Source organism: Mustela erminea, chromosome X (genome assembly GCF_009829155.1).
Source record: "Mustela erminea isolate mMusErm1 chromosome X, mMusErm1.Pri, whole genome shotgun sequence".
NCBI lineage: Eukaryota > Metazoa > Chordata > Mammalia > Carnivora > Mustelidae > Mustela > Mustela erminea.
This window is the reverse complement of record NC_045635.1, coordinates 85,554,496-85,626,584: the sequence shown is the minus strand read 5'-3', so window position 1 is coordinate 85,626,584 and position 72,089 is coordinate 85,554,496. Positions and strand designations below refer to the sequence as shown.

Genomic DNA, 72,089 nt, shown 5'->3' with positions numbered 1-72,089 from the left:
TATTATTTATTTTAAAGTATTTTATCTGACTAACAGTATTTTATTTGGATTATACTCATTTGGGGTGTCTTAGTGAGCAGGTGGCTGTCTGCAGCAGGAAGAGTAGGGCTAAAGCTGCTGTCAGCCATCCCTGGTTTCAGGTGTGATGAGAGGGGCTCCTTCTCTGGCCCACAGGCAACAGAGGAAGCCAGAGAGATGGGACCAAGGAGGTGGGTCTGGCATCTTGAGGAAGGGGCAGTAGAAGCAAACTATTTCAAATACAGTGAGTCCTTCCTGAGAATCGGCTAGAACAATAGCTGCTTATGAACTAACCAAGCCCATGTTCAGGGCCTTCCCATAAGGGCACTCTGGCTAGCAGGGGCAGAGTGTGTGCTGCATATAGCCCACCTGTAAGGCTCTAGGGACTAGCTATCCTCTCCCCACAAATCCCTAGGCCTAGTATGTTGCCTTATTCATGGCTGGTCTTCATTAAATATCAGAGAACTTTTTCCCATCTTCCCTCATAGATTTAAGCGGGGACTAGGAACAATGCAATAATCCATGGCATTCTTGAAATTTGAATCTCCAAGTTTTGATCTGGAAGGGTAGAATGGAGGGCTGACTCGGTTCATCTGGACTTCCATCCTCTTGTTTATCCTATGGTCACCAAAGCCACTCGGTGAATTTCTGCTCCTCCTCTTAGAAAGCCCCAGCCCAAACAAAGACACCATGCCTCTTTCCCTGTCCCCAGCAGCCCAGCTGATACAGGCAGGCATTTTTAAAAAAGAACCTCCTCTCATCCCCCCTCCAAAGAGTAGATGATGAATAGGAAAAAATGTATCAATACCATCAAATGAAAACATCTCCAAAGCTCTGACACATTTTGCTGGTGTCTCATGCTGGAAGGAGAGTGCAGTTTCCCAAAACATGTTCTCAAGGATGCCAGTTAGTTCCACTGGATATTGAAAGGTGTAATGTTGAAAGGGGAGGGGGGCTCTGCAACGCTCTGTGGGTATGAGTCACAGCTTGGGGAAAGGCCGGGTTAACCAAAGTTGAAAATAGTAAGTGTTTCTACTTCAAGATTCCTCAGAATCTCCACTACAGTAATGTGCATACATGGTTTCCAAAAGATGAAGAGAATGAAGTTTGCAGCTAGAAGCCATTTATTAAGCATTTGCTATGCACTAGGCTCTGTGAGAAGTGCTTTTCATGTATTAATCCTTATGTAATCTTCATCACATAATAGATACTACTGTTCTCTTCATGCTGTAAATGAGGAAACTGAGGCAGAGAGAGAGGTCCAAGGTCACAAGCTAGTAATCAGCACAGCTGGTACTTCAGGGGATTGCATTAGAGTATCAGATCAGTGTGATAGAGACTCAGATCTCACTGAACCTATTTCCTCTTCTTATAGGGCCCACCACCAAGTTACATTTCCCAAGATTCCTTCGGAATATGAGCAGAAATGATGTGTGTCCCCCTCCAGGAGGTAGCAATTAAGAATGTGTGTGCTTCCTCTACCTTCCCTCTTTTCACTCACTTGTTGGCAGAATTCAGAAGATCCAGTAAAGTGTTCAGGAACATAATGGTGGCCAAGCCATACTATGAAAAGCACTTGGGTCCCTGAATGACTATGTAGATCAGTGCCCACCAGCCCAGCCCTTCATCACTCTCTCCAAGCAACATTGGACTGTAACATGGATAAAAAATATTTGGTGAGTGCATTAAACCACTGATTTAAACCTATTCATTATAATATTCATCCATTCATTATAATATTTATCCAATCCTATCCTAATATAATAAAGAAATTCTTTTTTTTTCTAGAGCATTTCCTGGGACAAAGACTTGAGGATTTTACATTGAGGAATGCCTGTGTAATATAATGAACACCAGCTTCAAAGTCAGTCAGAAGTAGAGTCGATTCTCAGTTCCGTACATGTCATGCAACTTCGGGCAAGTCACTTAATTTTTTGAGCTCCTATTCCCTAACTTAAAAGTGAAGATAATAACGCCAAACTCAGAGAACAGTGTGAAGATTAAGTGAAATCATGTACAGGAAATGCGTGACACAAAATAGGTGTTTATTAAAAGGCAACTATTATCATTATAGGAAAGTCCTGGCACTCTGCCTGACACTTAATCATAGAGACCTAATAAATAACAGTTCTCTTTCTTTAATTCCTTCCACATCCCCATATCCTAAGGGCTGGCTTGACTTGACAAGCACCTTGTCTAAATTTCTACCCTACCAGCTCCCTCCTAACCAGGGTCTTCTCAGCAGGACCCTCTTACCTAACTGTCAGAAGCAGGACCATGCTGCAGCTTCATCCTACCCCAAACACCAAAGCCCCAAGTGAAATGACTCTCTACTGAGGACCTGCCTCTTTAAAGGACTCTGTGGGATGAATAATGTTTTTCTTTTAGACTCAAGTCCTCAGCTCCAACATCCTCTGGAGTCCTTTAAGTTGACTTCAGTGGCTGGGGGCAAAGGGCAGGGCTGTGCTGCCACCCTCACTCCCAGTGTTCAATCTAAACCTTCCTTCAGTGTATATGGAGCAAACGTAAATTCAAGTGTCAGCCACCATGGTGCCACCAAATCCTGTGAAGGGTCATGCCAAGGCCTCAGGAAGATTAGAAGTAATAGCACTTGTCGGGGGGCGGTGAGGAAGGCGGGGTGTTCCTGCTGCTTTCCTGCTGCAAAAGAATTCTAAAACCAAGGTGATCCTTGATCTGTGGTGATATGTGACCACTCTAGACATTGATCCAGAAAATTGAATTCACAAGCACTCACCTCTCCCTAGAGCAGGCAAAACAAATTTTTCTTGCATCCTGTCCAGCTTTGGCACCTTCTTAATTCCCACCTCCCCCCACCAAAAGGAAAAAAAAAAACCTGAAAAGCTCAGCTATTTATAATTCTTTGCTTCTTCAAAGTTGGCCTGGATCTCTCAACTGTTTTTCCTCTTTGCTCTGTGCTGGAATTTTCATTGATTTGAGACTCTCTTATTCCCTTAGGCTGATCAAGTTCCTGAGGTAACCTCTTTGGAGGGTTGCACTGGTAGGTGTCAGTGAGGAGCATGTTCTTGCTAGGGGTATGGATGGCCTTCTCTTCACTCCTATAGGCCATGACCTCCTTCTCAGCTCCCTCTGGCATTTCCTGCTCTTCTTAGCTAAGGAGGCTTGGGGCATGTACTACCAGTCCTGATCCAGACCATCTTGCCCTCTGTGTGAGGTAGATCGATGGTCCTTACACCTCAAGGAATGACAATGTTGGAACTCACACAGACAGCACTTCTAGTGGTCTTTAAGGCTTGAAAGCTGATTACACTGGGCTGAGGCTGAGCCAAGGATCCCCAGAAAGAAACCTTTAGAAGGTGCCATGGCACCTCATCAGTGCAAGTATCTAGTAAGAATCCCTGGTAGCCTGGGAATTGGGAACAAATCCTCCTGAGTCTATTCCTACGAGACCAACTGAAACAACATCAATAGCAATTGTATTGGAGTAGGGGTGGGTAAGGGATAACACATTCTCAAAGATCAGACAAGCCCCAACATTGGGAGGGCAAGACTGGTCAAGGAAGGGGCCATGATCCACCTCATCCTGCCTTGACAATGTGTGGAGGAAGGAGGAGGGAAAGCAACTACAGCTAATAGTTACTGAGTGTTTAGTATGTGCTCAGCACTATTCTAACTGCTTCCTAGACAATAATGCATTGAATCTATAAAATACCCCTATAAGGAAGGTATTATTATTATCCTCTTTGTACAGGCAAGGCAACAGAGACACTGTTATACAGCTGGTATGATAAAAACCAAGGTTTGAACCTAAACGATCTGCTTCCAAATCCCATGTTCCTAAACACTATGCACATTGCCTAGCTAGTGCACTTATGTGTATGTAGATGAGTCAGCTCCCCTGCCCTCTACCTCCTGATTTAGTCCTTCTCCACTCAGGATCTCGTTCCCCATGCCTGGGGCCACAGAAAAAAAAATCTTAGTGTGTTGCTTTAGTAAGGTCCTGGGCTGGTGTGGCCTTAGGGCACAGAGCAGGGAGCCCCTCTTAGGACTCTGAGAAAAGCCAAAGAAAAAGAAAGGAAGCTTAGCTAAATTGGATATCTGGAGAAGGAGGTAGCTAGTAAAATAACTGGAAAATGGGAGAGAATCCCCTCCACAGGCAATGCAACTACTCCCCCAGCTCCCCTTACACACACACACACACTCTCTCTCTCTCTCTCTCTCTCTCTTTCTCTCCCTCTTTGTTTTTCTCTCACATGCACATACTTCTGTGCTCAATTATTCCAGCAGAAGGGCAGAACAGGGCTGCCAAAGAGATAGCTTGTTAGTTAAGGAGCTTGGCAAACATGCCCTCCGGCTCTGCCTTTGAAAGAGGCCAGAGGACTGGGGAACATGCCGTGCTCCTGGGGCTCAGAGAGCACTCCTAGCAAGGGCAAACACGAGGGCTGTCTTACAGGACTGACTTATTAAAGGATCTGTGAACAAAACTTTGTGGACACTTTCTTGGACTCCCAATAAAATCCTAAGGCTCCATTCTGGAACCTCCCTAAGGCAGATTCGACAGAGGGTATCCAGAGGAAGCTTTATTCCCTACACTCTGCTTATCCTGCAATACCCCTCCGTCTTCTCAACCCACAAGCTACCTGAGAACAGGGCTCAGGTCCCATGAATTCCCGAAGCTTTGACTCCTCTGCATAAAAATATAGTCCTGGTCACTGACCCCCTCAGTTCCCTGAGAATAAGTTTACTAAAAATAAAATGAAGTCTTCCCACAATGCTTCTCTCCCAGTGGCTCATCGCCTGTGTTGTTAGAATGTGTCCACCTCACATCATCAAACAGCTCTACAGTTGCCACCTACTTTTCTATTCTTACTCTTCAATTTTACAGGCATGTGGTCTCATATGTACTTGCATGACTCAGTTCACTCATCTGTAAAATGAAGATGATACTGTCCTGCATATCTCCTAGAAGTTCTGAATGGTCTTGTACTTACACAAATGCTACATGTACTAGGAGACACCAGCCTATAAATTTCTGGCCCACCAGCCTATAAATTTCTCATCTACCTGATTATTCCCTTCCTAGTGCTCAGCAGAGTATTTTGCACATAACAAATACCCAATAAAATGGTGCTGCATGATATGACTGGGAGCATCACAATTTAGGACTGCAAATGGCAGCCAAGACTCTGATATTGTGAACCGCTTCACAGCTTAAGTCTGGGACCAGGATCTTCCCATATCTCCAAAGGCAGCATCAGGTGATGCAAAGTGAAGTCAACATCACTCATTTTTCTTCAGGGGGGTCCAGTGGGAGTAGGTCTGTGCTGGGCTATAAGGAGATGGGTCAAAGCACAGTCTTTTCTCTCATTAATGACAAGGAAGTAGCAGGGAGGGTGATGCCTGGGACCAGCACTGTGGTGGAAGAGAGTGAAAGGGGGACAGGAGGAGACATGGAGCCTGGATTCTCTGTGTTCATTCCAAACCTTCTCAGAGCCAGTCAGTGTGAACATAGTGAAGGAAGAAGGCTGAGTGGGACAATTTCACTCTAGCAGCAGGCAGTTGGCCTAAAACTTTAGAGAGGGGAAATGATCAGAGCCATAGACCTGAAAGGGACCTAGGAGTTTACCTCCTTCCTTTTTCTGTTGAGGCCCAAATCTGATGTAATTCACCCAAGGTCACAGTATCAGAGAGAGTCACAGCTGTGACTGGAACCCCAGCAGCCCAACTCACAGACCAGTGTTCATTCCATTCCCCATTCTCTCACGAGTGGGATGTGGTTTTTTATTCTTTCATATTCCCTAGCCCATTTGATCTTCACGGCAACCCTAAGAGTTAGGTAGGACAAAGGCTATCACTCCCATGCTCTACCACAGAAAATGAAGGCCTAGGAAGGTTTTTGCATTAACAGCCACAAATATTGGTGACATGGCCAGGAGCATAACCTAGGGCTCCTGACAGGGCAGCTGGGTGGGTAAAGACAACACACCTGGAGTCAGACACACCTGGCTTTGAGTCTCATCACCACAGACAACTGTCCATGAGCCCTTGGGGAAGTTATCTATCTTCTTTGGACCAGTTTTCTTGACTATAAACTGAAGAATGATAATAGTACTGACATCAGAGGCACATGGTAAGTGTTCCGTAACTCTTAGCAATTCTTCCTTTCTCTCTGCACCCTCCCCCCAACCAACCTCAGTGCCTATCTCTTCAGGAGTCCAAGTGGGAGGAGAAGGGGAGGCCGTTGATAACAAAAGCTGAAAAAGGGAGTCTTGAAACACGTCACCAGCAGTGTTTCCCTATCTCCTGGCCCCAGCCCCTCCTCTTTCCCTCATCCTGCCAAGGACACTGGACAAAAGAATAGTCAGAGTGGACTGGCACTCCCCATGCCATTTGCGTTCCTGGGCAGAAAGCCTGCAAAATCTTTAAATACAAATTAAAAAAAAAAGTAAATCAGCAAATCCCAACTGCCTGACCTTGAAAGTAAAGAGACAGATAGATAGACAACAGATGTAGAGGAATGAGCCAGGAGGACTTGAAGCCTCTATAGCTTAGAAATGGGGGAGGAGGTGGAGGTGGAGATACAATGAAGGCAAGGAGACAAGTGGGCATAAATACAAATGCTCACCACATGGCTGAGTCTCTTTTTCCCCCAGACAGACAGCCAAGCAGCTCTGTGGACGGTAGGACCAGGCCTTCATCTCCCTTAGCAGCACCAAATCTAAGGTCAATGGCTTTTGTGCTGGCCCAGTAAGAATCCCAGCAAACAGGAGCTTGATTCAGAGGAGAAGAAGAGTAAATGACAAACAATTGCTCTTTTCAAAAGTCCTTCCTTTTCATGTCACCGTGTATACTTGACTGATCCTTTCCCACCTATGCTATAGGGGCCAATGTGGGGGGACTGCCCCAAAATGTGCCACTTTGGCATACTGGTTATTTTAAATACAATCTCCTTAAGAGACAGCCTGTGCAAAAAGGATACTCAGACCCTCCCCTCTCCACCTGACATCAGGAAATAAATCTCCCATGTAAAAGACCCCTTCCCTGTCCCAGGAGGTAAAGAAAGAGACATCTTTATCACCAGAATTAGGAAATTCAGGGCTGAGAAGGCTGTAGAAACAACTCTTGTGATTTTTTTTAGAAGTTTTTATTTATTTTTTTAATTTCCTTTCAGTGTTCCAGAATTCATTGTTTATGTACCACACCCAGTGCTTCATGCAATACATGGCCTCCATAATACCCACCGCCAGGCTCACCCAATTTTTTTTTAAGTTAAATTAATTTATTTTCAGAAAAACAGTATTCATTATTTTTGCACCACACCCAGTGCTCCATGCAATCCATGTCCTCTATAATACCCACCACCTGGTACCCCAACCTCCCACCCTCCCGCCACTTCAAACCCCTCAGTTGCTTTTCAGAGTCCATAGTCTCTCATGATTCACCTCCCCTTCCAATTTACCCCAACTCCCTTCTCCTCTCTAAAACCCCTTGTCCTCCATGATATTTGTTATGCTCCACAAATAGGTGAAACGATATGATAGTTGACTCTCTCTGCTTGACTTATTTCACTCAGCATAATCTCTTCCAGTCCCATCCATGTTGCTACAAAAGTTGGGTATTCATCCTTTCTGATGGAGGCATAATACTCCATGGTGTATATGGACCACATCTTCCTTATCCATTCATCTGTTGAAGGGCATCTTGGTTCTTTCCATAGTTTGGCGACCGTGGCCATTGCTGCTATAAACTTTGGGGTACAGATGGCCCTTCTTTACACGACATCTGTATCTTTGGGGTAAATACTCAGGAGTGCAATTGCAGGGTCATAGGGAAGTTTTTTTTTTTTTTTAATTTTATTTATTTATTTATTTTCAGCATAACTGTATCATTATTTTTTCACCACACCCAGTGCTCCATGCAATCCGTGCCCTCTATAATACCCACCACCTGGTACCCCGACTTCCCACAACCCCACCACTTCAAACCCCTCAGATTGTTTTTCAGAGTCCATAGTCTCTCATGATTCACCTCCCTTCCAATTTACCCCAACTCCCTTCTCTCTAACTCCCCATGTCCTCCATGCTTTTTGTTATGCTCCACAAAAAAGTGAAACCATATGATAATTGACTCTCTCTCTGCTTGACTTATTTCACTCAGCATAATCTCTTCCAGTCCCATCCATGTTGCTACAAAAGTTGGGTATTCGTCCTTTCTGATGGGGGCATAATACTCCATAGTGTATATGGACCACATTTTCCTTATCCATTCGTCCGTTGAAGGGCATCTTGGTTCTTTCCACAGTTTGGCGACCGTGGCCATTGCTGCTATAAACATTGGGGTACAGATGGCCCTTCTTTTCACTACTTCTGTATTTTGGGGGTAAATACCCAGGAGTGCAATGGCAGGGTCATAGGGTAGTTCCATTTTTAATTTCTTGAGGAATCTCCACACTGTTCTCCAAAGAGGCTGCACCAACTGCATTCCCACCAACAGTGGAAGAGGGTTCCTCTTTCTCCACATCCTCTCCAACACACGTTGTTTCCTGTCTTGCTAATTTTGGCCATTCTAACTGGTGTAAGGTGATATCTCAACGTAGTTTTAATTTGAATCTCCCTGATGGCTAGTGATGATGAACATTTTTTCATGTGTCTGATAGGCATTTGTATGTCTTGATTGGAGAAGTGTCTGTCCATATCTTCTGCCCATTTTTTGATATGATTGTCTGGTTTGTGTGTGTTGAGTTTGAGGAGTTCATTATAGATCCTGGATATCAACCTTTTGTCTGTACTGTCATTTGCAAATATCTTCTCTCATTCCGTGGGTTGCCTCTTTGCTTTCTTGACTGTTTCCTTGGCTGTGCAGAAGCTTTTGATTTTGATCAAGTCCCAAAAGTTCATCTTCGCTTTTGTTTCCTTTGCCTTTGGAGACATATCTTGAAAGAAGTTGCTGTGGCTGATATCGAAGAGATTACTGCCTATGTTCTCCTCTAGGATTCTGATGGATTCCTGTCTCACATTGAGGTCCTTTATCCATTTTGAGTTTATCTTTGTGTACGGTGTAAGAGAAGGTCGAGTTTCATTCTTCTACATATAGCTGCCCAGTTTTCCCAGCACCATTTATTGAAGAGACTGTCTTTTTTCCACTGTATATTTTTTCCTGTTTTGTCAAAGATTATTTGACCATAGAGTTGAGGGTCCATAACTGGGCTCTCTACTCTCTTCCACTGGTCTATGTGTCTGTTTTTATGCCAGTACCATGCTGTCTTGGTGACCACAGCTTTGTAATAAAGCTTGAAATCAGGTAACGTGATGCCCCCAGCTTTATTTTTGTTTTTCAACATTTCCTTAGCGATTCCGGGTCTCTTCTGATTCCATACAAATTTTTGGATTATTTGCTCCAGCTCTTTGAAGAATACCGGTGGAATTTTGATCGGAATGGCATTAAAAGTATAGATTGCTCTAGGCAGTATAGACATTTTAACAATGTTTATTCTTCCGATCCAAGAGCATGGAATGGTCTTCCATCTTTTTGTGTCTTCTTCAATTTCTTTCATGAGTATTCTGTAGTTCCTCAAGTACAGATCCTTTACGTCTTTGATTAGATTTATTCCCAGGTATGTTATGGTTCTTGGTGCTATAGTAAATGGAATCAATTCTCTAATCTCCCTTTCTGTATTTTCATAGTTAGTGTATAAGAAAGCCACTGATTTCTGCACATTGACTTTGTATCCTGCCATGCTGCTGAATTGCTGTATAAGTTCTAGTAGTTTGGGGGTGGAGTCTTTTGGGTTTTCCATATAAAGAATCATGTCATCTGTGAATACAGAGAGTTTGACTTTTTCATTGCCAATTTGGATACCTTTTATTTCTCTTTGTTGTCTGATTGCTGTTGCTAGGACTTCTAATACTATGTTGAACAAGAGTGGTGAAAGTGGGCATCCTTGTCTTGTTCCTGATCTCAACGGGAAGGCTGCAAGCTTTTTCCCATTGAGGATGATATTTGCTGTGGGTCTTTCATAGATAGATTTGATGAGGTTCAGGAATGTTCCCTCCATCTCTATACTTTGAAGCATTTTAATCAGGAACGGATGCTGGATTTTGTCAAATGCTTTTTCTGCATCAATTGAGAGGACCATGTGGTTCTTCTCTCTTCTCATATTAATTTGTTGTATCACATTGATTGATTTGCGAATGTTGAACCATCCTTGTAGCCCAGGGATGAATCCCACCTGGTCATGGTGGATAATCTTTTTAATGTCCTGTTGGATCCTGTTGGCTAGGATCTTGAAAATCTTAGCATCCATATTCATCAGTGATATTGGTCTGAAATTCTCCTTTTTGGTAGGGTCTTTGCCTGGTTTGGGCATCAGGGTAATGCTGGCTTCATAGAAAGAGTCTGGAAGTTTTCCTTCTGCTTCAATTTTTTGAAACAGCTTCAGGAGAAGAGGTGTTATTTCTTCTTTGAAAGTTTGGTAGAATTTCCCAGGGAATCTGTCAGGTCCTGGGCTCTTGTTTTTTGGGAGGTTTTTGATCACTGCTTCAATTTCGTTATTAGATGTCCGTCTATTCAGGTTGTCGATTTCTTCCTGGTTCCATATTGGTAGTTTATAGTTTTCCAGGAATGCATCCATTTCATCAAGGTTGCTAAGCTTATTGGCATATAACTGTTGATAATAACTTCTGATGATTGTTTCTACTTCCTTGGTGTTAGTTGTGATCTCTCCCTTTTCATTCATAATTTTACTAATTTGGGCTTTCTCTCTTTTCTTTTGGATTAGTGTGGCCAATGGTTTATCGATCATATTGATTCTTTCAAAAAGCCAGCTTCTAGTTTCATTGATACATTCTACTGTATCTCTGGTTTCTACCTCATTGATCTCAGCTCTAATCTTGATGATTTCCCTTCGTATGTGTGGAGTTGGTTTGATTTGTTGTTGATTCTCCAGTTCTTTCAGGTGTAGAGACAGCTGGTGTATTCTGGATTTTTCAGTTTTTTTGAGGGAGGCTTGGATGGCTATGTATTTCCCCCTTAGGACCGCCTTTGCTGTATCCCATAGGTTTTGGACAGAAGTGTCTTCATTCTCATTGGTTTCCATGAATTGTTTACGTTCTTCTTTGATCTCCTGGTTGATTCAAGCATTCTTAAGGAAGGTGGTCTTTAGCTTCCAGGTGTTTGAGTCCCTTCTGAACTTTTCCTCATGATTGAGCTCCAGTTTCAATGCATTGTGATCTGAGAATATGCAAGGAATAATCTCAGTCTTTTGGTATCGGTTGAGTCCTGATTTGTGACCCAGTATGTGGTCTATTCTGGAGAAGGTTCCATGTGCACTTGAGAAGAATGAGTATTCTGTTGTTTTAGGGTGGAATGTTCTGTATATATCTATGAGGTCCATCTGGTCCAATGTGTCATTCAATGCTCTTGTTTCTTTATTGATTTTCTGCTTCGATGATCTGTCTCTATTTCTGAGAGAGGCGTGTTAGGATCTCCTACGATTAGTGTATTCATATCAATATGACTCTTTATCTTGATTAACAGTTTTCTTAAGTAATTGGCTGCTCCCATATTGGGAGCATAGATATTTACAATTGTTAGATCATCTTGGTGGATAGTCCCTTTAAGGATTATGTAGTGTCCTTCTGTATCTCTGACTACAGTCTTTAGTTTAAAGTCTAATTTATCTGATATGAGAATCGCTACCCCAGCCTTCTTTTGAGGCCCATTGGCATGAAAGATGCTTCTCCATCCCTTCACTTTCAGTCTGGGTGTATCTTTAGGTTCAAAATGGGTCTCTTGTAGACAACATATGGATGGGTCCTGTCGTTTTATCCAATCTGCAACCTTGTGCCGTTTTATGGGCGCATTTAGGCCATTCACATTGAGAGTGATTATTGATAGATACGTTTTTATTGACATCGAGTTACCTTTGAAGTCTTTCTTTCTGTAGACTGTCTCTATATTTCTGTTCAATGCTATTCTTAGGATTTTTCCTCTTTTAGGACCCCCCTTAATATTTCGTGCAGTGTCGGCTTGGTGGTTGCATAGTCTTTTAAGCCTTGCTGGTCTTGGAAACTCTTTATCTCTCCATCCATTTTGAATGTCAGTCTTGCTGGATAAAGTATTCTTGGCTGCATGTTCTTCTCATTTAGTGCCCTGAATATATCTTGCCAGCCTCTTCTGGCTTGCCAGGTCTCTGTGGACAGGTCTGATGTTATTCTGATGGGCTTCCCTCTGTAAGTAAGGAGCCTCTTTGCCCTGGCGGCTTTCAAGAGATTATACCTACAATTATAATTCCTCAATTTGACTATCAGGTGTCGTGATGGTTTTTTGGAATGTATAATCTTGGGTGGAGACCGTTCAGCCTCTAGTACATGAACGCTGGTTCCATTCACGAGATTCGGAAAATTTTCATGAAGGACTTGTTCCACTATATCTTCTAGACTTCTTTCTTTCTCCTCCCCTTCAGGGATTCCAATAATTCTGATGTTGGAACTCTTCATGGCATCATTTATTTCCCTGATTCTGTTTTCGTGGTTTCTAAGCTGTTTGTTCCAGGCTTCCTCCTGATCCTTTCTCTTTATCTGTTTGTCCTCCAGATCACTAGTTCCATTTTCTGTCTCAGTTACCCTAGCTTTGAGAGAGTTTAGATTAGATTGTGACTTTTTAATAATTTACTACTCGAGCCCAAATTCTGTTTAGAATTCCTTACTAATTAACACTCCCAAACATCGGTTCTGTTTGTCCTATCAATTCCTCACAGATTTATTGTCTCTTTGTCTAAAAAGTACAAAACTGCCTGCTTTGGTCATTTCTTTAGGTCTCAATTTCATCATGGGGCTTCCATGTGCATATAATAAAACATCGTGGGGTTTTTTTCCCCCTGTTAATCAGCCTCATGTCATTTAATTCTTAGTCCAACTAGGAAATCTTGAAGGATAGAGGAAGAATTTTTGCTTTCCTACAATACAGTTCTCCTGGTCCTTAGAACACTGGCCTTGTTTTGTCTTGGGACCTCTATGAGGGAATCTTATCCCTCAGCTACAAAATAGGTCAAAGTTAGACTGGAGACTTGAGGCATTCCTTTCTGGTTGCTCCATTGTCACGACTCATGTTTCACAGATTGCTCTTTCTAAACTATGCCCTTGGGAGCAAGGCTTTTCCTACTCTTTGCTTTGCTTCTCTACTTTGGCAGCATGTCCCTGAAGGCTACTGTCTCTAGAACTGGCCCTGTTCAGGCTGTGCCGCCTGGGCTAACCTGATTAGCTTCCAGGAGAGATCATAGGCTGAGGCAAGTGAAAAGGAAGATTTCTGAGCACCTTCCTGCTAGGTACTCTTCAGCTCAGTATGTGCGCTAAGTCTCTTCAACGTATCACTGCCATTGGGTTCATTTCCTGTGTCCCTATAAGGGGGCCAGTTTTCTTGAACAAGCTGCCAGGTGTCTTGGCTATGGAGCCCATTTCTCAAAGCAGCCAGGAGTTCTTGGTGTTGGCTCAGCCAGGAGAAAAGGGAAAGCTTCTCCCTACCATTGAGTGAACAGGATCCAGGACGGCCAGCCTGGCAACCCTACTGACCTGGGTCTTTGGTTCAAGTTCTCAGTACAAAGATGGTAGGACTGGGGACATAAGGAATAAATCCCAGTGAAAAACATTCAGGATGTGGAAACCTCTTGCTGGTCTCTAACCACATGCCCTTATTTCACTTTTGGTGTCCTCCAATGGGGGCGCCTCTTCCAGGTGGACCAATTGGCATCCATGGACACATCCAAATGTCCAGGTGTTTGGCTCTTAGTACTCCCTACTCATCACCACTTCCCTCTCAAAGAAAAAAAGGAGAGATGAATCAGGAAAAAGGAAACTCACATTTGCTGAGCAAGTGTTGGTTGCCAGACATGACTTGGGCACTTTCTTATATCTTCTATTATTTCTTTCTTTCTATTTTATTTTCCTTTATTGTGGGCAGGGAGTTGTGCCTCACCTACAAAGAATGGCACTGATTAGAATTCTATTAGAGTCCCACTATCATTAGTTCATGCATGACCCACTTTATTATATTTTATTCTTTTTTAAAAGATTTTATTTATGTATTTGACAGAGAGAGAGAGAGAGAGCGAGCGCACAAGTAGAGGGAGCAGCAAGCAGAGGGAGGGGACTTGCTGAGCAGAGAGCCCAATGCAGGGCTTGATCCCAGGACCCTGGGATCATGACCTGAGCCAAAGGCAGATGCTTAACCAACTGAGCCACCGATGCATCCCAATTTTATTCTTATCTTTATTCATCTTATTTTATTTCTTGCCCTTTTTATTGCCCTTCCCAATCCTATCTTCTTTCCGGATGGACACCCACTCTTGTGTATTCGCTTTACATAAGTGATATTATTTTGTACATCTCTTTCTGCTTCTTTATTTCACATAGTGTCATAGTTATAGAGAGCTGATTAGGTTTTCATCTATGGATCTAGTGTGTTCCCTTTGATTACTGCATAGTATCCTATGATTTGCATATTTTACTTTTTATGCATCCATTCCATTCCACTGTTGATGGGCATTTAGGTTGTTTCCAACTCGTTTCTATTGCAACATTACAATGAACGTTTTCATTCAAGCCACTTTGTGTACCGGTGAGAGCAGTTGCTGGGGGATGTATAGCCAGAAGTGGAATTGCTCTCTCATGGGGCATGTAAAAACTGAAATTTTATAAGCACTTCCAAATTCCTCTCCCAAATGGCTATATCCATTTACGTAATTCCTAACAATGCATGAGGATCCCTGTTTCCCTACATTGTTACCAATGCTTGTTATTGTCTTACTCTTTTTAAATGTTTTGCCAGTCTGATGGTTTAAAAGAGTATCTCCCTGCTCTTTTAATTTGCCTTCCCCTAATTATAATGAGGTTAATCATTTCTTCAGATATGGTGATACACTTATTTTACCGTCCTCTTCTATAAGTTGTCTATTTGTACATTTATTGTTTTCTCTATCAGATTTCTTATCTCTTTCTTGCCTGAAATATTCTGGATATAAACCTTTTTTATTCATATGCATTACAAATATTTTCTCCAAATATGACACCTCTGAATGGCCTGTTGTGTCCTCCATAGAAAAGAAATCTTTACTTGTAATGGAGGTTAATCAAATCCATCCACTTTTGCCTTAGGATGTGTGTGCTCTCCATACCTTAAGAAAATCTTTCTACCCCAGTGCTACAAAGATATTCTTCTACATTTTTTACTTAGTTGCATAGTTTTATCTGTCATGTTTAGTCTTTAATCCCTCTAAAGTTTATTTTGTATATGACATGAGATGAATATTTAATCTTATTTTTCTACATAATAAGCAAATTTTCCCACTATTGCTAAACTATGCTGGTTTTACATAACATGGACCTTTCATGTGACCTTCGGCTCTTGAACAGTAAGTCAAGACCCATTTACCAAGCTCCTATTGTGTTCCAAAGTCCTGAAGGAGTATTGTGGAGTTTTTGACGTAGAATCAGTATGTAGCAAACAGGAAAAGCTGGGAGAACAAAACATGGAAATAAAGACTTGAGAGTATACACACAACAACACCTAGGTGAGGATAAATAAACACCTTGGAAGCTGAGAATACAAGTTTGGAGGATTAAAAAGGGAGCTGGGTCCCTATTCTCAGGTCAGGAAAGATAAACAGTTTGGTCTAGGGATATAGGGATGCCATTTGATATCTTCACCCTGAGACGTTCACCTAATCAAGCTAGCTTTATCCTGTGGCAGTTGCCACAGGATGAAAAAGGACATAGGAACCACTGAGACATCACCATTTCCTATGATCTGGCCTTGCTGGTGCACTCGGGGTTTCCTTTCCAGCTCTCCCTTCATATAGCTCCTCAGCCCCAGGGTACCAGTTAAGAAGGAAGCAAGGTCATTTTTGACCAGAGTCCAGGCACCCAGTCCACAAAATCTCTCTGAATCAGCTGTCTTCCTTCTCAGAGCAATAGACTAAATTGAAAGGAACTATTTACAGAACAACAACAATATAATACCCTCACAGCCCTTCTGGAGCCCACATTTTCTCCACAAATATGTTCTAAGTTTGTCACCAGTGGGAAGAGAGGAAGCAGATGGAGGGAGATATTGTGGATTGGGGGCTTGGACTCCAGTTAGAAAGGATCTTGGGGGGTGTGGGAGACACTAGATATGTAAAGGCCTGCTTAGCCAGAGCGATTCCATCTTGGATTAAACAGCCATTTTGTTGTTTATGCAGTAAAATATGGTTGACCAGTCCCTGATAACAGAGCCCAAATACAAGGGCGGGTCAAGTCAGGTGGAGATACAGAGCCCAAATACAAGGATGAGTCAGGCCAGGTGGAGACATCAAATCACTATCTCCCTAAAGAATGTGGGCTCTGGGGGCGCCTGGGTGGCTCAGTGGTTTAAGCCTCTGCCTTCGGCTCCGGTCATGATCTCAGGGTCCTGGGATCGAGCCCCACATCGGGCTCTCTGCTCAGCGGGGAGCCTGCTTCCCCCTCTCTCTCTGCCTGCCTCTCTGCCTACTTGTGATCTCTCTCTGTCTATCAAATAAATAAATAAAAATCTTTAAAAAAAAAAAAAAAGAATGTGGGCTCCGCCTTTTGGGCACCAATTCTGACCAAGGTGATAAGCTAGTTCAAATAGCTACTATAGGGTGAGTTGTAATTTAATTGGCCACCCGTGTGTGACCTAGCATGACTACGCAACTTTCTTTGTGTGTTACAATCTCATTGGCCACTGTGTGTGGCCAGGCTCAAGCACATGGCCTTTGCTCTATAAAAGTTAGTCTGTGAGGCTGGGAGGAGTCGCCCTTTCTGTAAGAGGCGGCCCCGACAGGTCAGTTTGATTCTCAATGCTTGTGGCGAAAGAAAGCTTTGCTTGACCTTTGCTTTGTATCAGTCTCGCTCCTTTGATCACGGACCCTATCAGATAAATTTCCCTGGCTGCCAGAACTAAGCTGCCTCCCTGTTTCCAGAAAACTCTATCAACCAAAACTCCTGGTTTTAAGCTGGCTATGCCTTTCCTATTTTTCAACAGAAAGAAAAATCTCTGGAGACTTTGGAGAGCTTCAGAGAAACCTCCTCCCCTACCAGTTCCCCTCTACCTCAGGATGCTGCCCCATGCTACCAAAGTAAAACATCTTGCCATCCAAACTTGGCCCTCCCAGGAGTCTGCATTACAAAGTACACACCAATTAGTCTTAGCTGGGCAGCCTGTACTTAGTGTAGCCTGAATTAGGAGCTGATTTTGCTTCCTAGTAATCTCCTTCTGCTTTAGTGGGTTGAGAGTTTGGAGGAGTTGTGGGGAGGGGAATGAAGGGGAAGCAGGTTGGGGAAGAAAAGCAAACAGAACTCATCAAAACCAACAAACAAAAAAGCTCAAGCTCCCAGATCCTTAATCCTCTCGGGGTCTACTCCTCACCATGGCAAAAAATAAGCCTCCAGGTCTCCTCAGTCCTCAATCCAGTTGTTAGTGAAGAGTGGAGGCTGACTGCTTTCCCCGGGATGATTTCAATACTGGGCAAATTAAACTGGTCCTAAAGAAATGTGGAAGTTGAAGGAGGGGGAAGCAGCAGAGGGAGGAAAGGGAAAACTGAGGTGAAGGATGGCAGGTTTTCAGTAGATAGCATCTCTCCAGAACTGTCTTGGGAAGGTGGGGCGGGCCTCCAGTGCCAACTTGGATTAACCCTCAAAGGTCCTGGTGAAGACCAGCACTCCCCACTTTCTTCCCTATTTCCCACAGATAAGCCTCTGCAGTCTGTAAAGGGATCCTTTGTCTGAGGGATCCTTCTGTGGGGATGGGGATAGCAGTCAACCCTTTACAACCCAAAGTGATTTGCTCCTTCTTTGGCCAAAAGCAGAAGGAAGGGATAGAAAGTAAAAGTCAGCATGGTATCCACTTTCACCTTCCCTGGGAGGTAGATGGTCATTGGTGAGAGTATAACTCTCCCCAGAAAGATGAGGCACACTCCTTGGGAAAAGTTCCTGGCAATTCAGCTCCCAGTTTCCTGAAGTTATCATTGTACTGCCTTTGTTTGGTTCACTCTGTCCACACAAGGGCACTGACCCCCCAAGGACAGACAGGCAACTGCCAAGATAAATAGTCCTTCAAGTCATATCAGAGGCTCTGTAACTCTCACTGGTGACTACTTTGCCAACTGTATTTCCTAGGAAACTGAGGCTGGAGCTGGATATGGAGCTAGAGCAGATTTACTGACTCACTTAATAAGTTGGGCCTTGCCCAGAAATCAGACCTGAAGCTAGTCTCCAGGTAGCTCATACTGCTCATATGACAACAGTGGAGCTGAGTTCTTTGATACTTTCCTAAATGCATGGGTTTTTTTTTTAAAGGTTCTATTTACTCATTTGGGGCAGGGGGAAGCAGAGGCAGACTCCTAGCTGAGCAGGAAGGTCAACTCTGGGCTTAATCCCAAGACTCCAAGATCATGACCTGAGCCAAAGTTAGACACTTAACCTATTGAGCCACTCAAGCAGGCGCCCCTTTAAATGCATGTTTTCACAAGGAAAGAGGAAACAGTAAGTTCAGGAAGAACAACTCAGAGGAGGCCTCAGAAGTTTTACTCAGGTACGAAGCTGGTGATGTGTTACTTGTTCAATTTGTTCTTTACAGATTTCCCCTACTGCAAAGAGAACTGGACCCTCTTTCCTCTTTAAAAACATTATCTTCCTTCCTCTGTATGTCCTCCTATGCCTGATACCATCTGCACACACTTCCCATTTCCTTAGTGAGCAGCTGAGTCCCAGAGTTTGGAAAAATAATCATCTCCCCTTCGGCCTCAACATCCAATACCTTAATAACTTGGAGTTATTAATTTCTGAGTAAGGGCGGACTCTTAATTTCACTCACTCACTCATTCACCAAACATTAACAGAAATCACTAGACCAGGGGCGCCTGGGTGGCTCAGCAGATTGAGTCTCTGCCTTCAGCTTGGGTCATGATCTCGGGGTCCTGGGATCGGGCCCTGCATTGGGCTCTCTGCTCCGCGGGGAATCTGCTTCCCCCTCTCTCTCTGCCTGCCTCTCTGCCTACTTGTGATCTCTATCTGTCAAATAAATAAAAATAAAATATATTTTTTTAAATCACTAGACCAGAGTCCATAAGGGCAGGTGCCACATCTGATTTTATTCACCATTGTGTCTCTAGTCCCTGCTTGGCACACAGTAGGTATTCAGTGAAGATTTTTTTGAATGATGTCTACTATGTGTATAATCTCAGAGTTCGTTGATCACTTAAAATAATAGCAGCAGCATATAAAGCTTACGTTTATAGAAAGATTACTATGTACCAGGGTCTGTTTTGAGTACTTCCTAAGCACACCTTAATTTAAACCTTATGACAACACTAGGGGGTAGACACTATTATTCAATTCCATTCCATAGATGAGAATAACGAGACTCAAGGATGTTAATTAACTGTTCTAAATTCATATGGCTATTAAATGGCAAAGCCTTGTACCAAATCCATGTCTCCAGGACTTCAAAGATTGCTTCCCTATACCTCCAGTGTTAGGGAAGTGTTATTGAGATTAAGGTTACTATTTGGCTTCCCCAAATGCCAGTTAGATTTTCAGAGATACAGCTCCTTGACCACAAACTTTACTCCCAACACTGGCAAATCAGTTCATCAAAAAAAGACCCCAGTGAGAATATGGGTTGCTAAGGGTGCCTTTCTACTAATTAATATCCCTTACATAGGTACAGAATTTTACAGTTCACAAAACACTTGCATCTCTCCTATACTCCTCAGAGCAATCAAAAGAGGGAGTTCTGTTACTATTACTCAATTTAGAGATAAGTACACTAAGGTGGCAAGGAGGTGATACAAATTGCCTAAGGTCCCACAACCAATTAGTAGAGTTGGGACTAAAATTAATTCTTTTCTGATTTTTAAAAGGATTTTATTTATTTATTTTAGAAAGAGAGCGAGAGAAAGGAGGGGAGGAGCAGAGGGAGAGAAGAAGAGAGAGAATCTCGAGAAGACTCTATACTGAGCAGAGCCCAAAGAGGGACTCTTTCTTACAAACCTGAGATCATGACGTGAGCAGAAATCAAGAGTTGGATGCAGCCTTCTGTTCAGACAAGAATGATCAAGGGCCCTAGCACAATATTGCAATTTGTCAACTGGGACGAAGCTTGGCATCTGTCTTGAGTTGTCAGAAACACATCACCACGCAGGAAAACCTTTTGAAGCCCCTCCTCAAAGGTGCTATCTAAGAATTAGCCTTCCCTTTCCATGCCTCCACCCCCAAACTAGAGAGGGATATGTGCTCATATTCAGTGCAGGCTGGCAAGGTCTTCTGTGAGTTTGTTTCCATTTCCTGGCACCTAAATGAGGACCAGAAATGCATGTCACTCCTTCTACCCATCTGTCCTCTTTCCTTTCTGAGCACTCTTAATCATTTTTAAAGTCCAATAAATGTAGAAAACAGGCCAAAACCCCTAGAGATTACAACCCTGAATTCTGAAAGTAAGCATTGGTCATAAAGAGATCATTGTTTGATGGGGCAAAAGGCAACAGATTATTAAAGATTTGCACCAGCCTAAGTAGACTTAATTTCTAAGTGGTAAAGTGGCTTGGGCAACATCTTTAGAATTTGTTAGGAACTGCTGCATAGCTTTCTTCCTCCTCCTCTCGTACCTCTGTCACCCCACCCCTATTCCTCCCATAATAAAATGCAGTCCCTTTCTGCCTTTCCCACTGTCAAGGGACCCTTCTCCGAAAGAATAACTTTTCCTGGGCTTCCTTCACTGAATTATTCATCTTTGCTGCCTGGGCATGACAAAACTTCTCATTAAAAGCCCTGGGTGGAAGTGACCTGTCTGGCCCCAGCTCCCACAGCTAGCTGGAGACAGAGCCAAGCAGAGGAAGAGGTGCAGTGACAAGGGTGGGAGCGTTCTCAAGAGGGCCTGTGACAGGGAGTCTATGAGACCCAGGGAGCAGGAGGATGATGGGACACATGGGGGCTCTTCACTGTGGGGTGACCACTGTGCTGGTCTGCTGTGTCATCCTTCTCAGAAGCTTTGGAGAAACACAGAAGCCTGATTCCACCATGCGTTCCGGCCTTAGAATCTTGCAGTGCTGAGAGTCAAAGAAAATCCAGTCATGGGATTGAAGAGAACTCAGCCTCTGTATTGGCTGTTGTACTCTGCTTGTCTGGGTAAAGTAGGGCAAGTTATCCCTGTTGTACCTAGAGGGATGAGGCCATGTGGGGAAGAGAACCAGAGTGGAGGAGAGGAGACCCAATTTCTGGTTCCAGGTCTGGCATTATCTGGCTGTGTGACCCTGGGCACATGGCTTGACTTCTCTGTGTCTGAGTCTTCACTTGTACAAAGGAGGAAGTATATACAGTGTAGTAATTCAGGGAGTGAGCTCCGGAGCCAGACTGCCCCGGTTCACCCCAAGTCAGCCTCTCCAGAGGCACATGACCATGAAAACCTGTGTAGCCCCACAAAGCCTCAGTCTCCTCATCTGCAAACTAGGGACAACAATAGTGCCTGCCTTCAAAGATTGCTGAAATGCATGTACAGCAGACAGCACACATCCTTAAGAAACACCCAGTAAACGGTAGCTATGTGGCTCTCAGCAGAGATCCTCATTCTCCGGAGTCTGATCTGTTGAATGGTACCTTTCAGGTCTTTCATTTGTCCCTGTGTTCAAGTCACTGGGGCTGGCTTTTCATTCTGGTGATGAGAAGATGTGGTTTGCAGATTACCTGAGCCACCCCTTCAGAAAATATGCAGAATGACACAAATTGCACGTGATTTCATACACACTCACATGTGAACCTCCTCATTTTCCAGGTGTCCTTGGAAATCCTGCTGTGGAGAACCATGCTCTCGGGCTTCACAGACACATGCCCATGACTCTACATGCAGCAGGGTAAGAGCTGTGGGGAAGGAAAAATCATTTCCCTCTACCCTTCTAGGTTCCTGGCTGAGAACTCCGCCCCCCACCCCCAATAGAAGACAGATTGTTGGGTCGGTGGCTCGGGGAATGCAGGAGGAGCAATAGAAATGACCGCTGAGTCCCCATCTTCCAGCCCCCTCCCCCCCTTCCTTAACCCTTGATTCTCCCGCCAAAAGGATGTATGCCCAGGTCACATCTCCATAGGTAACCCGATACCTATGCAGGATACAGGAGCATTGGGACTCCCCCGACCTTCCTAACACCAAATACCTTACCATGTATGGATGTGAACCCATGCCCTGCCTTAGCCCGATAAAAGAGTCCCCTAACCCACTCCTGGTGCGACTTCCCCAACTCTCCTCTCTGGAGTCGAGGCCTGACAGTGCCAACCTCCTCCCAGCACGACTTTCCTGGCTCCCCTTCTCCTGAGCCCCGAAACTTCACTGGAGAGTGCCTTTAATAAATCTTGCCTTGCGCCTACCTCGCCTGGTGTTGTGTTGACCTTGCCTGTAAAACCTTACGCAGATAACCAAGAGAAAACTAAACAGACACTTAAAAACATGCCTACTTCCTGCATACGTAGGACAGACCCAGGAAAATTGAGTAACTCCCCAAAATGGTCCAAGCCACCACCTTAAAAATACCATCTTCAGCTGAAGATGGAGGAAGATGCTGTTTGGGGGAGGGGAGTCAGTTATGGTAGGTTACCAGGCAAAACACAGTCAACAAGGGTACGGTTGTTACACAGATTGAGGTTGCTGTCTTCTCCATGGATAAGAGTTTCTAGAGATTTAGTCATCCTTCTCTTCCTGGTACAGAGAGGGAGACACCCCTACAAATGGAGATTTCCCTTGTAAGGTAAATATCTCTTACAAAAAGGTAACTGGTACTCAGTTTGAGGGCTTCTCCTGTCTGCTCTTTCTTAAAAGGGACCAGCTAAGATAATCCTCATGCCAAAGGGACATGTTTTGGGGTGGCAAATTCTCCTCCTCTTCAATGCCCGCCCTCAGGGAGCTAGAGGCTAGGTAGGCCAGGCATAAGGACCACAAGTCCCAGGGCCTGTCCTCCCCTGGCCTCCAGGTACCCAGCCAAGCAGCTGGAACCAGGTACCCAGCCAAGCAGCTGGAAATGTGGCACTCCTCCTGGCTTCTTGCCCCAAACCTGGCTGCCATGGCTTCTCTGTTTGCTTTCCATGGGCAGAGTGACCTAGGATTCTGCTAAGAGACTGAAACCTAGAGCAAGGGGCCCAGGCCCTGCTTTGTCACCTTTCAACCCCATTAATGGTGTTGTGAGCAGCTCTGCCAACAGAGCGGATGGCCACTCAGCAGTGTTCTCCGGGCTGGGGCTGTCACCAGTGCCTCCCCATCCATACCTTCATTTATTCATTCATTCATGCATTCAACTCCAAAATATGTAGCTGTCACTTATCCTGTGCCTGGCCCTGCCTTAGGTGCTGTGGGTACTCAGCAATGAGGAAAAATAAGCAGGGGCCTGGACTTCATGGGGCTTACAGTTTAGTGAGGGGGGCAGGGAGGGCTTATGAAGAACCACACACATGGATGTGAGATTACAACTTGTAATCAACAGAAGAAAATAAAGAGTGTAAGGACCTATTTTATATTTTTATTTTAGCCAGAGGCTTCCATTGAGGTTAAACAATAACTTTGTTGTTTAACCCTTAAACTGTCCCTGCTCCCCTCCCCCCAGGGGACTTAAAAACAAGTTCCAGAAACCAGCTCCAGGTATTAAGGCCAAGAAAAACAAGGCTGTACCCACCTTGAGTCTAGCCCTGACATAAATACAGCCATCTTGGCAAAGCAAAAGCCGGCACCTTGCACTGTAAGAGTGGGTTAGCATAAGAATGGCCATCCTGAAGGCCAGGAAGCCATTTTACTGAGCATCCTTAACCAGCCCACACTAGGCACATAACTTAAGATGAGAGAAAGTTGCTAAAACTTGAAAAAACAACTTAATCATATACCACCAGGGCAGTTAGGTGGTGGCACCACAGGGACCAAATGTTAAAGAAAAACAAATAGTTAACTTGCAGAGATTACAATCCTGCCAGACAGGAGTCTCCCTTGGTTTGCAAATGTCCTGATGATTTACAACAAAAAGGACATCTTTTCAATGGCCCAATTTCCAGAGACAAATGGCTCAGTTCTCAAGGCCTAAGGTAGCCCTCCCCACCATAAAACTGAAGGAGGCTGAGGCAGAAGGAAATGTAAATAAAGTTAAATTTCTTCTAAACCTAAATCTCACTTAACTGCCAGGATGGCTCCAGGGTGACGCCGGGGTGGCAAAAGGTTAAACAAAGTTAAACTGTCAATGTGGGGCGCAAGATATGTACGTAGCTATGAAGAAGTGCCTTGAAAATGCTATATAAACCCTTGGCTTTGAGTGCTCAGGGTCCTTGTTGAAACCCGCTGCACTGGGCAGATACTTGGACCCCAGCTAGCTGGAAATAAACCTCGCTGTATGACTTGCATTATCAAGAGTGTTCTCTGTCTAAATGAGGGGTGGTCGACTCTGTACCCTAACAAGAGCACGATGTTGTACATGCCTATACGATCCAGTAGTAGGCCAGGAAAGGACTCCAAGGAAGGTGGTGTGTAGGCCTGACCCTGAGAGAGAGAAGGCACTGGCAGGCAAAGAGAGCGAGGGAGATGGGTGCAGGAGGGCAGAGGTGTGCCCCTGCCCCAGGCCCAGGCCCGGGCCATTTCCAAACCCTTTGCCTTGGAGGACTCTGGCTCTCTGAGGTCTAGATTCTTGCTAGCTTTCACTTGTTGAACAGACTCTCTGACTACTGCCATTGAATCCTCTCAACACCAACTCTCAGACCACATGCATCAGAGCTGTCTAGAAAATTCAGTAAAATGTAGATGCCTGGGCCGCACCACCCCACCAGAGACCTGGATTTAGTGGGTGGGGTTGGAGCCTGAGGATTTGCATTTTTTAAAAAAGATTTTATTTATTTATTTGACACAGACAGAGAGATCACAAGTAGGCAGAGAGGCAGGCAGAGAGAGAGAAAGGAGGAAGCAGGCTCCGTGTGGAGCAGAGAGCCCTATGCAGGACTGGATCCCAGGACCCTGAGATCATGACATGAGCCAAAGGCAGAGGCTTAACCCACTGAACCACCCAGGCGTCCCTGATAATTTGCATTTTTAACAAGGTTTCCAGGTCGTTTTGATGTTTCTGGAACTTGAAAAATCTCTTTACATTCTATTGGAGTTTAAGAATATAGGTGAGGTTCAGTGGGGTGAGGTCCAGAGCTGATGACCAAGAAAGAATTCTGAGACATCTTTGGCGCAAAATGATGGTTTATTAAAGCATGGGGACAGGACCTATGGGCAGAAGGAGCTGCTGCCCCAGGGTTGTGAGGGGTGACAGGTTATGTACCATGGGGGTGGGGGAAGGAAAAGGGAGGTTTCAATAGAACTTTAATATGCTAAAGAGGACCTACAAGATACCAGAGGCCCTGATGCCTTGTCATTGTCAAGGTCATTTTTCCCTCTAGCAAGGTATTAACATTAAGATAGTTGGTAGATTCTTAAAGAATCTTATTATCTTATTATCTTATTATATAAGATTCTTAAAGAATCTTATATAATCTTATTATTACTTATTATCTCACTTAGCATATGTCACATAAGTCTCACCCAGGACAGGGGGTGGGGGAAGGTTGGAGGGTGTCAGCTTTTGCTTTGTCCTCAGCGAGCCTTCTGTTCCTTCATCACTATAGCATGGGGAAGATGGTTTGGTGGCAAAAAGCAAGCTATTAAGTTATTACCCATATTAGGAGGCTGGGTTAAATAGTAACTATCTCTCAAGAGCCTTCTGTGGTCCCTGCATGTGATTGTTAATGTCAGGCTCTGAGAAATGTGGGTTCCCTTCATCTTGGACTTTCTGAATGTTTCTTTTCTTAGGGTTACCAACTATTCCAGTTTGTCTGAGAATCTCCTCATTGTGTAAGTGAAACTTCCATGTCCCAGGAAACCCTTCAGTGCTGGCAAACCAGGATGATTGGTCACTTCAGTTTCTTAAAGAAATACACACCAAGATTTACCTTGAAAATGGAGGAGTCACTACAAGTGCCCCTATATCCTTCTGGCCAAAGTGCTCTTTACCTGCTAAACTAGCCTTCTCATCTATTTAGAAAATGCTACACGGAGTGCTTCTCCCTGCAGCTTGCTAGCACTTGCCCTCCCTCCTTTTTTTTCTTTTCTTTTTTTTTCTTAAAGATTTTATTTATTTATTTGACAAACAGAGATCACAAGTAGGCAGAGAGGCAGGCAGAGAGAGCGGAAGGGAAGCAGGTTCCCCGCCAAGCAGAGAACCCGATGCGGGGCACGATCCCAGGACCCTGGGATCTTGATCTGAGCCGAAGGCAGAGGCTTTAACCCATACTGAGCCACCCAGGCAAGCCCCCTCTCTCCTTTTTCTTTCTGGACAGGTATCATATCAAGAAGGAACCATGACAACAAGACAGCAGGTCCCACAGCATGAGCAAGGTGCTAGAAATGGAAACACCAAGTCTTCCCTGAGGGCTAAGCCCTGGACCTAGAAACCAGAGCTGAAAAGAAGTATCAGCTGCCAGACTCACAGGGTAATAGAAAAGAAGACATATAGCATCACCATGGCAACCAGCCTCCAAAGGCCCTCAGCAACTGCTCCTTTCTACACAAGATTTCCCCAAACAGGGATATTCCTTACATTCTTGTTTTACTTTTCATTAAAGATGTTAATTTTATTTCCCCTCATTTGTGCTTAATGTTCCAGTAGCAATTTAGCCTCTTTTCACTCTCCATTCCCTCCCTCTCTCTACCAAACCTTTTCTTCTCCTGTCTCCCCAACTCTCCTTTCCCTTCTATCTCTTTTGTTGAGTCTGCCTGTCCCCACAACTTCCTGCCCCCTTCCTCTTGAGCAATTTTTCTAACTATCTCTTCTCCAGAGCTAATCCCTCATCAGGATGTTTCATCAGCTGCAGTTCTAACAACTTAACAAGTTTTGTCTTTGCTCTCTGGGTGAGCATTATATGGTACTCCCTCCAAAGCCCACATTTTCTGTTCTGGTATCCCCAAGCTGGTGGTGGGGCACAGAGCAGTAAAACCACTTCCGCCCAAAATGCAGATGAAGGGGAAAAAGGGCTCCAGGGTTGAGAACAATCGAAGTTTATCACATGCTGACTGTACTAGGTTCTATTAACACATTTAATCTTCATGACAACCCTGATGGCATAAGTCTTACTTATTATCTCACTTAGCAGATGGAGAAGCTGAGGCTTAGACTTGTTAAGTCTCTTATAAGAGGTTACACAACTAGTAAATGGTAGAGCAAGGATTTAAACCCAGGTAGCCTAGCAGGAAAGTCTGCTCCTTTCATGACTATTTTCAGAAAAGGTTTAGAAAGGGAAGCTCCCATCCTGACTCACTGAATGGGAATGAGGTCCAGGCAAACCCTTTAATCAGCATTTTTAGAAGGGGTCTGGTCAAAAAAATGTTCTAGACAACAAACACATGTCTTTCTGCTTAAGTGCATGGGAGCATTGGAGCAGAAAAAGGAGCAAGGAGGTTGAAAAGCCATCACTGTGAACCTCTTCTCTTTTCAGACAGTTTGTGTATTTACTTTCTTTATTCATCCAACACATGTTTAGCAAGTATTTCCCATGAGTCAAGTTCTGCTCTTCCTATCCATAGGCACCTTGTTGTTGTGGAAAGACTTTTGGGTACTATAAGCCCTTTTTATGAGGCCTAGATGTCCACTTGCCATGTCTGAGCTTGTTTCTAGGGATAAAAATACTTGTAAACTGATGAAAATCATAGCTTTGGAAGTACCTGACATGGTGACTGACATAAGAGGGGCCATCTTTGTAGAGGCAGAATCACTGCTACATGGGAAAGTTCCACCTGAAACAAAGGGGTTGGTGCTGAATGCTTCCAGAGATGTAATGGATCTGGGAGTTCCGGGCCCTATAACAACTCAATCAGGAATGGGCTTTCTCAAAGCAAGAGAGGGAGTGGGCTCTCACGGCTTGTACCAACTTGCCTTTGTAGCATGTACCTTCCTCTTTCTAAATTGCTTACTTCTTGTGGTTGAAGAGGCCCAGCCAACTGCAGAACACAACCTTTGGTCCTGACACCAATCTTCTATGTTGATGAGGTCTCAACATAAATTTTTATCATCATTATTATAATGGTATGTTGTGCTCAGGGTTGCAAGGGAAGTTGACCTTACAGAACAGGGTTTAAAGAAATTGAGTAAAGGATGCCTGGGTGGCTCAGATGTTTAAGCATCTGCCTTCAGCTCAGGTCATGATCCCAGGGTCCTGGAATTGAGTCCTGCATTGGGCTCCCTGCTCAATAGGGAGTCTGCTTCTCCCTCTACCCCATCCCCCTACTCATGCCCTCTCTTTCTCTCTCTCTCTCTCTCTCTCTCTCTCACACACACACACACACACACACTCTCTCTCTCTCTCTCTCTCTCTCAAATAAATAAATATAATCTTTAAAAAAGGAAATACATATTTTAAAAAAGAAATTGAAAAAAAAAAGAAATTGAGTAAAAAGGAGGTGGATAGCAAGATATTCTAAGGAAATCCATTCATTTCTGTTTCTCTTTCTTGTTCTCTCTTCTTTTCTCCTCTTCTCTTATTTTTTTCCTCAGCTCTTTTTTTAGGGGGTGGGGAGGAGAATGAGTTACTGAGTAAACAGTGCAGGAAGCAATTTGTGTGTGCATAATTTAGCTGACTTGTGGGTTAATATAAAAGGACTCCCTTGGCCTTACTGCTGAACCTTTACTACAGAGTAGCAGCTCAGGAAGTCCAGATCACCCTGGCCTGTGCTTTGCTGGGAAGAATTCATGGCTACCAGGTGCAGCGCAAAATGTAGGTGTGTACATGCATGTCACATGGAGAGAGGCATAGGAAAAATGCCACAGAGCACAATATGGAGGACTGGTTTGAGCTTTTGGTAGAGGGAAGTAATTTTATGGGGAGCAGGTGCCTTGGGAACTAAAGGTTCTGAGATCTACTCTGAGCTCTGCTCCAAATAACTAGAGCTCCATGAGCCTATCATCTCACTCTTTTTGTCCTTTCTTTGGTTTTCAAAAAGAGGGGACTAGATTTGATCTCTAACATCCTAGCCATTTTTTTTCTTTTAAGAGAGAGAGAGAGTAAGCACATGGGTCTCGGGGTGAGGTGGAGGGGCAAAGGGAGAAGGAGGGACAGAATCCCAAGCCGTCTCCATGCCCAGTGCTCAGCCCCATGTGGGGATTGATCTCACAACCCGAAGATCATGACCAAAACCAAAATTAAGGCTCAGATGCTCACCTGACTGAGCCACCCAGATGCCCCTATCCTAGCTACTTCTAACATTCAATGACTTGATGGTTGTGCATGAAATTTTGAGAAAAATTCTAGCCCTTCTTCATTTGCCCCATGGAAGTCTCTCCTGTTGAATTTTAGTCTCCCTTCCCCATTTCTCACATTAATATGTTTCAAGCACCAAATGGAAGCCACAAGGGACTTCTAAATCACCTGAGAAGGCAGTCAAGGTGTTTTTTTTTTAAAGATTTATTTATTTATTTGACAGACAGAGATCACAAGTAGGCAGAGAGGCAGACAGAGAGAGAGAGGAAGAAGCAGGCTCCCTGCTGAGCAGAGAGCCCGATGTGGGGCTCGATCCCAGGACCCTGGGATCATGACCTGAGCCAAAAGCAGAGGCTTTAACCCACTGAGCCACCCAGGCACCCCGGCAGTCAAGGTTTTTATCATCTCTACTAATGGCAGGTTGGGCCAAGCTTCTGCATGAAAACATTAGAAGGAACTTGGATGTCAATTTCATTTTCCTTCTACTCAATTCAGGCACAGAGCAGGGTTGAAGAGGATAGGTGGTAGGGGGCTGGAGTACGTGGAGCAGAACAGAGAAGAATCAAGCCATTTGGGGAAAAAATAGCTGCTGTATTAATTTCATCCATGATTCTTCTGGTGGCTGAAAAGATTCCCTTACCACTTGGAGACCATGTCATCAATTACTACAGCAGTGTTTGATTTGGGAGGAAGTACTGATTGTGAATTCATTGTACATTGTCCCTTACTGTATTAAGGATCCAATTTGTTCTCAATTGACCAGAGCAGCCAGTTGGGGTGTAGACCTGTCTGACTTTGTCTCCTGGCTTAGTGGCAAATTTTTTTGACCTTTGAGAAAAGGAACTTATTCCATGGCCAACCTCTGTGAAAGGCAGGCTGGAAAAAGTGCAGTATTTTCCTACAAAAGACTCCAGAGTCCAGAGTATCCTTTGATTCCTAGGAAGACACTTGTCCTTTTTCCACTCTCTATTCACTTCCAGAGACCAGGGGGAACTGCATAGCAGAATTGAGTCCTATGATCAAGTAATCACTGTATTTCTTATTCTCCCCTTCTTCAGATGAAGAGACCTACCCTGATCCTCACCGGGTATTAGTAGACTTCAGTTCATCTCTGGAAGAAGACACAACAAACATGCAGGTAAGTAGAGGTTTGAGTAGGCGCGGAGCACAGGAGAAGCCAGAGACTGAATACAGGGGGTATAGCTCACGGGTAGAGCATTTGACTGCAGAGACTGAATACAGAATTAGACGTGAGAAGGCATCCAAACATTTCCTGGTTACCAACTACAAAAAGAATCCCACTGTTATCGCTGCTTCAGTCTGTCTTATTGGTTGGCTTGATTTTTACTAACTTGTAAACATAATATAGTTATGTTGGGAAAGTAGAGGCAGAATGAGAATATGGGTGCAGGATGTCAGGGAGAGAAGACAAAGATGAACAGTAATGTGGGTCTTCATTTTCCCATCTGTAAAATGGATCTAGGAGAGATCAATAATAGCAGATCAGATTCAAACTAACAGTTAAAGACACTGCAATGTACCTAATTATAGTTATGAATCTCACCAACTTGGAACAAAGCATCTTCTCTACCTCTGACAAGTTGGAAGCACTTGAATGATAGAAACCTCTCCCACAACCATGAGAAATTTTTTTCCAGTCTCCATGGGATCAAAAGAACCCTCTCATAGTAAGGAGATGAAGAGGACCCTTTGATGCCATTGAAATTTACGGCGGTCTCTGTTATATCCTAGGGTTTAGTCAACACAATTAACTTGAGCTAAGGCTCCCCACGCACAGGGTTTTATTCTATTTTATTTCCTTTTTAGCAGCACTGTCTAACAGCTTCTCCAGGATATGGTCTCTGGTCTGAGGCATATCTCTTCAGTTTAGTTTTCTCCAGGAATCTTCTGACTGCTGCAGGTTACTCCTTGATCTTGAATGGAATCTCAGCAAACTTTTTGCCAGGATCCGAGACATGAAAAAAAAGAGCCTCTTCAAATTCTCTCCCTCTAGTAGTTCATCATAAGCTGAGTTCCCCTGCCCATGCTTCTGGTTTCTTCCTGGATGCTTCTCTAAAGCACAAAAATGTTCATCCTTATTCAGTGAACATTCTAAATGGCCCTCTCCTACTCCATTCTACCATTTCATAGACCTGGTTCTGAACATGGAAAATAATTCGGTCTCTCAAGTGCTTTTGCTTGAGGTGATGCAACTGAGCTGACTTCTCTGGCTCTGAGCCACTGTTTGCCTGAAAATGTCAAAACCTCAGCATCCTATTTGTCTTTCCTGAAACTGGACCATAATTGAGGCTTGTTGTACTGGGTTCGCAGTTGTGAAACAGCACCTGCCTTTGACTCAGCAGTCGGCATACCGCTGTGGAAAGTGAGGGGATTATAGAACACGTGGGATGTAATGCATGGTAGAAAGGCAATGTGAAGGTTACAGAAAGAAACTGACAACGGGCAGGAAAGAGAAGTCAGAGTTCTCAAAACACTGCTCTCTTGGTGTTGGACAATGATGTTGCTGACAGTGCAGGAGTGGGTGGCAGCAAAAACTGGTGTATGTGACCTGCTGAGGTTTAGAGTAGAATTTTGTCTGATTAGCATCTCTGGTGACTCTTTGGGAATGACTGTCATTGATTAGAATCTGTCGCTTTGGGCCATATGCAACATAAATTTTGCAAAATGGATTAACCCATCCTGTACAAAGACACATCGTTCAATTTGGCACCTTACCTAGGGATTCCAATTATTCTGCATAAGTGACTGTGGCTAAAGGGGCTTCATTACTACAGTACATGTAGAAGCCAAGGCCACAAACCAAAGAACAAGATCCACCTGCACTCAGGATGAAAAGGACTACTTATCACACCCCGACTTCATCATACACCACAGTCACACTCTTGGATATTAAGTTGGTTGCAAGCTGGTTGCAAGGGCATTGTCTTCATTTTATCAAGAAGAGCTCCTGTAAATGTGTGCTCGTCTGCATGCACACATGAGCATATATTCAGATAGAAGTGCAAGATTAAGCTAGTGTGTTTTTCTAATGTTAAATTTCTAAGTCTTGCCATATAAAATTTGCTGCTTTAACTGTAACTGTATGATTGGTAACATTAAGGCAAATTCAGCTTTTTGCCTAATTCTGTGTAGTCACCAACTAAGCTTTTCCTTACTTCAGTGTCCAATGTCCCCTTGCAGTAGACATTGAAATTATTCATGGTAAAATCAAAAAGGAAAGACAAAGAAAAGACAGTAAGATGGACACAAAAGCAGGCTGAAAGAAAGAAAGGAAAGACAAAGACAGAAGACAGGTGGGGAGGAGAGAGAAAATCTTAAATAATTGGAGGTTACTTAGAGAAGCATCACAGCAAGAGTCGTAAGTGTGCTGTCCCATAACTCTTCTAGCAAGGTGTGTGCTTATTAGTAGTCACAGACAAATACGTATGTACTACCAGAGATACTTATGGGACCTGGACATGTATATTCTGTTTTGGGTTGGATTATTGGAGGATAAGCTTCTTGGCGGGGGGCGGGGGTTGGCGGTATCTGGCAAGTGATGACCTGTCTGATGTTACTAGAAGACTAATTCTGGGATGGATGGAAATGAAAGTCATTCCTGTAGTCTCTCTTTTTCCCAGGACATGGAATAAATGCCCAACTCAAATGCTGTGAGAGATACTCAGGCCCTGAGGCACTGCTGATGACCCACACAGAACCTTCTTTGGGAAGGAATTATATTACTATCCCACTGGAATGTAGGCTGCATAAGGGCATGGACTTCATCAGCTTTGTTCACTGCTGTATGTCCACCACCTAGAATATCTGGCATATGATTTGCTCTCAATAAATATTTGTTGAGCACATGTGTGAATTGGTGGGAAAGTGACCCATTCCAAACAGTAAATATTTATTCATCTTTCCAAGTTCTGTTCCTTTTAGGTTATGTAAGGGCTTCACACCTTACAGGGCATGGATGATCACAATTTCCAAATGAGTGAAATAAGATATTCATGAGCTTGATCACAAGCAAAAAACAATTCACTTCCAAGGCTAGAGGCATGACACGGTCTTATTGTCTCTAAAAAAGAATGTTTCAGAGTTATGAGAGCCAAGAGAGAAGGAGAGTCAATGTAAACTCTGTGGGAAACTTTAATGAAAATCTCCTGCATGCCAAGTGAATTGCTCTCAAGTGGCTGATTGGATGAGGAATGATTCTGAGTGTCCAGCAGGGGATAAATGATGCATACCTGTGCACTATCCAATGCACCTCCCTTGGCTGGAGCCCACATCTCTGTTGTCCCCTGAAGACAAAACAGAAAGCCTAACAACAGAGGTGGCACCATTCCTCACTGGTGTTATCCTGGTGTTAATACCTAGTTTTTCTTTGAGGACTGGGAGGAGCTCAATAAATATCTCTACAGGCTCCCCCCAAGTTTAGATACCTTAGGCTCTGTCTGTAAAACCCATGCCTGATATTCCATAAAAAGAAGAAAGGCTTATCTTTGTTTTTTTTTAATTTTATTTTTTTATTTTTAAATTAAATTTATTTATTTTCAGCATAACAGTATTCATTATTTTTTCACCACACCCAGTGCTCCATGCAATCTGTACCCTCTATAATACCCACCACCTGGTACCCCAACCTCCCACCCTCCCGCCACTTCAAACCCCTCAGATTGTTTTTCAGAGTCCATAGTCTCTCATGATTCACCTCCCCTTCCAATTTACCCCAACTCCCTTCTCCTCTCTAACTCCCCATGTCCTCCATGCTATTTGTTATGCTCCACAAATAAGTGAAACCATATGATAATTGACTCTCTCTGCTTGACTTATTTCACTCAGCATAATCTCTTCCAGTCCCATCCATGTTGCTACAAAAGTTGTGTATTCATCCTTTCTGATGGAGGCATAATACTCCATAGTGTATATGGACCACATTTTCCTTATCCATTCGTCCGTTGAAGGGCATCTTGGTTCTTTCCACAGTTTAGCGACCGTGGCCATTGTGGCTATAAACATTGGGGTACAGATGGCCCTTCTTTTCACAACATCTGTATTTTTGGGGTAAATACCCAGGAGTGCAATTGCAGGGTCATTGGGAAGTTCTATTTTTAATTTCTTAAGGAATCTCCACACTGTTCTCCAAAGAGGCTGCACCAACCTGCATTCCCACCAACAGTGTAAGAGGGTTCCCCTTTCTCCACATCCCCTCCAACACATGTTGTTTCCTGTCTTGTTAATTTTGGCCATTCTAACCGCTGTAAGGTGATATCTCAACGCAGTTTTAATTTGAATCTCCCTGATGGCTAGTGATGATGAACATTTTTTCATGTTCTGATAGCCATTTGTATGTCTTGATTGGAGAAGTGTCTGTCCATATCTTCTGCCCATTTTTTGATATGATTGTCTGGTTTGTGTGTGTTGAGTTTGAGGAGTTCATTATAGATCCTGGATATCAACCTTTTGTCTGTACTGTCATTGGCAAATATCATCTCCCATTCTGTGGGTTGCCTCTTTGTTTTTTTTGACTGTTTCCTTTGCTGTGCAGAAGCTTTTGATTTTGATGAAGTTCCACTGGCCACACTAACCCAAAAGAAAAGAGAGAAAGCCCAAATTCATAAAATTATGAATGAAAAGGGAGAGATCACAACTAACACCAAGGAAGTAGGAACAATCATCAGAAGTTATTATCAACAGTTATATGTCAATAAGCTTAGCAACCTTGATGAAATGGATGCATTCCTGGAAAACTATAAACTACCAAAATTGAACCAGGAAGAAATCGACAACCTGAATAGACGGACATCTAATAACGAGATTGAAGCAGTGATCAAAAACCTCCCAAAAAAACAAGAGCCCAGGACCTGACAGATTCCCTGGGAAATTCTACCAAACTTTCAAAGAAGAAATAACACCTCTTCTCCTGAAGCTGTTTCAAAAAATTGAAGCAGAAGGAAAACTTCCAGACTCTTTCTATGAAGCCAGCATTACCCTGATCCCTAAACCAGGCAAAGACCTTACCAAAAAGGAGAATTTCAGACCAATATCACTGATGAATATGGATGCTAAGATTCTCAACAAGATCCTAGCCAACAGAATCCAACAGCACATTAAAAAGATTACCCACCATGACCAGGTGGGATTCATCCCTGGGCTACAAGGATGGTTCAACATTCGCAAATCAATCAATGTGATAACAACAAATTAATAAGAGAAGAGAGAAGAACCACATGGTCTTCTCAATCGATGCAGAAAAAGCATTTGACAAAATCCAGCATCTGTTCCTGATTAAAACGCTTCAAAGTATAGGGATAGAGGGAACATTCCTGAACCTCATCAAATCTATCTATGAAAGACCCACAGCAAATATCATCCTCAATGGGAAAAAGCTTGCAGCCTTCCCGTTGAGATCAGGAACAAGACAAGGATGCCCGCTTTCACCACTCTTGTTCAACATAGTATTAGAAGTCCTAGCAACAGCAATCAGACAACAAAGAGAAATAAAAGGTATCCAAATTGGCAATGAAGAAGTCAAACTCTCTCTTCGCAGATGACATGATTCTTTATATGGAAAACCCAAAAGACTCCACCCCCAAACTACTAGAACTCATACAGCAATTCAGCAACGTGGCAGGATACAAAGTCAATGTGCAGAAATCAGTGGCTTTCTTATATACTAACAATGAAAATACAGAAAGGGAAATTAGAGAATTGATTCCATTTACTATAGCACCAAGAACCATGAGATACCTGGGAATAAACCTAACCAAAGAGGTAAAGGATCTGTACTTGAGGAACTACAGAACACTCATGAAAGAAATTGAAGAAGACACAAAAAGATGGAAGACCATTCCATGCTCTTGGATCGGAAGAATAAACATTGTTAAAATGTCTATACTGCCTAGAGCAATCTATACTTTTAATGCCATTCCGATCAAAACTCCACCAGTATTCTTCAAAGAGCTGGAGCAAATAATCCAGAAATTTGTATGGAATCAGAAGAGACCCCAAATCGCTAAGGAAATGTTGAAAAACAAAAATAAAACTGGGGGCATCACATTACCTGATTTCAAGCTTTACTACAAAGCTGTGATCACCAAGACAGCATGGTACTGGCATAAAAACAGACACATAGACCAGTGGAACAGAGTAGAGAGCCCAGATATGGACCCTCAACTCTATGGTCAATTAATCTTCGACAAAACAGGAAAGGCTTATCTTTGAAACATCAGACTTAAAACTGTCACTCTCCAAAAGCCTTAGGAGAGCACAGAACACATCTATCACAACTGCCATTTTGTTCTTCCTTCTTCCAGCTGAGTTGAGGACTGTGAAGCTCCCAGTGCCGCTAATTCCCACACATGTTATGCATGTCTCCTTGAGTCGGAGGGCAAAGGGGCTTTCCACCTCTGCCCACAGTGCTCCTTTAGCACCAGAAACTGAGCCTCCACTTTCGAGTAAACTGTCACATACTTGGAGGTTGAAAATGACCCTGAAAAGAAAAGCTCACACACAGCAAAAAGATGCAGCTTTGCACCATGGAGATCCAACTGAAACACCCTGGGCCTTGTCAGCAGATTTTTTAAAAGGCATTTGTCTTTTATTTCACCCCCCTCACCACCACCAGCACCACCACCACCACCACCAAAAAAACTTCTTATCTCAATACTTCTGAGAAGTACCTAATGCTTTGTGTATTTCATCAGACTGGGGACAGATCTTGCCTTTTGAAGTACCCCACAAACCAGTTTCTACTTCAATAAGTGGGATAGGCAATATAAGCAGGTTGGGTGCAGGAAGGTATGCCAAATGATTCTTCAAACTTGTCTCCAAAAGTAAGCCCTAGAAATCACTAAACTAACCAAATAATACCCAACCCAACAGATATGCTCCCCTCAGACTTAGGTTTCAGGAAGCCTGTTTGTCAGGAGGGCACAATGACAATTTTCCTTGCATAGGGCTGAAATGTGACAGACTCTTTCCTGGAATGAAACATTTATGAAAATGTGCTTAATCCATTTTTAGAAGCTCAGTAGTTTTTTCATGACGGAATAATATTTTTCATCCTGAAAAACATTTTACCTACCGTAGCTTCTACACGACCTCAACATCACAATACAGCCAGTTCTCTGGGCTGATGTGACAGTCAGTTACAAAACAGAAAAAGGGTATGAACATTTTGGAATGTGGAGAATCATATCCATCATAGGTTGATGATAAGAAGAGAAAAGAGTTATGGGGCAAGGCTGAACACAACTTTGTACCCTTCGCAGGTCAGAAAATGCTAAAGTCATCTTCAGAGAGTGTGGCTTCCTGTTAGCACAGGAACTCTTGAATGGGCATCTCTCTTGCCTCTTGTCAATTCCTAGGAGAAATTACCTGGTTCTTTGCCACTTCTCCTTCCCTTCTTCTCCCAAAAAGTTGGTTTTCAGAACCCTAGGAAAGCCATACCCCTTCATCATGCCAGCCACACATTTGGTCATCCCTGCAGCCTCTCCTAAAGAAAGGATCTTTCCCCCAGCAAGCTGACCCTGTTATGCTTTCACCACTCAGGGATCCCATGGGGCACACAAGAAGCAAAACTGAGGCAATGCACCAGTCCCCAGGGGCCTAAGATTTCCATTAGCCAAGAATTTCAGATGATTGAGTATGAGGCCACAGGCCTAAGGGGCAAGGGAATAAAAGCAGCTTCCTCCTTTCTCTTTATTACCATTATCTCATGCTAGCCCTCTCTCTGAGTGTCAAACTCATCATTCTAGCTTGACAAAGATGCAGAGGCACTGGGCTTGGGAAAGCATCTCTGAGTGCCCAGGATGCATCTTATAAGAAACATACACTAATTACCTATAATGTGCCATGCTCTAGGCTGGGACCCAGGAAGTTGGTGGCTAATATGTCTCTGCCCTCAGGGAGCTCATGATATGGCAGCAGAGAGAGGTAAGTAAGCAGGTAGTTAAATGTGATGGGTGCTGTAAAGGGGGAAGACCAGGGTCTTCACACACTGGAGGGTCTCTTAACCCAGACTTGAGTGCGGGTGAGGGTACTTCAAGAAGTCTTTCTTGAGAAAGTGAAAATAAAGCTTAGTTTACAGGAATGGGTAAGAGTGGCAGAAAAAGTATTTTGGTAGAGGGAACATGTGAAACTACCCAGAAGCTGGAGAGAAAGGTGACTCTAGACACATCAGTGGGACAAGCAGAGTGACCAAATCATGCAGCACCTTGAACTTCAGCTTGAGAACAAGAGGGAACCACTGAGGCAGGGGAAATGACATGATGAGGTTTGTTACAAGGTGTGAATTATGCAGAGGAGACAAGTGCCTCCCCACACCCCCGACCTGCCCTTAGTTTCCTAATTAGGAGCTTCACCAGGAAATGTTCTACTTACTTCTTGCTTACTTCTGGCCTTCAGCCTGTGACTGGGCATTGTGATGCTTACCAGAAACAAGGATGGAGGGTGAACAGGCAAAGGGGCTGCTAAAAATGCTAAAAATTTTCCTAAAAATTTTTAGGAAAATTAGTACTTTGGGGTTCTTGTACTTACTGGCCATATAAACGTTAGTTGAGGCTTGTAATGTCTTTAGTCCCAATTCCAAAAGTAACAAGCCCCCCATCAACCTTTCACTGTGTATTGTTTAAAATGATCTTTCTCTGTCATTTGTGATTTTAAAATCCTTCCTCTTAAATAATGCAGCCCAAAGGAGAGGCAGTGCAAGTTGTTACCTTGTCATCATTACTCCCTCCAACAACCCAATGGGCCCCCCTAGATCTTGAAACCCCCCCAAAACCCCATCTAGTGATGCTGAGGGGGTGGGGCTGCCATCAGCTCTAGAGCTGACCCCGTAAAGAGGCACTTTCCCTTCCCCTGTACACACTCAGAACTCAGCAGAGCTGATGTGATGGTTTCTGTCAAAGAAGAAATGAAACCCCTTGGCTTCTCAGTGTTGAAATTTAGAAGAGAGTGAGAGAATAGAGATAACAGGGAGGTTGAGAGAGAAACCAGAGATGGAGAGAAAGTGAGGGCCAAAGAAGAGGAGGAGACAGACTCTGAAGGTGAGACCCAGAGAAGAAACAAGGAGGGATGTGGACATGGAGAGAGGAGAGATGGATAAAAGCATCAGGGAGACCGGGGGAAGAGAGTGGAGGAAAAGAGAGAGGGAGAGGCACTGGGGGGAGTCCCAGAGCAGCTGAGCTGCTGCATGGGCAAGACTGGGGAAGGGTCTACCAAGAGACATGTGGCTGCTAAAGCACCCGGGTACTATTAGCAAATAGGCAGAGGCCAGGGAGGAGAGGGAGAGAGACCCACCCTCCAGGCCTCTCTCAACCATCCAGGGAAAGATGACCAGGTCATTGCTCTTGGCCCCCTCAACACCTCTGAAGCTTACAAAGCTTGCTGTGTGCCAGGCCTGATGTGACCCTGCCAGGGACACCTATCCCTTCCCATAGCCAAGCTGGGCTGGGGGAAGGGTATCAGGGAAAGGAGGTCTCCAAGAACTATGGAGGGCTGTCCACGCTGACCAGAGACAACCTAAAGGAGGAAAGCAGGAAGGGAAAAGGATGGGCAACTACAAGGATGAAGGAGATAGAGCAGGTGGAAAGACAGATGGACAGACTGACAGACAGGCAGACCCCCATAAGAAGAAGATTCCAAAGTTCCTCTGTATCATCCATGCCCTGTGCCTCCATCCAGAGGGTTGAGGAAAAGCCGCCCCTGTCCTCCGCCTCCTTCTGGCCTCCTCTCAAACCTGAAGCTGTCAGACTGAAAAAACCTAGCGACTCCACCTAAATCCTTTCAGGTCTTTTTCCCCCTTATAAAAATCATTAGGACATTAGGACATTAGGAAAAAAAATGTTCCAGCTTAGCTCCAGGCTAAAAGGGATGCTGCTGGGGAGCTGGGAGCAGCGCAGCCTGCATGCGCTCCTCCAGCTGGAGAGTTAGAAGATGGACAGGACACCTCCAGCCCTCTCCCAGGAGCAAAGGCAGCCCAAGCTCCTCCCCCGCACACGGACCCGACCTGCTCTGAACCCCACTCCACTGCCGGCGACTGTGCCTTTAAATTGCTGCTTTCAGAGGGTGCATCCAGGGGGAGGTGAGAGGGAGGGAAACATCTTCCTCCCGTTCTCCTTCCTTGCTCCCCTCCAAGACTCTCCAGGGTTTGGAGATTGCTGCCCAAAGAGAATCTCCTTCAGCTCCCTGGCAGACGGGGTAAGGGCCTCCGGAACCCCAGGCGAGTCAGAGCAGGAGCCGGTAGGGTTATCTGTGTCAGGATCATTTCCAGGGGAATAGTTCTGGCCCCTGACTGGTAACGGCAGGACAGAGAGAAGAGAGCAGAAGAGGAGAGAGAGCACACAACTCCTAGCCCAACGGGCTCCTTGTGAGCAGACCAAGTTGGAGGAAGGCTCTATCTGTACTTTCTGCAGCATTCCTCCTGCTGGGATATCCCTCTCACCTTGGCAGCCAGGCTGACAAAGGGCTCCAGGGTCCCTGCAGAATGACAACTCTTGTTCCTGCAACCCTCTCCTTACTTCTCCTCTGGATCCTGCCAGGGCAGGTCCTCCTCAGGTGAGCTGAGTCGGGGTGAGGAGGAGGTGCATGCAAACACTGGCCGGGGGCAGCAGGGGCATCTGGCACAGTTTCCTCTAAGTTTACAAAAAGCCCACAGTCCAGAGGGCTCCAGAGAAGGACACACCCTCCCTTAACCAGGACCCAGGAGCCTTTCACGAGGAATGTCAAAGCCCCAGAGCTGGTGGGAAGCCTTCTGCATGGGTGAGAGCTTCCTGGGCCTGGGTAGGGGCAAGATAGCTGAGCCCCAGAACAGAGGCCATCTGTCTTGCCTTCCTTGCCTATCTTCCTACCATCATGGCCACACACTGCTCAGATTCCTAAAAATGACACCAACATCTGTCAGCTGTCCACCAAAGAGGCTTCAGGTAGCAAGGGTTTGCCTTAAACCATATCAGGAGGAAGCTGGGCTGAGCAAACCTTGGCCCTCTGCTGTCACCCAGCCAGTGCACACATGGCTGCTTCCTGTCCTGAAGGGGCACTCAGTGCAGTCATTTCCTGGGTTTTTGATAGCAAGACACGCTTTGGACTCCCTGTAAATGTTCCCCTCCTTGTCCCCATTTTCTCATGAGACCAGGAGCCAGTCAAGATGGACCAGGTGAGTTGAGTAAGAAAGATGACTGTGGCTTAGGCTGACCTGGTCCTAAGAAGAGTGGAGGGGCCGAGTACCACTGCAACAGACCTCTTCCTCCTCTTACTTCAAGGAGCACACGGAGACAGCTTGATTCTGAGGCACCTCCTGCCTCACTGCTTGCAGACACATTGGCTGGGAGGAAGGCAGGGATCCAATATGTGTGGGGTGGCAAACTTCCTAAAAGCGAAAAGTAGCTCAAAGTAGAATGGCAGCTCAGCTGGAGTTGGTAGGAGGATGCAGGTAGAAGGGGGAATGCAGGGGGTGCTCATTGGCCCTCCTGGAGGGGAGACTGCCTCAAGGCCCAAGCTTTGGTGGCAGCATTCCCACTTGAGCAAATGCAGCAAGGCAGGACCTTAGGAAGTCTTGAGTTCGAATCCTTCATTGTGCATATGGAAACTGATTCTTAGAGATGCGGAGTGACCTGTCCAAGGTCACTCAAGCACCCAGTAGCAGAATCAGTGTTCTCCCCTACCCACCCCAAGGCCTTGCCTGAGCCACATTTTTCAGCTCCAGAGCCTCCTATGTCCTGCCAGTACTGGGGACTTTCCAGGAATGAAAGGGAGGAAAAAGTGGCTGCACAGGGACTCTGCTTTCAGGCCCATAGACAAGGCAGCCCCAGAAAAGAATTCTGTGACAGAAATTGGGGCCCAAGACAGCTGAGCCCACAGCCTGTCACAGGGTCCTGGGGCTGGGAGAGGTGCCCTTAGCATGGGGCTGAAGAGGGTGGCAAGGGTCTGGCTGCTCTATGTGCAGGGCCATGTGGCCTCCCAGCAGGCAGGTGGCAGGCAGCCAGAAGCAGCACCTGGCCAGCAAGGACACCCTGTGGTGAAGCCACAGACTTCTGCTGCTCTAGCACCACTGCCACCCCTCCTTGGATTTTCAGAGCCTGCTTAAGCCACCTGCTCTGCCAGCCCCAATTTGGGCCACAGTGGCCTCTGTTCCCAGTGTAAGGGCTTCCTCCTGTTCAGAGGATTCAAGAAGGAAGAATTCTAGGAGGTCAGGATGTGTCTTCCACTGAACTTCTCCCACTCTGGTTCCTTGGCAGCCTACCCTGGCATTGTAGTAGATGGACTTAGTTCTAAAGTCAAAAGCTCTGGGTTAGAATCTTGGCTTTACCATTTACTAGCCATATGATCACAAATAAGTCACTTTACTTGCTGATCCTCAGTCTCTTCATCTATATAAGGGGAAAAATAATAACCTTCATCTGGGAGGACCGATGTGAGAACTAAATGAGATAAGGTAAGTAAAGTGCATAGCATGGTGCCTTGGTTATTCTTATTATTTAATGGATCACAGTGCATATGATCTATATGACCTCAGATGGTACATAGATGTAAACATGTAAACAGGGGGCTGTTGGCTCAAAGAGAGCTGGACCCAGAAGGACAGCAGTCACCCTCCCTCCCTGCCCCAGAGTGTGGCTACACTAGTGGCAGTGGGGGAGCTAGCTCTGGTGGCTAGCACAATGGTGGTGGCAGGATGGAGCAGGAGAACCAGGCCCAGTGAGGATTTCAGCCTGAGCTCAGCCCTGAGCCCCAACCTGCCCTTCAAGGCTGAGGTTCTAGTCCTTAGTCTAGCTGTTGGCTGGTAAGCAGATAAGCAAGCATGTGGAAGGGGTGTTGCTGCTCTTAGAAAGAAACTTGTCAGGGGAGAAGGGGCCGGCCTCGAGGTTAGGACAAAGCACACTGGTCCCTTACTCAAAATCAAGTTGTTAGGGGGAAAAGATGGAAATTGACCTTCTCGGTGTAGTCATCCTACTTGGAAGTTCTCATGCTCCTAGAGCCCTGCTTTCTCACCTATTTTGTTGTCAAAGTGAGTTTACAATCCTGCTGCTGCCCCAACCATGAACTGAGGTCCAGCTCAAAACATAGTTTCCTCTAGTGCAGCCACTCTGGAAAACAGTATGGAGGTTCTTCAGAAAGTTGAAAATAGAGCTACTCTACAATTCAGCAATTGCACTACTGTGAATTTACCCCAAAGATACAAACGTAGTGATCTGAAGGGGCACGTGCACCCCAATGTTTATAGCAGCAATGTCCACAATAGCCAAACTATGGAAAGAGCCTAGATGTCCACTGACAGACACACACACACACACACACACACACACACACATACATACATACAATGGAATATTATGCAATCATCAAAATGAAATCTTGCCATTTGCAACGATGTGGCTAGAACTAGAGGGTATTATGCTAAGTGAAATAAGTCAATCAGAGAAAGACAATTATATGATCTCACTGATATATGGAATTTGAGAAACAAGGCAGAGGATCATAGGGGAAGACAGGAAGTAACAAAACAAGACAAAACCAGAGAGGGAGACAAACCAGAAGAGAATCTTTTTTTAAATTAACATATAATGTATTATTTGCTTCAGGGGTACATGTCTGTGAATCATCAGTCTTACACAATTCACAGCACTCACCACAGCACATACCCTCCCCAATGTCCATAACCCAACCACCCTATCCCTCCACCCCACACCGCTCCAGCAACCCTCAGTTTGTTTCCTGAGATTAAGGTTTCCTGAGATTAAGAATCTCCTATGGTTTGTCTTCCTCCCTGGTCCCACCTTGTGTCATTTTTTTCCCTCCCTACCCTCCACAAACCTCTGCCCTGCCTCTCAAATTCCTCATATCAGAGAGATCATATGTCTTTCAGGGAGAGATCATAATTGTCTTTCTCTAATTAACTTATTTCACTTAGCATAATACCCTCTAGTTCCATCCACATCATTGCAAAGGGCAAGATATTGGGGTTTTTTAATGGCTGCATAGTATTCCATTGTGTGTGTATGTGTGTGTGTGTGCGTGTGTGTGTGGTGTACACACAATATAAGATGTGGTATATATACCACATATTCTTTATCCATTCGTCTGTTGATGGACATCTAGGCTCTTTCCATAGTTTGGCTATTGTGGACATTGCTGCTATAAACATTGGGGTGCATGTGCCCCTTTGGATCACTACATTTGTATCTTTAGGGTAAATACCCAGTAGTGCAATTGCTGAGTCATAAGGTAGCTCTATTTTCAACTTTTTGAAGAACCTCCATGCTGTTTTCCAGAGTGGTTGCACCAGCTTGCATTCCCACCAACAGTGTAGGAGGGTTCCCCTTTCTCCGCATCCTTGCCAGCATCTATCACTTCCCGACTTGTTTTAATTTTAGCCATTCTGACTGGTGTGAGGTGGTATCTCACTGTGGTTTTGATTTGTATTTTCCTGATGCTGAGTGATTTTGAGCATTTTTTCATGTGTCTGTTGGCCATTTGGATGTCTTTTTTGCAGAAATGTCTGTTCATGTCTCCAGAAGAGACTCTTAATCTCAGGAAACAAACTGAGGGTTGCTGGAGTGGAGGGGAGTGGGAGGGATGGGGTGGCTGGGTGATGGACATTGGGGAAGGTATGTGCTATGGTAAGTGCTGTGAATTGTGTAAGACTGATGAATCACAGACCTGTACCCCTGAAACAAATAATATATTATGTGTTAATATAGCCCACTTCAAGTTCATTTTTATGAATGGTACAAAAATAAAATATAGTTTCCTGCTGGAGCTAACACTGGAAGCCAAAACTCCCTCTCTAGAAGCTGGGTCCCCAGCTCCTGAGCAGTTCAGCATGAAGGCCAAGCAATGGAAACCAACTCTCAGAAATATACATGGCCCTTGAGTCCTTACCATCCTTGGTTAAATCACAACATTGCTATAGCCACATTATTTGCAGGGAATTGTAATTCTTCTTTGAGTGCTTTTAAGGCACCTTTAGAAAGAGAATACTGGATGAGGCCTCAGCCCCTTGGGTTTGAGCCCTGATCCTGTCATTCACCAGCCTTGAGACTTTGACTAGGTCACTCCTCTTTTGGTTTGTTTGTTTATTAGATTCCACATATAAATGAGATAACACAATATTTGTCTGTCTTTGTGTGACTTACTGTACACAGTATAATGCTTTCAAGGTCCATGTTGTTGCAAATGGCAGGATTTCCTTCTTTTCATGGCTGAATAGTATTCCATTGTGTGTATGTATGTGTGTATGTATGTATGTATATATTATATCACATTTTCTTTATCCATTTATCCATCAAAGTACACTTGAATTGTTTCCTTATCTTGGCTATTGTAAATAATGCTGCGATAAGCATGGGGGTGCATATATCTTTTTGAATTAGTGTTTTAATTTTCCTTAGATGTATTCCCAGAAGTGGGATTGCTGTATTATATGGTAGTTCTAGTTTTAGTTTTTTGAGGAAACTCCATACTATTTTCTAGAGTGGCTGTTCCAATTTATAATCCCACAAGTCACTTTTCTCATCTGTCTTTGCGCTCATTACACTGAGAATTGTGACGATAAAAAAGATCTCATATGTGTGAAAGCACATTTTTAGGACTAACTACTGGTCTGCAGTGTTGGCTTATGGATGTTTCTGTTTTCCTTGTTTTGAAAATGGGTGCCCAGAGACCCATCTTCTCCTATCTTCCTGCCTGATGGGGAGACCAGCCAGAGGTATGTGGGGACGGGAAGGAAAAGGGTCTGTGATAAATGTAGAATACAAGTGGCTTCAGACTTCTTTATGTTACCTGTCCAGAGTGGCCTTGGCAAAAGAAGAAGTCAAATCTGGGACCAAGGGACCTCAGCCCATGTCCCCCTCTGATTTTCTGGACAAGCTTATGGGGCGAACATCTGGATATGATGCTAGAATTCGACCCAATTTTAAAGGTAAGGAGCATTCATCCTACAAAAACCCTTCCTTCCGCCACCCCTTTTGGGAACATACTGCCATCCCAGCCACTATTGCCTACCCCAAGGACAGGAAGCTGGAAGTACTGAGCTAACTGATTCAATTCGGAAGGAGCTTCCCCTCCCTATTGCTTATGGGTCTATGCAACTGGCACTGCCTTCTAGCAGTGCCCTGGCCTCAAGCTCAGGGAGGGAGTCCTGGAAACTGCTCTTGGCCTCCTGGAATGCCATGCCAATATGGCTGTGTTTTGCCACCCCTAGGCCCACCTGTGAACGTGACTTGCAACATCTTCATCAACAGTTTTGGCTCTGTCACTGAGACTACTATGGTAAGGAGTATCTCTGTTCCCTGCTTCCATTCCAGCATGAATGAGAGAAGCCCACTAGATATCGAGACTTTCCTCTCTCTGCTGTCCTCTCCCTGTTTTGTGGTCATGGCTAAAGCCATGGGATGTCTGAAGTTGGTCACTGGGAGATATCTTTCCCCAGACTGGGGTTTCAGTGGCCAAAGGCAAACTAGCCTAAGGAACAGATGGTCAATCATGGGAGGTAGCTTGGTACAGAGCACAGACTTTGGAATCAGACAGACCTGTGTTCAAACCTTGACTCTACCATCTAATAGCTATGTGACAGGTTATTTAAATATATCATTGTTTCTGTTTCCTCATCTATAAAGTAGGGATCATAACAGCACCCTCCTCACAGTGTTGGCATGAGATTTAAATGAGATAATACATATAAAGTAAGCACACTTAGCAGAACACCCACCTCATAGTAAGTGATTAATAAATGTTTTTTCCCTTCCCATCTTTGCTGTATCAGCCCAAAGCAGGCTCCTTCTTCAGTGCAAAATGCCCACTGCCCCTGAGATGTACTCCCAGAATTTCCTCCTCATGGCTCTCCTGCCCATGTAGGCTTGCTGGGCCCCTGGAATAGCATTGCCTCTGATGGGCCCATCTGTGCACCCTCTCAGGACTATCGGGTGAATGTCTTCTTGCGGCAGCAGTGGAATGACCCGCGCCTAGCCTACCAAGAATATCCTGATGACTCTTTGGACCTTGATCCCTCTATGCTGGATTCTATCTGGAAGCCAGACCTATTCTTTGCCAATGAGAAAGGGGCCAGCTTCCATGAGGTGACCACAGACAATAAGTTACTACGCATCTTCAAGAATGGGAATGTGCTCTACAGCATCAGGTACACCTGGTGTACAGCCAGGAGAGTTTGGGTCAAGGGGAGAAAGCCAAATGGAGGATGAGGGGTGGGAAGAGCGTCCCCTGTGCTGTGCCAGGCCCCAGAAAGTTGACATCACTTCTTTTCTACTGTCCCCGGCAGGCTGACCCTCATTTTATCTTGCCCAATGGACCTCAAGAACTTCCCCATGGACATCCAGACATGCACCATGCAGCTGGAGAGCTGTAAGTGTCTCTAGAGAGTCTCAGAGCAAGGGCTAGAATACCAGGTAGTTAACCCCATTCCATGACATTCCAAATGAGAAAAGGGCAACCCAGAGTAGGGACTTACTCACACATGGTCAGCTGTTAGCAAGGATGAAACTAGGAGCCAGGACTCACTAACACCCAACCCAGGGTGTTTTTTCATCCTCATACTATTTACTGGTTTGGTTATTCCACAGTATTGGGAAATGGGATGGCACCAGCTTTACATTCAAATGTGCCTGTGTTGGTTATGGGGGGTGAGCATTTGAAGGACACCTCGTCTGCCCAAAGATATTCCTCTCACAGTACCTGAGGTAATTCTACTTTTACTCCCCCTGAGTTAAGACATTCAAGATAACTATAAAAATGCCAGAGTTGGCAGAGGTGGTACTCTTGAACCCTGATTCCGCATGAACATAGATAACTTCTGTAGAGAATTTGGAGAAGATGGTTCTAAGTATAGCACAGCATCCAGGGTGGCAAGGTCAGCCAAGGGCTACTCTGTGACAGGGAAGCCAGCTTATAGGGGCTGCTCTAAATGCAGAACAGTCAATGGACAACAAGGCTGGACCATCAGCTATGTGCACTCCTTTGCCATCTCCTGGGCAAGGTGAGACTCTGAGATCAATACACACCAGCTTAATCCTCAGAGAAGAAGTTTTGTCAGGCTGTTTCCAGCATATAATAACAATGATGGGTAGAATGTGTCCTATGTGGCTAGCTCTTTAGAGTTCATAAACCACTTTCATATCCAGGTTCTTATTGCCCCCTCACAACAATCCTGAAAAGTAGGTGGAGCATTTTAGAGGAAAGGAAATGACTTACCCAAAGTCACATAGCTACTTTGAGTCAAGGCCTTACATTGCACATCTGTGAGCCTCAGTGTTTCTTCTCCCATTTCTACTTGACATGTGTGAATATGGTCACATATATGGTAGGAGTTTCACAAACTGCTAGGTGTCTGTGAGCAACTTGTCATGTTCAGATGTTAACTCTCAATCTGCCCCAGTTCAGGGCCCTGGCTAGGAGTCTGTGGTGTGCACATTGTCCCATGCATGACTGACAGGGTATAAATAGCTCTTTCCTCTCTGGGATGAGGAGGCAGAAGCCCCAGCTCTGAGGCTGGCTCAAGACATGTGGCCAGTACACATGCTTACTCCTGTTAGTTTGAGATATGGCAGGAGGTTCTCAGCTGTGTTCCTTGACATCATTCCAATGCTTTTGACCTGCTTTCTAGGTCTACCAGAAAAATTTCTCTCTGTGCCTCTCTAAAGCTTGAGAACTAGATAGAAGAGGAGTCTGGAATCTTTCTGATTTATCTAGTTAGGATGGGCCTATGAGACAACTGACCAAGTACCCCCTTCAGAAAGGTTTCCCTTTCCAAGATAAACACGAAGCTCGAAAAACCCAGGCCTTACCTCCTCATCTGCTCTTTCCTGCTAGTTCTCTTTCCCTACCCCCATCCAGCACCAAATTCTGCAGCCCTCTGCCATCTCTGTCACTTTTAGTTGGCTACACCATGAATGACCTCGTGTTTGAGTGGCTGGAAGATGCTCCTGCTGTCCAAGTGGCTGAGGGGCTGACTCTGCCCCAGTTTATCTTGCGAGATGAGAAGGATCTAGGCTACTGTACCAAGCACTACAACACAGGTAAAAACCAGGATCTTTACTTAGTGTGAGCCACAGAAGGGCCTCCAGATGGGAGGGAAGGGGGCAAGGCAGCCAGCTTCTACTGAAAGTCCAATCTGTGCCAGATGTGCTAAGTGTTTCATATGCCTTATCTCATTATGGTAGGAATTATCAGCCCCATTTTAAATAAACTGTTCAAGTTATGTACCTAGAAAATGGCTGGCTTAGACTTCAAATCCAGATCTAACTCTAAAGCCCTTTTGTCCCTATCACATGCTGCAGAGGAGATGGGCCTATGCCAGTGAGTGGCAGGAGTGTCTCACCTGTCCTGGGGCCAACTTTGTGTGGAAGGTGGGGAATCTACATCTGGGAGTAGCCAATGGCTGCTGAACCAGAAAGCAATAGACTTTAGGGCACTGGAAGGCTTACCATCCACACCTCATACCACAGCCACCATTGCCCAACTCTTGAACTGGCTTGTTTTCCCAGGTGTAAAATGCGGGCCAGTTGTAGAGAAAAGTTGCTTTTCCAGCCTGAGCATCTGCTCCCCACAGCTTCCCTAAGGGTTACTTTTTCCTCAGTTCCCCTGGCTATTTGGATACAAAGTGCTATGACCCTGAGATAGAGGCCAGAAGCGAAAGGGGAGAGATCCTGGATACCTCCTTGGTGTGCTGACATGCTTTGGGTGCCACCCCATTAATATGTGTGTTTGTATATGTAGGATGTGCAACATATGGAGAGGAACAGGTCATTGGATTTAGAAAATGCTGTTGGGAGTGGAAATTAATAGAACCTTTACTGGAGAGAAAACTGGCAATTTGTATATAGGTCAATGGTTTTCAAACTCTGGTGTACATTATATTTCTGTGGGGAGCCTGTAAAAATGTTGATTCCTGGGTTCTGCCTCTCAGAAGTTCTGATTATGTGCACTTGGAGTGATGCCCAGAAATCTGCATTTGAACAAGCACCCTGAGAATTCTGTTGCTGATGGTCCAGGGGGCATACTTTGAGAAACTGTAAAAGCTATTTTTTTTCCTTACATGTTGATCCAGGAATCCCACCCCTTGGGATTTATTAAAAGGAAATATTCCAAAATATCACTGGGTCAGTGCTTATACTAGCAAAAACTTGGCACTCTTCTAAATAGGACCAATAGGACAGAGGTTAAATAAATTACACAGTGCATCTGCTTGGTAGAATATTATCCAGATGTTAAAAAGGATGACTGCATGTTGCTTATATCAACATGGAAAGTACAAGTGGAAAAGGTTAAGATTCAAAGTTGTATGCACAGAATCATTATATTGTGGTAAAAGAAACAAACCAAAAGCATGTGTTTAAAAACCCTGGGAGGAAATAGCACTAAATGTTTCTAATGTAGAGTGATACAATGGACAAAACTAAGATCTTTGGAGTCAGAGGTGAGATTGAATAATGGCCCCACTATCTACTAGTTGGGTATCCTTGAGAAACACAACTTAATCTATTTGAGCCTCAGTATCCTTATATGTAAAATGGGAAATAATAATTTTACCGGGGCGCCTGGGTGGCTCAGTGGGTTAATGCCTCTGCCTTTGGCTTAGATCATGACCCCAGGGTCCTGGGATGGAGCCCGACATCGGGCGCTCTGCTCGGTAGGAAGCCTGCTTTCTCCTCTCCCTCTCTCTCTGCCTGCCTTTCTGCCTACTTGTGATCTCCGTCAAATAAATAAATAAATAAATAAATAAATAAATAAATAAATAAATAAATTTTACCTGCCTCAAATAGTTGTTATGGAATTTAAATGAGATAAGCTATATAAAGTCAGGGCACTTAGTAGGGGCTTGATAAATATGAGCTTATAAATATTATTATTTTTCTCTACTTCTCACTTTTTTCCTGTACTAAACAAGTAATAATTTTGTAATTAAAAATAAAACCACCACTCTCAAAAATGATAGCTAGCTACCTAGATACATAGAAGACAGACAGATAGATAGATAGATGGATGGATGAAATGAAGGAAGGAAGGAAGGAAGGAAAATATGGACACCTAGCAAAGCTATGTCATAACAAGAAGCCTGGGGTGAGGTGGTCTCGGGAACAGTAGATCGCAGCATCACACAGTATGTCAAAGCCATAAACCAATCATTGATTAAATTACTAGCTTTGAGGACTCAGGTTTGATAAGAGCAAGTATAGTCCAAAATAAAATAGCAACATACACATCCTCTGCTTTTTGCTTTGGTTATCCTAAACCTTTACGGTGCGGAGAAGCTCTAAGCTAGGTTTTCTTAGCCTGAGGGCATGGGAATCTGGGAAAAATAAAGATGGCTGGCAGAGTAGGCAGAGGACTGGTACATGTGCTTTGGACCAATGCACTTTTTATTGGTGGGATAGAATGCTGTCGCCTGATGTTCTCTGGGCACCCGTTGTCCACTATCCAGAGTTGGTCTCCATTGGACACTATTTCCAGATATTTCCTATCCAGCTCTTATCGCTTGCTTGAGACACAGGCAGTGTTTATTTCAGTGAATCCTTGTTGCTAGAGAGCTTCTGGTGTTCGAGCAAGCTCAAGCAAGGCTGCTGAGGTTTGGGCGGAGTCTACACTCATTGCTTTGTTAATAATGATTATAGTACCAAATACCTATATGCTCAACACCCCAGATACATCATTTAATTCCCACAATGTTGGAATTAATATTGTTGTTACTCTGTTTTACAGACAAGGAAACTGAAGCTCAAACAGCTTGGGTGTTTTGCCTGAGGTCACACAGTTAGTTAGTGGAAGATTCGGTATTCAAACCCAGGCAGTCTGGCTCTGGAGCCCTTCTGTTCTTAATCCTTTTGCTGTGTGGTCAGGTGGAAGGCCCTCTGCTGGAAATTAGTGCTTAGAGCAAAAGGACAAGCCTGATGGCTGCTCTGAGAAATTCCTCAGAACACACATCTGGTTCTCCCTGGGGCCATATTGAAGAGCTCATTTATTTGCCCACTTGAGGTGCACAGAGGCTGGCCCATATATAGAGAGATGTCCTAGTCCTGCCCCTTAGGCTCAGCTCTAGACTGGGGACCTGAGGCCTGATACCTCACCTCTTTCTTTGCAGGAAAATTCACCTGCATCGAGGTAAAGTTTCACCTGGAGAGGCAGATGGGCTACTATCTGATTCAGATGTACATCCCCAGCCTACTCATCGTCATCCTGTCCTGGGTCTCCTTCTGGATCAACATGGATGCCGCCCCTGCCCGTGTGGGCCTAGGCATCACCACTGTGCTCACCATGACAACTCAGAGCTCTGGCTCCCGGGCCTCTTTGCCTAAGGTGAAGAGAAATGCAAGGGAACTTGCTTACCATAGAGCTCCCCATTTCCCCTTCATCTCCTGTTCTCTTCTGTTTTTTATTTGCCTTAGATTTAAGGTAGATGAGAGCCATTGAGCAAGAACAGGGGGTCAGAATTTTCTCTTGCCCTACAACATACTGCTAATGATATTGCTAAAGATGTGGAAGCTGGGGTTGTGGGTGTTGTCTGGCTAAGGAATGAGTAGAGACAGTATCTGACTTACTCTGACTTTCATCAGGAAATACTAGCATGTCCAAAATCAAAGAACCATAGCAAGTATAAAGTCCCACTCCCTCGTGGCACAGATGAGGTGAATATAGCCCAGAGAGGCAGAACAACCTTTTCGAGGTCATGTTCCATAAGAAAAGAAAAATTTTATATATATGGATTTTAAACCAACATCAGTCTCTTACTATGTCAGAAGCTGGGCACTATTACAAAGACCTCAAGAGACAATGTCATTCTTTTGGGTGAGGAAATTTTGAGGTAGTAAATGGCAGTTATAGTCAGTGGATTTTGAATGTCTGTGGCCTGGTGATGCTTTGACTACACAGAGAGATCTGCGCTTATGAGACTGGGCCCAGGTTCTCCCTGCCTTGTGTTTTCATGTAGGGAATTTAGAAGTCACCTCAATGTCCTTATAGTCAGCAAGGCTCTGAGAAATCAGGGAGTAAGCTGATTCATCCATTCAATAAATATTTATTGAGCATATACTATGCACCAGGCAATGTTCTAGGCCATGGAGAAATAATGGGAACCAATAGCAACATAGTTCCTTGTGGATCTTACTGTGAACCTATGCCCTCTCATTTTGACTTGATAGAAACCAGGCTCTGTGATATCCCATCTCCCAGTGCTTATTACTAAAAATATATTTACAGGGGACTTAAACAGGGGGTAATCAGGGCATCCAAGGTAAATTTACAAATTTGCCATGGGGGTGGTGTAGTGGTAAAGAGTAGGAGATTGGAGTCAGGCAGGCTTAGGTCCCAGCCTCATCATTTACCAATGGCAATCTTAAGTAAATTCCTCATCCTCTCAGTCTTTTTACCTATGACATGGGAATATTATCTCTTCAATAGGTTTATTGCAAGAAATAAATAAGATAATGTATTAACATAGATAACAATGTTTGGCAACTAATAACTACTCAATAAGTGTTCAATATTGTTATAATTGTTAGGTGTTTTGGTGAAAAGAATGGAGTAGTGGACCTAGGACAGCCGTTGATGTTCCCAATTATTTTTCAGTTGCTGGAAAACTTTTGAGGTAATTCAAAGGCCTCTAGTGATAAATGATGACAAAGCTCAAATTAGGATCAGGTGTCTCAGAGGACGTTGTCTGAAAGTAGTTCCTATAAATGTGTTTCCTAAATGGAGAGGAGGATTGAAGAGGCTCTGAAAGACAGAGGGGGCTTAGGCAAGGACCAAAGGGCCAGGTGGGGTTGTGATGGTCATGTTATGGTAGTAGCCTTGTAAGAAGACTAGAGGCAGAAAAGTAACTCAGATCTTAGAAATGTGCCCTAGTTTACTGCAGCTGCCATGCAAGAAGATTCTTCTCTAACCCAGGGTGGTTGCAATTAGTGCCTTATTCTTGCCAAGAGAACTTCCTTTTCCAGTCCTCTCCTGTGAGCAAGCACAATCTGTCTGCTCCTAGGAATCACTTAGTTTCATCATTTGGGAAAAAAATGGACTTTGTTGGAGGATTGTTTGTTTGCAGTATTTGGTGCCTTCTCATCGGATTTTGATGACCTTTTTGTGGCCTCATTGGTCAATAAGCAAAATATGTAGGCACTCACCCCAAACTAAATAGACTCATTGGCCAGCCTATAAAGCAAGGGACTGAGTAAGTCAGGGAGCTTCTGCTCCCTTGAGTTTGTACATTAGATTTAGTGGGAGCTATAAAGAAGGAGATGGAACAAATTCAGGGGCTTCTGAAAGGCACAGCAATTTCACTTCCCATACAACTCCATTATTGACACACTCATTATTAATAAGATTTTATTTCTGTAGCTTAAGGTGTCTTTTCTTTTGATGGTCCAAAGCCCTTTGTGGACCTTCCTTGTCATTACCTCATTATGGATTTTCATAGTACTTACTCGACATCCGTGGGAAAAGAGTGAGACTGGGAGATGGTGAATGAAATAGGTTACCCTCTTAATAGGTGGCAAAGTGGAAACACCAAGGATACTTAATCAGGGGTGCCTAGTAACCCACCACTATTATCTTAATGGAATTGCTTTAAAAGAGATAGAGCAGGTTTTCTCAACTTTAGTACTACTGTCATTTTAGACCTTGTAATTGTTGGGGGGGGGGGAGTCCTGTGCATTGTAGTATATTTAGCAGCATCCCTGCCCTTCACCCACAAGATGCCAGTAGTAACCCTTTCCAAAATTGAGCAATCAAAAATGTTTCTAAACATTGCCAAATGCCACTCAGGTGAGGAGGTGGGGGGAGGGCACTGCAGGTTAAGAACCACTAAGGTGTGGTGGCGCCTGGGTGGCTCAGTGGGTTAAAGCCTCTGCCTTTGGCTCAGGTCATGATCCCAGGGTCCTGGGATCGAGCCCCACATAGGGCTCTGTGCTCACCAGGGAGCCTGCTTTCTCCTCTCTCTCTGCCTGCCTGCCTCTCCGCCTACTTGTGATCTCTGTCTGTCAAAAAAAAAAAAAAAAAAAAAAAAGAACCACTAAGGTGGAAGGGTTATCCAGTGAGACCTGCTCCTTTCCTGTAGACTGTAGCAACCTCACTGCCCAATGTAGCTGGTGAAAGAGGTTGTCTGTCATCAAACCTACTCCTACTGGGGAGCCCTATGAGGTGGGCTCAGCAGCTGAAAACTATGTAGGAAGTCCATCTGGTTGAGGAGGTGAACTACATAAACCTAAATTCTATAACCCTTCCAGGCCCATCCAGCCAAAACCCCATTCTAGGAGAGGTAAGTGTTCAATCTTCAAGAGGGAAATGGGAGAGAAAAGTACTTAAAGGCTTCCAAGGCAGGTAGTGGGAGGAGAGCCCTAAGAAGCAGATGGGTAGATGACAACGGTACCTTGAAATTAGAGAAGTGTCCATAGCCAGGGATTGGGTGGCACTTCCTTGGGCCACTGAATTCAGTTATTCAGCAGGGACTCTCATAAAGATCAGCAGGAAAAATCACAGTCAAGAGAACAATGGGAGTGGAGGAGGGAAAGAAAGGAATTCCTAGTCTGATATTGAGACTGCAGCCTAGGTAAATGGTAATGCCACTAAATTGAAAGCCCAGAACCCCCAAATCCTAGTGCCACTTCCTCACTGGGTAATCTTGGCTAAGACTTTTCCTCTTTAGGCTTCAAGTGTCCTCACATGTTTCACATGGGAATAACAAACCCTGCCCAGTTTCCATCAGAGTTGTGAGGACCCGAGGAAAAAACAGAAAGCAAAAGAATGTAGTGTTCATGTTCATTGTTATTTATTGAAAGAAGAGAAACAGAAGGAAAGAATGAAAATAATAATAAGAAGCAGAAGCAGGAACAGAAGTACAAAAAGAAGAAAGAAAGAAAGAAAAAGAAGTACAGGGAGAAAAGGCAGATGGAAGTGAAGGGTGGAGAGTGCAGAGAGGTGAAGGATAATGGGTCCCAATCTCTTTGATATGGGCCTTCAGGCAATGGGACATATCCTGGAAAGCTTCTCTGAACACCAGAAGAAATTCAGGATAACTGAATAACTGAAGAATAGCAGGCTGTTGGTATGGGCCGGTGAACCACTGGATAGGCAATGGAAGGGCTCCAAGAAGGTTGATTGCTCTGTTGGTGGATGTTACAGGTGTCCTATGTGAAGGCAATTGACATCTGGATGGCTGTGTGCCTGCTCTTCGTGTTCGCTGCCCTACTGGAGTATGCTGCTGTCAATTTTGTATCTCGTCAGCATAAGGAATTCATACGACTCCGAAAAAGGCAGAGGCGCCAAAACATGGTAAGTATAACTAGGAAGGGGTCCCCTTCCTTTCTCTTTTGTACTCCTTCCTCCCTATTCCTCCTCCCACAAACCAAGACTCCACATATGGCTACAAGGATTAAAAAAGCAATCAGGAACCCTGGATTCCAGTCCTAGATGGGTCACAGATAAACTGAGTACTTTAACCTCTTTGATTCCTTTTTTTAATCTATCCAATGGGACATTAATCCCTGTAGGGCAGTCTAATAAAGTGATTAAGAGCATGGACACATATGGGCCCTGGCTGGCTCAGTCAGAAGAGTATGTGACTCTTTATCTCAGGGTCATGAGTTTGAGCCCCATGCTGGGTGTAGAGATTATATAAAAATAAGTAAATAAACCTTAAAAAAGAGAGAGAGTGTGGGCACAGTGCCTAGTACATAGTAAGCACTGAAAAAAAAAAGGTTAGCTCATATTAGAACCTTATCAAGTTAGTCAATATGAGATCATTTTGAGAATTAGTAATGGTTGCTCCTGGCTCTCCCCTCACCCAGGAGGAAGATACCCCATGTTGCCATACATTGACTGGTGCTTAAGAATTCAAGAGTCAAAAAAAAAAAAAAAAAAGAATTCAAGAGTCAAGTACGGGGGCCTTTCTAGGAGAGCATTATATGAGGGTCCCTAGAGCTAAGCTGGAATTAAAAAACCACTACGTGCCTCTTCTGGCTGTTGGATTTCTTTGCCTGTTCTTCCCTAGGTGCATCAGAATTGGATGTATCAGAGTTGTTGGATGTGAGCTGTAGTTCTCCCTCCCTCTTGTTTGTTAACCCCATTTCTTCTACAGTAGAATGATCACCTGGGGAAATAGAGAGCTTGATGCCCTGAAAAACAGGCAATCTGCCCCTCCCCATTACCCAGACAGTGGGTGTTATGTACATTGTCATGACAACAGGTGCCTGGGCCACACTATCCTAGAAGCAAGTGCCCAGTTATGAGCAAAGTCAAAAGCTTTTGCTGAGCTACATACTAGCCCCTTAATCATCAGACACAGGTCTGGTCTACCTTGAGCTGTGACTCCTTGTTTTCTGCCCAATCTGGAAGCTCCCAAGCCAGAGGAGATGGACTATGACCTCTGGGGGGTAGAGAAAATGATTATCTGACCCCCCGGGGCTCCAGCCTGTTGGGGCCACTCTAGCACTAAGATTTTTCTCTCTTCCTAACACCCACCTCCTACCTCAGCTGCTCCTAGGGTGTCCCAACCATATGTCCACACTGAAAATATCTTTAAAACTACCTCTGGGAACTCATGTCCCTGGCTAAGATCCCTTTCTGCTGAGAGCAGGTCTCCTGTCTCATCTATTGGTTTGTTGGAATGTATCAATTCTTGCCTGGACTTTAGTCAGGGTCTGTGAAACACGCCCCCTAGTGGGTTGATCCACAACTGCATCACCTTGAGTAGGACTCCTTCAAGAGCCTTTTAAAGCCTTTCTTATCTCAGACTAAGGGTTAAAAATATATATATACAGACTTGACAGAAGAGAAAGAAAAGAGAATGCTCCCTTTTCTAGGCTAACTCTACACCCCCTCTTTAGCTGTGTTAAACCTGCATGCAGGTACCAAAATCTTGATAGGGGTTTTGACCTTGATGCCTTCTCAATGCCTACCCTGAAAAAGAAGAGCAGGCTGCCAACCAGTCTCCAGTGTCCCTTTGTCAGCTAAATTGCCTGTGTGGGTGTTCCAGCAACAGCAGCCTGCTGCGGTTACTGTAGAGCTACTCCAGGCTGACACTAGTTCCGCCCCCTCCCTGCACCTCTCCGACTCCCAGCTGCCTGCAGCTCATCTCCTCCTGGCCATATATAAATAAGTTGATCTTGATATCATAATGGAGTCTGACATAACAAGTGCTCAATTATTACAAAGTTGTAATAGCGGCCTGGGCCCTGCTTAGACCCCCGGATCCTGGCAAAAAATGGGCTGGGCTTATTATTAATGTAAATACAACCTGAAAATCAAAACTTGTGCCATTAGCACATGTCCCTTTTCGAGTTTCTTTAAGCCATTTCCATCCCAGTGGAACTGGAGCAGGAATCCTGGAGGTCACTGAGCAACCTATAAAAGTTAAAGCAGAGTTCATCTATTTCTAGAACCTCTCGCTGGGCCCTGCCATTCTAGCTGAAAAAGCAAGTCTTTGGTCTGAGAAAAGCCCTCTTAGGAAAGGGGAGAGCATCCATATGATTTTCAGAAAGCCCTTAGCCAAGAGCAAGTTAGGAATATTTTAGGAGCCAGCCAGCTGTTCACCCAGCTCCAGGTTTAATCGTGTTCTTCTCTAATCTCTCCTCAACCACCCATCTCTACTGCTTGGTGGTTTCCTTCCATGTCATTTTCTTAAGTAGTTTAATTTCTTTTCCATACATTTCTGCTTTGTCTTCCCAGCTAGCCTATATGCTTCACAGGGAGGGGATCTCGTTCAGGCCCTAGAACTGGGCTCTGACCACAGCAGCCACATTACCCACTCCACCAATCTTAGCAGGCTCATTGGAGAGGGTTCTCTTTCAAGCTGGGCAGAGAGGAAGCCTTGCCATTATCAACAGGATAAGAGAAATGGAAGAAATGTCAAAACACTGCCGAGTTCTCTCAGGGGTTTGGTCCCAGAACCCTGATTGCCTCTCTCCATCCCCCAGCACCCCCATTCTTCACTCTTCTTTTCATTCATTTCAATATGTATCACTGAATAGCTATCACTCTTTCCCATCTCCACATCCTACTTCCCACACTGTACATTCATTCCTTCCCCAACTTGGTTTTGGACTATCTTTACTCTCTAGTTCCCCAGTCCCCCTCCCCTATAGATAGCTATAACAAAAAATATTCTATTCCAACATCCATGGAAGCTACCAAGTTGCATTTAAGCCTCCATTGTCTCTTCCCAACACATACACACACACACACACACACACACACACACACACACACACACACACAGAGTCTTAAGAATTTGGCTTAAATAGATGATACTCATATCCAGGACCCCCACCCTTGGATTTCAGGCCACTTTGTCTTTGTTCCCCCAACTGCAAATGGCACAATATGTTAAAACCAAAAAGAGCCAATGGCAGCTTACTCTAGTGATCACATTTTTTCTCCCATGTGAGACAGCTTGTTTTCAGCCTGGGAAATATTTCCAAATAATTCCCTTTAGATTTACTATGATTGGAGAAAAGGAAAAGTAATTAAATCTATAGAAACAGAAACAGCAGTTGGATTCAACTTTCTCTTTCAGAGCCTTCTGCAAACAAATATATTCCACACTCTTATCCTCTAGCTGAGGGGCTGAGGAGATCAGAATAAGCAGTGGGGAACTGGGGGTGTGAGGGACCCTGAAATGGAAAACAAAAGAGGAAATGATTTTATTTACTCCCTAATTTTTTCTTAGAAAAAAATTTATTTATTTGACAGAGAGAAAACACAAGCAGGGGTATGGCAAAGGGAGAGGGAGAAGCAAGCTCCCCATTGAGCAGGGAGTCTGATGTGACATGAGGCCCCATCCCAGGACCCTGGGATCATGACATGAGCCGAAGACAGACATTTAATTGACTGAGCTAGCCAGGCACCCCGACTCCCTCATTAACTACTTGGAAGATATTTTGTTTACCTCTGGTTCTTCATTTCTAAAATGGATCCAGCACAAACTATGTAGGAAAAGTGTGAAAATGAACTAGGAAAAAAAAAAAACAGGTGAGGTGATCCAAGGCATCTGGTGACAGATTACGGTAGTAATTTTGAGCAGAGAGCTAAGGCTGCCCCACTAGAACTCAGAGTCAAAGCACAGCCACAGTAGTGAATTGCCTCTGGCCTACACACATACAACTGTCTCCACAGAGAATAGCAAAATTAAAGATAGGGTAGCAAAGCTCTCTGGTTGGCTGACTTAGATTCGTTCCTATGCCAAAAGTGCCACTTTTTCTAGAGGCTGATGGACATCAAGCCATTGTATAGGGGTGGGACAAGGAGTGATCGTTTTTCCTGCTGAGCACTTTGTAACTGAGTAAGACTCTCTTCTAAGTAGACTCTTTAGTTTGAAACCCTGAAAGGATGCTGGCTTCATGTGAACAAAGCCATTCCCTGTCCTATATACTGAAGCATGAGGCTCATCAGTCCATTCATTCATTCAACTGGTATCTACTGGGTGCCTTCTAGATGCCAGGCACTATGCTGGGGACATGGCGGTGAAAAAGACCAACACACTTTCCCAGGTTTGTCCTATGAGCCCACAGGAAGGAGAGAAAGAAATGGGGTCTGTTGCTGAATCTGTGGCCTGAGCTTGCCTGCCCCTGATGCCCAATGACAGGCTCAACCTTCTGGTGATGTAATAATCAAGGGCTACTGGGACCCACCAACACCAATATCTCACATACAAAGTCACTTTTCAGTGTGTTACCATAGTTGCAGAGGTCCCATTATAAAGACCCTATGATGTCCTTCTAACTGCACAATGTGTGTAAAACCTACTTTATCCACATTTTATGTGTATCTATGGCATATCTATTCAATATACATGTATACCATTCTATTTTAGCACTGAATATCCTGAATCTCAGGAAGACCTCAATCCTGGGCAAACCAAGAAGGTAGTTTGTATCATCCAACAAGGGGGTGTTTCACTTCAGGTGATTTCTTAGATAGCTGAAGTTTTTACTCCTATAAACATCAACACTTTAAAAAATTTTAACCATCTTTGAATGAACTATTTTTAGATTCTGGTATGTACTTATCTGTCTTATGTCTAATTTCCAGGCTGTGAACCATCAATTCTGATGGCAATGTGTGCTTTAGAAGTAGACAAAATTGGGCATGTCTGAGTTGTATATAAACTAAGAGTAAATAGGCTCTGAGTTGGGGGCTGAAGGGCTCTCATATGAAGAAAGCTCTCTATTGATCACTCAGGCACTCTGGTCCTTTTTTTCTCTTTGTTTCTCTCTATATCTCCCTCTCCCTCTATTTCTATCTCTGTCTCTGTCTTCCTGTTCTTACTTCCTAGCCCTCCAGCTGTTGTAGCTACTTAAGGTTGTCAGCTGAATATTGAGTAAATGAACTTTGTGTAGTCTGTTACATTTCTCAATGCTGATATAAAATTAACTTCCCCAGTGTGAATGTGTTCATCATAATGCATATATTTTACATAAAGGGAATGTGTATTGGGTAATAAATGTTACCCTAGATGTACTGATACCTTTGTCAAAATCTGCTGGTTTACAGAGAAGCACATAAATTTGCAACAGATTTATCAGCTTTACCCTAATTTGGATGACCCACTAGGTTACTTAAAACTTCTGTAATTTTCAGCCTTGAGTTGAGATAAACAATTTTTAAAAGATACCCTATACAAGGAGAATTAATTCTGCAGCTTCTGAAAGTCATTAAAGTCAAGTTCACCAAGTCTAAATATCTTAGCTGTACATTCTAAAAGTTTTATTGTTCTGTTTATTCTGTTGACTACCAGAGATAACTTTACATTGAGATATCCTTCTCACAGTGGGTTGGCACTTCACTGAGTTTTAGATGGCTGTAAATGATGTTATGCATTTTTATAAAGGCAGCTCGGGGCTTATCTGCAAATAGAATCATAATATATGCCATATGCACCATGTATAGCTGCTTAGTATACACCCATCAAATGAATAGTTCTATGGCTATAAAAAAGCATGCATTGGGTCTGTGTACCCAGCCACCAGTCTGCATAGCATAACCTATGAGATATATGTGTGTGGCCTGGTCTCCATCCTTAGATGAAGCTGTAACCTCAAACGCTGTCCTTTTTCCCATGTAATTTCAGGAGGAAGATATCATCCGAGAAAGTCGCTTCTATTTCCGTGGCTATGACCTGGGCCACTGCTTGCAGGCAAGGGATGGAGGTCCAGGGGAAAGTTCTGGTATTTATAACCCCCAACCTCCAGCCCCTTTTCTAAGGGAAGGAGAAACCATGCGGAAACTCTATGTGGACCAGGCCAAGAGGATTGACACCATCTCTCGAGCTGTCTTCCCCTTCACTTTCCTCATCTTCAACATCTTCTACTGGGTTGTCTATAAATTGCTACGGTCAGAAGATATTCACCAGGCACTGTGAATAGGGTGAGAGCTAGAGAGTCCGGCTCTTGACTTCCTGCTTCCTCCTGGGTGGGCCTCCCCCTCCATTAGATTCCATCAGGGGCTTAGAAAATTCATTTCTGATCTCCCACTCAGAACCTCAGTGGCCAATACCAAAGCTATGTGGGTCTACACTGCATGGTGCCAGTGGTGGCTGTACTTAGAAAGATGGCTTCTCTGTTCTAATCCAATTTTTCTCCATGTTATCCCATTTCTCATGAGAATAAGATTTGGCCATGTTCCTGGGACAAAGATGACCTTCTTCTCTTGCTGGAGACTCTCTGTTTTCCAGTTCTCCAGTGGAGAATATTTAGACCATTGCTACTATATTCTGGCATTTGTTATCTTAATCTGCACCATTCTTTGCCCTGCCATGCCCCCCACCCACCCAGAGCCTGGCTTTACTCTACCCTCTATCCCTCCTACCACAGGCTCAAATAGGGAGGTTTTTCCCATCCACAAGTTCTGCCCTGTGTGACCCAGTCACTTTTCCTTGACTGTGGGAAGAAGGCAAGGTGACATGTTTCCCACATCTCAGCAAGGTTGGAATAGCCATAAGCTGCACTGAGGTAGGGCATTGCTATATGACTGAACGGAGAAGTCTTCAGATCTCATAGGATGCTCAACACTGTCAGAATGGGGGCAGGAATCTTGGACTCTCGAAAAAGCTACCCTTCCAGATCCATCTGAACTTAGAGTCTCAGAAATATTTGTTTTATTCCCTAACTAGTATGGTGGTAAAGTGTGTTTGGCTGCTGGGGAATGTAAAAAGAGAAAAATGCTTACTTTTTAAGAAACCTCTCAACAATGTTAGAAAATTTTCAAGATAAGTAAGATCCAAGGTAGTAGGACCCAGGAGGAGTAAAATATAGAAACTATCCTCAGAAAATCTTTTGTTGGCTGGGCCTTTATTTTTTTTTTTTTTTCGTTTTCCCCAAAGTCTCTTTATTTCACAGGGCCCCTCATTGTTAACTTGCCCTTTAACCTTCTTTTATTAAGCATATAATAGTGCCATTCAACCTTGTCCAGGATAAAGTGGGCTTCAACCTTCCTAGAAAGGAACTAGACATATAGAGGACCCCTATCCTGGACAAACATTGGCTTGGCGAACCTCAGGGTAGTAATTGTAGAAGTTAAAGGGCCGTAAGTCGGAGTTATTTCGTAACCCTTCTCTTGTTTCCCTTCTCATTCCACAGTCAGTGGCAGTCAGTTGAAGTGACCAGAAATGTCAGAATAGAAGAGGTGTGGAAGAGCCCATTTCAGGCTTAAAATACCACTGGGACATGGGGAAGCATGGGTCTGGTATGCTGAATCCTTTGAAGTGACCCAACTATGAAGACCTGAGAAAGGGAATATTAAAGTACAGGGCTAACAGCTGAAAGACAGGTCATCAAATTATCTTTTAAATATCTTGACCTTTTCTCTGGACCTAGAATAATTAACTATGTGAGTCCAATCTCTCTCTCTCTTCCTCTCTGTTTCATTGCTCTCTCCCCTTTTCTCCCTTCCTCTCATCCTCAAGACTTACTTTCTAAATTGAAAGTAAGTAAATAAATCCAATGATCAAAGCAAATCCTACAGTCAAAGCAAGAGCTCACCTTTCTTTCCCCCTTTTTCCTATTGAGCTTGTCAGTTCTTTCCTGTTCACTGCTATACTCCTCTTGTCTGTCTCTAAGCTATGAGGAGAGCATTCTGGGCTGACCAGGGTAGCCGGACCAGGAGTTAATCTTACTGATGATATTAACTATAACTGCCAGTGAGATTCAAAACAAAAGGACTGGCTTAAGGGAGGAGATTAAATTAAGAGGGCAGAGAGCCCCTGTTTTCCCATTTCTGCCCAGGTAGTGCCAACCAATGAGAGGCCACAAGCAATACCCCTTTGAAAGGAGCAGAGAGTATCTCTTTGATACTCTCCATGGCAGGGCTGGAGTGTCAGGCTGCAGCAGCTCGAAGGCGGGGGTAGTGGGGGGTGGACTATGGAGATGAGCTTATTGCACAGAGCTCTACTTGTTATAGATCTTGTCCAGATGGGCCAAACTGCACAAATCCGCCCTGTTGGAAGTCTCAAGAACAATGCCCTGGAGACAGCTACAGTACTGAGCAATAGAGCCTGCCCAACTGGGACTCAGATCAGGGCATCAGCTGGTGCTGGGAGCCAAAGAAGCCAAAGTACCAACCAACATAATAGCCCAAAGGAGTCCACAAAGCTACTCAGAGGCAATGCCAGGTGGAAGGTACTCTCCCTCCCTATCAGAGCCCCCAAGTGGAGAAGGGAGACACATGGTGCAGAAACAGGTGCAAATGGCTTTCATTTTCCTCCCCCTTCCCACGTATGCTCAGGGGAAGGGAGGTGGAAAAGCTTGGTCCCACTGGAAACATCTGACATCTAGCATTCCATTCAATCATGACATTCTTGAACTTGGACCCTTTTCACCACAGTAAACTGGCAGGAGGTGATAGAAGAGTCTCACCTGCAGGTCACTTTCATTTACCCTCATAGTACTTACCCCTCCAGAGACCTGAAGGAACTACTGGAACCTACTTTCTGACTGAATCACATATAAAAGTGATTTTAAGTTTTAAAACAGCACTTTTCGGGGTGCCTGAGTGGCTCAGTGGGTTAAGCCTCTGTCTTTGGCTCAGGTCATGGTCTCAGGGTCCTGGAATCGAGCCCCACATCAGGCTCTCTGCTCAGCGGGGAGCCTGCTTCCCACCCCCCACTCCCCCCTGCCTCTCTGCCTACTTATGATCTCTATCTCTGTCAAATAAATAAATAAAATCTTTTTTTTAATCAAAAAACAGCACTTTTCTTTCTTTTTTTTTCAAAGTAGGCTTCCCACCTACATGAGGCCTGAACTCGTGACCCTGATTTCAAGACTCATGCTCCACTGAGAGAGCCAAGCAGATGCCCCAAAACAGCATATTTTCTAAAAGGGAAAAAAACTTCCTATATAAATAAAGTGCTTTGGGTATTTTCACTAATTCATTGTTAATCCCTAATGTGAATTAAATATTTTATACATATATTTTTCCAGAGAAAAGCCTTCATTCAGTTGCTGTTACAGCTACCTGCACCTCCACCTTCCCTTCAGTTTGTTCTACTCTTTGGGAAAGAGTTATGTCTTCCTCTTCCCCCTCAACATACCAGCAGGGCCTCTTGCTCTCCCCGAATTCACAGTCAAATCAAAAAGAGCTTTTCATATGAAAGAAAGGTAGTGAATGCAATTTTTTCCTTTTACTTTCTCCCATAAGACTTTTCCCCCACCTTGGGGCTCCTGGGTGGCTCAGTGGGTTAAAGCCGCTGCCTTCAGCTCAGGTCATGATCCCAGGGTCCTGGGATTGAGCCCCACATTGGGCTCTCTGCTCAGTGGGGAGCCTGCTTCCCCCTCTCTCTCTACCTGCCTCTCTGCCTACTTGTGATCTCTGTCTGTCAAATAAATAAATAAAATCTTAAAAAAAAAAAGATCTTCCTCAGCTGCACTGCTGATGAAAGACAAATCAGTCAACAAGGGGAACTATCAAGGGATTATGAATCCAGGTAGTATTATCACTTGCTGAATGGAAGAAATGTAGAATAAACTTCTGACAGCAGGGACTGAATTTTATATAGCTTTTTAGTTCACACAGATCCTGATACATAGTTGGCTATATATATACACACACACATATATACATACATGCACACACACAGACATATATATGTATATATGTATATATACATATAATGAAAGCATGACTTCTTACACAGCTTATTATAGACCACATTTCTATTCATTCCCTCTCCATTAACCTATTGATTACAAAAAAAAATAAACCTGAAAGGGGACTTATCAAATCAGATAGAATTGACACATACATGTGAACACGCACATACACACTCAAGCTGGTCCCTGGGTATAACAGAACCAAAGTTAAGACAACGTCAAAATCTGGTAAATTGCATTGTTGAATAAAGAATGATAATGATCTGATTAAACATTAATACTATTCCAAATATGAAGACTAGTGTCAAGCTATATTTCAAAAACGAATCATCAAATGAAAACTCTGACAGTGACAAGTGAGTACAGAAGTGGGAATTTATATGCCTTTCCTGGTCCACATGCTCTTCCAACCAGAGAGCCAGTCATCCCTGAAGGGATAGCAGTTAGGCTGTTCTTCCCAGCCCTAGAGGGCTTGTTCTATTATACTTCACATCTAGGATAACATTTACAGTCTACAGACTTGGGCTAGTGGTATCAGAACAGCTTGTTAGCAAAATCGGGCTAGTAGGAAGAAAGACAACTGAGCCAGGAGCTTTTCTCATTCAGAGTATTCTCTGTATAGAAGGATGGAAGTGGGGTTGATGAATGGGCCACCTGAAAAAGTCATATGAGAACTCAGCTGTTGCCACTCTGCCTGAGTAGCTGTTTTAGTTTGTTTGTTTGTTTCAGTCTCTGCTTTCAGCATGAGGCTTTCCACAAATGTCCAGGATACATATACTGTGCAGTACATTACAAGGAAGTACTTACTCTCACTATCAATTTCCTGGAGTAAGGGCAATTCTTAGTACCACTTAAATTCAAGGAACATTTTGCCTTAAAGAGCTGGATCTAGAAAAATATGCACACATTCTCTATTTTAATAGCTTCCATTCATGACAGTGAAGTGATTAAAAGCATGGTTTTGGTACCAGACAGAGCCTGGGTTTGCATTACAGGTCCAATCCTCACTAGATACAGGGCTCTTGAACAAATTACTTCACCTCCCTCAGCCTCAGTTTCCTCTTCTAGAAGGTCATTTGAAGGCTCTGAAAGATCCAGCACACAATAACTATGTGGCCTTCAGCAAATCATCGAACATTCTGTTATTCAATGTCCACATCTGTTAAATGAAGGTGATAATAGAATCTTTCTCACAGGGTTGTTGTGGGAATAAAAATGATATAACTCAGGCAAAGTGTTTAACTCTGTTCTTGGCACATAGTGAGCGCTTAATAAAGATTAGCTATTACATGAGCAGACCACATCATCATAGTTTCTCTTTTATACCTGTCTAATTCCTAGCACATGGACCAGAATGGAACTTCAGATTTCCATTTTGTATGTCTCATTTTGCTGAGTCCACAATCACAAAAAGGGTTAAGTTAAAGTCACCTCTTTTTTTATATTTTCAATCTCTACTGTTACTGGGTTCTCCCTGCTAAAATATAACATGCTTAAAAATTATACAACCATGACAAATTGCTTAACCTCTTTCTGAGCCTTAGCTTTTTCAGATAGAGAGAAGGAGGCAAAAGGAGGTGGAAAAGAAGAAGAAGGAGCAAAGGGAGGAGAAAAGTAGGAATGAGAGGGGAGGGGAGGGCAGGAAAGGGAGGAAAGAGAAAGAGGGAAAATCTCTCCCGTTTAAAATGAAAAACAGGGGCACCTGAGTGGCTCAGTCATTAAGACTCTGCCTTCGGCTCAGGTCACGATTCTAGGGTCCTGGGATCAAGCCCTGCATGGGCTTCTCCTCCCATTCCCCCTTCTGTATTCTCTCTCTTGCTGCATTGCTCTCTCTGTCAAATAAATAAATAAAATCTTTTAAAAAATAAAATGAAAAATAGGGGGGTATCTGGCTGACTCATTCAGTTAAGCATCCAATTCTTGATTTTGGCTCCAGTTCTGGTCCCAGGGTCATGAGATTCAGCACTGACTTGGGCTCCCCACTCAGTGAGTCTGCTTAAGATTCTCTCCCTCTGCCCTTCCCCGTTCTCTCTCTCTCTCTCTCTCTCAAAATAAATAAAATTTAAAATATTTTAAAAATATAAGAAATTAAAAATAGGAGCACCCGGGTGATTAGTCAGTTAAGCATATGACTTTTTAAAAAATTTAATTATTGCGGGGGCGGGCGTTGCACAGCAGGACAGAGGAAGAAATACAAGCAGACTCTGTGTTGAGTTCAGAGCTCCACACAGGGCTCAATTTCATAACCCTGAGATCATGACCTGAGCCAAAAGCAGGAGTCGGAATCTCAACTGACTATTCTACCCAGATGCCCCAAGCATCTGACTCTTGATCTCAGCTCAGGTCTTGATCTTGGGGTTGTGAGTTCAAGCCCCAAGTTGGGCTCCAGACTGGGCATGGAGCCTACTTTAAAAAAAAAATAGGGGCAATTGGCTGGCTTAGTCACTAGAGCCTCTGACCCTTGATCTCAGGTTTGTGGGTTTAAGCCCCACATTGGGTATAGAGATTACTTAAAAATCTTTTTTAAAAAATGAAGAATAAAATCAAAACCACCCTTCATTTGACCCCAAATTTCCCTATGTCCATTGATCTATTGTTTTCTTTGCATTCATCACCAAGTTTCTTTAAAAGGGTTATCCTTATTAGATGTTTCCACATGCTCATGACTACCATTTACTCCTTACACACTGTTATCTATTCTCTGCTTCCTCCCCTTAACTCTCACCTGAAAACGCTTTTCCCATGTTCTTCACTCTGCCTTCTTAATTGCTATATCAAGTCAATACTTCCCTGTCCTAATCTTTCATGACTTCCTGTAAGATTTGTCAGAACTGTCACAGCGTCTTTGAAATTCTCTTCTTCCTTGGCTTTCATTCTCCAGTTTCTTCTCTTGCTCATCTAACCATTGCTTCTTGGTGTTCCTTATTCTCTAGGATTTTTATTTTAGGCTTTCACCTCTCCTTGTTGTCCACTTACTGGTTGGCTGTTTTCAACTATTTCCATGGCTGTGACAACCTGTATGAAATGATTCTTCAATTTCTGCCTTCAGTTTAGACTCTCCACCAATCTAGTCCTATTTTCCAATTCTCTATTCAATCTTTCCACTGGATAGCCACAAATACCTCAAATTCAACATGTCTACAGACAAACAATTCACAATTTCCTTCAAACTTTCTCTTCTACTCCCTCTGCTAATCTTTCCAATCGTGATCAGTGGGACTACCCAGTCACCTAAGCCAGAAACCTGGGAGTTACTCTTGACAACCCCTTCTTCCATAACCCTCAGATCAAATCAATCACCAAATCCTGTTGAGTCTACCTCTCAAATATTTTGAAGTCTATCCCTCCTTCTCTATTCTCCCTAACCTCACCTTGGTTCAACATTTGATTCCAATATTACTTTTTATCCTTTACACCATTGCCAACTTGACCTTTCTAAAACACAAATCTATTTATGATACTTCCTTGCTTTGAATCCATCAATAGCTCCTATTACCTTAGAGAAAAAGTCCACATTCCTTAAATTGACCTCCAAGAGAATTTCTGCTCTGGCCCCTGACAGTTCCTCCAGCCTCTTCTCTCATCAATCCCCTTGATCCCCAAATGCACCCTGCATTTGGCCATGCCAACTCACCCACAGATCCCTGAACCCAATAATTCATCCTGTTTAATGTTCTGTGCCTTTGCTGTTCCCTAGGCTTTTAAATGCCCTCCTATGACCTCTTCCACCTGAGGCCCCTGCTCATTTGTCAAGACTCTAACCAGATGTCACATTTTCTGTGAAGTCATCTCAAACCCCTCTCACCCCAACACCCAGACAAATTTGGGTTCTCCAGTAACACTCTGTACATAGCTCTTTATTGATACTTGTAAGATTATATACGATTCTTTTGTCAGTTTCCCTCACACATATATATGAGTTTGAGGTCAGGGATTATCATGTATTTATCTTTGAACTCCCCACTCCAAGCTCACAGCATGAAATGAATTAGTGTACGCTAGATAATTTCTTTTAAGTAGTGAGAACTGTGGTTCTTCAAAAAAATTTTTTTCAAACACCCGATTACAGCATTAGTTCTCACCAACTATACTCACTTTGCAAGGGGTGTCATGAGGGAATATACTATCAAGGTAACAAGCATCCTTGTAGTCTTTCTCTTTTCAAAGAAGTTAAGTGGCATATCATTCTCAAAGTAAACCTTGGAGGTAAAATAACCATGTATCCATGCAAGAGATGAGGAAATGAGGCTCAGAGAGGCCAAGTGACTTACCCAACTCTCACAATGAGTTACTGACAGTGCAAAACCAAAACACAGTTTCCCAATTTTCAATCCAATGCCCCATTTACTGGGCAAGGGATTTTCAAAGTCAGCTTCAAGAAACCTTAGAACAGGCAATCCCAGGTGTGCCTAGGTGACTCAGTTAGTTAAGCATCTGCCTTCAGCTCAGGTCATGACCTCAGGGTCCTGGGATCGAGCTCCCCATTGGGCTCTCTGTTCAGCGGGGAATCTACTTCTCCCTCTCACTCTCCCTCTGTGCTCTAAGAAATAAATAAAATCTTCAAAAAAAAAAAAAAAAAGAAAGAAGAACAGGCAGTCCCTCTTCTCCTCCTACCACACACTATACACACATTTTGTCAGATTAACTCTACTTTTGGCTGATATATTTAGTTCACAATAATATTTTGTTTGGGGTAGGGATAGGGGAAGCAAGAAGACAGGTTACTTCTACTTTTAAAAATATGAGAAACAGGGGCGCCTGGGTGGCTCAGTGGGTTAAGCCTCTGACTTCGGCTCAGGTCATAATCTCAGGGTCCCACATTGGGCTCTCTGCTCAGCGAGGAGCCTGATTCCTGCCCCCCTCTCTGCCTGCCTCTCTGCCTGCTTGTGATCTCTTCCTCTCTGTCAAATAAATAAATAAAATCTTTTTAAAAAAATAAATAAACAGGGGCGCCTGGGTGGCTCAGTGGGTTAAAGCCTCTGCCTTCGGCTCAGGTCATGATCTCAGGGTCCTGGGATCGAGCCCTGCATCGGGCTCTCTGCTCAGCGGGGAGCCTGCTTCCTTCTCTCTCTCTGCCTACCTCTCTGCCTGCTTGTGATCTCTCTCTGTCAAATAAATAAATAAATTTTTAAAAAAATAAATAAGTAAATAAATAAACAAAATAAAAATATGAGAAACAAAACTACATCATCTACAATTTTCACAGGTAATTCATTTAATGGGTCAAGGGGTGTTAGAACTGTATTATTAGGATAATAGTACATAGGAAGACTTGGTTTTTTGAGAATAGTCCAAAATGAAGGGCAGTCATGACAAAGGAATCTAGCAATTGCGCATCTTTCTGACTCCACGCTTCAGATTATCAACCCACGCTTCAGATTATCAACCCTGAATCTTTATTAGCCTCCCTCACCTTTTACTCACTGACAACGATTTACTGACTGATCACAGTCTTATCAGTCCTCAATTTAGCATTAGTCCCTAACTACTTCTGGCAGTAAGAATTATTATAAAGACAGCCCTGACCATAAGAAGGGCAAGAATGCTCGGGACCTTTGGTAATAGCAGCACATTTGCTATTTTGACTGTATTTACCACTATTCCCACACAGAGAAACAAACAATTGACTCTTTTAGAAAACTAATCTCTCATTAGATTCCCCATAAGGCAACTGGGTCAATGGATCACAATGTCTTGGAATTCTAGAACCTGG

At 43.9% G+C, this 72,089-nt stretch overlaps 1 protein-coding gene across 1 annotated transcript; it reads left to right on the top strand.

The window, feature by feature from the left end:
* The first annotated feature begins 40,449 nt into the window (after positions 1-40,449).
* Positions 40,450-65,261, top strand: LOC116583574 (glycine receptor subunit alpha-4). Its single transcript, XM_032331657.1, has 9 exons — positions 40,450-40,856; positions 46,088-46,218; positions 46,501-46,568; positions 47,213-47,436; positions 47,575-47,657; positions 49,187-49,327; positions 52,390-52,604; positions 56,418-56,567; positions 62,362-65,261. The coding sequence occupies exons 1-9, from the start codon at positions 40,786-40,788 to the stop codon at positions 62,650-62,652; spliced, it is 1,374 nt and encodes a 457-aa protein (XP_032187548.1). The 5' UTR covers positions 40,450-40,785; the 3' UTR covers positions 62,653-65,261.
* Positions 65,262-72,089: the final 6,828 nt, after the last annotated feature.

Excerpts from the sequence above, each read along its gene's own strand:
- LOC116583574 (XM_032331657.1), top strand. The coding sequence starts at position 40,786 with ATGACAACTCTTGTTCCTGCAACCCTCTCCTTACTTCTCCTCTGGATC. Across the intron at positions 40,857-46,087 it reads CCAGGGCAGGTCCTCCTCAG|AGTGGCCTTGGCAAAAGAAG; the intron begins GTGAGCTGAGTC and ends TTACCTGTCCAG. Across the intron at positions 49,328-52,389 it reads TACCAAGCACTACAACACAG|GAAAATTCACCTGCATCGAG; the intron begins GTAAAAACCAGG and ends CTTTCTTTGCAG.